The sequence below is a fragment of the Emydura macquarii genome, unplaced genomic scaffold, assembly GCF_026122565.2.
Source record: "Emydura macquarii macquarii isolate MOO-44397 ecotype Brisbane River unplaced genomic scaffold, CSIRO-AGI_Emac_v2 contig_1045, whole genome shotgun sequence".
NCBI lineage: Eukaryota > Metazoa > Chordata > Testudines > Chelidae > Emydura > Emydura macquarii.
In genome coordinates, this window is record NW_027131182.1 from 556,809 (window position 1) to 621,583 (window position 64,775).

Below are 64,775 nucleotides of genomic sequence, written 5' to 3' on the forward strand. Positions count from 1 at the left end.
GGTCCCGGGGTCCAGAGTTGAGCCCAGGCACCTGATATAAGGGCACTGGGATTTTATTTGTGGGACTTTGTTATTCACAGAAAGGGTAGGACTTACTCTGTGACCTAGCCAGAGACCCAAGTCACAGAAACCAGAGTGGCCACTGGCCGCTACAGTGGAGAGAGCCACTACATCACACCTGGCCACAAGCTGGCACTCCAGCAGTGAGTCCTCCTTCACAAGGTGCCAAATGTAAATCCCCTTTAAATTCTGCAAATTAATTCCTATTAAGTTTCAGACAAATTTAGGGGCGGGAAAGAAATTTATCCTGACTGAGTGTCCACTCAAGAGAATATCTGATGTCAAATGCCATTTCCTCCAACTCAGTATTTGGAATCTTTGGTAATAATTACGCCTACAGATTTACCCTAATTGTGAGCTCAACTGTGGGAAAGTGCATAAAAGTTTACAAAATGTTCCACTCACATGTTGATGGAAAAAGGGAGACAAAAAGACTGAATTAGTCCAAGCAAACATGCCACTGATATAAGTTAGGGACTGTGTTAAGATCATATCTGGTAAACAAGGGAAGTATGGGATTGGAAATCAGTAAAGCAAAATTGGTGTCAGAAATTAGGCCAGAAACTGGTGGAAACATTATTGAGGGGATGGGCTATTCCACCTCTCACTCCCTTTTTGAGTCCTTAAAAAAAAAGACTTTTGAGAACAATTAAGAATCAGCAGTTGTCTTCCAACACCATTGCAGTGAGCTTTACCATCCTTTATCTAGATATGTTCTAGAAACGTTTTGGGGGAAATTCTGTGGCCTGTCTTATACAGGAGGTCAGACTAGTCAAAATGGTCCTTTCTGGCTTTGGAATCTATGAATGATTGCCACTCCCGCAGTCTCCTGGATCTAGAGTAACTATTGCACATCATTCTTCTTGCATTGTCCTGATCCTGATAGATGTCCTGACCAAATCAGTTCAAAAGTGGGATCCAAATGACATCACCACCTGCTCTTGGTCCAGCCGAATCCTGACCACCACTTGAGATGTGAGACTTTGCCAGCCCCCTGCATGATCTTTTTCTTCCCCACCTTAGTTCTGTCCTATCTCTCTCCTTTTTTCCTTCTGTCTAGTAAGAGTCTGGCTTAGCTGGCCAAGACTGTATATTTTCAACACTGCTGTAAACCTGTGACCAAAGAGACAGGTAAAAGAATGCGCTAAGCAGCCCGGAATTGGTACATGTTTGGAGCAGCTAATAAGACTGTGTGTAATGCCTGTTTTTTTTTCCAGTGAGGTTGCAAGTGAGAGTCAACACAGGAGACAGAAACTGCATTTTCTATCTTGGTTTTCTTTTTTCTCCCCTCTTATGTGTGTTTCTCTTGTTTTGTCTTCTAGGGAATGGACCAGACATTAACAACAATGGCAGCAACAGATCCAGGTCATCTCAATTAACTCTTCTCTTTTCCCTAAAAAAGGACAGTTGTTACCATCTTTAACAGCATCTTAAAGACTGTCAACTGGTGTGTGGGGGGGTTCCTTCTAAGGACTCTACAGTTAGAAGGCGGGCATAGGGGAGGGGAAGGAGGAACAAGGGATGTTTTTTAAAATAAAAGCTTTACTTAATACTTGACATTTCAAATGCTTTAACTGTTTCCTTCTTTTCTGTATCTTTAATAAAAGGTTAAAAAAATACAATTGTGTGTTTGTACTAAGCAGGCCTGGGTCTCATATACCAAATCCTGAACCTTGTTTAAAACTGTTCAGTGTTGGACAGTGACAGGGTCATGTTAACACCTTTGACTCTTTGGGCCCATATGTTTCAAAATGGATACAACACATCCCTCTACCTCCTTTCTAGCAACAGCTTGTTAACAGAAATCCTTGGCCACATTAAGGCATGAAATAACTTCTTCTGCCAAGCAAGAATAATACTGTGCAATTATAGTGGTTTTAAAATATATATATATATATATTCACACACCAAATAAAATTAAATATGGCAAAGTTGCATCCAAATACCTGTAAAGCACTAACTGAGACCTACTAAAGCATGGATCATTTTCGGTGACCACTGCTCAGGAATTTTCCATCACTAAAATTTGACAGCATTTGTGGTTTCTGCGACATCAATATTTTCCTATAGTCGGATCAAGGAGCTGGCCCTTAAAGAATAACGGTTGCATGAGAATGCAACATTGATGAGGCACAGCAATGCTCCAGGTGGACGCAGTTTAAATGTCAAGCCAAGCCAAAACGAAACGTTTTGAGATTCCTATATCAACCATCTACCACAGTTTTCAGTTTGTGAAAAATTTTGATTTTTCTAGTGTTTGTCCCAATTTGGGAAGGAAGGAAAATGTCAAAGTATCGGAATTTCCTGTGGGATGGAAATTCCAATTGTTTGATCAGCTTTATGTATGGTCAAAATTTCAGCAATTGCATGGGTGCATGTACTCCCCTATGCATGTCCATCCAGGAATGCAAGCAGGACGTGTGCAACAATATGATGCAGTGGCAAAAAAAGGCTAATATAGTTCTGGGGGATATTAAAAGAAGTGTCGTATGTAAGACACAGGAGGTAAATCTCCCGCTCTACTCAGCCCTGGTGTGGCCTCAGCTGGAGTATTGTGTTCAGTTCTGTCACCGCACTTTAGGAAATATGTGGATAAATTAGAGAAAGTCCAGAGGACATCAACAAAAATAATAAAGGGTTTAAAACAACCTGACCTATGAGGAAAGGTTAAAATACTGGGAATGTTTAGTCTTGAGAAAAGAATACTGAAGAGAAGAGACCTGATAAGTCTTAAAATATGTTAAGGACTGTTATAAAAAGAATAAAACAACCAGAGTCCTGTAGCACCTTGAAGACTTGCATCTGACGAAGTGGGTTGCATCCCACGAAAGCTTATGCCTGCAGAAATTTGTTAGTCTTTAAAGTGCTACAGGACTCGCATTGTTTTTGCTGTATACAGACTAACACAGCTACTCCCTATAAAAAGGATGGTGATCAGTTTTTATCCATGTCCACCGAAGGTAAAATAAAAAGTAAAGGGCTTAATCTGCAGCAAGAGAGATATAGGTTAGGTATTATGAAAAGCTTTCTAACTGTAATGATAGATAACTTTGTTACTATGGTCCATGGGATGGGAAGGAGGGGAGGACAGTGAAGTGATGCGTGAAGAGTGAAGAGATAAGGCCGCTCTTGAGTCTTACTGAAAGAGAGAAGGACAGGCAGGAAAACCAAAGAGGTGCTTCAATGTGTTATATGTTCAATACTTCGATGCTGCACACATAGCCAAAACGTTGACATGCCCTCAGTTCAAGACGTGTTTGTTCATATAAAAAGGAATTTTGAAAACTGGCATCAATGTGGGAATTGAGAGAATGATTTTGTACAGGCACCACTGCACGAGTGCAATAGGTCATTTGAAAACTATGCATCTAAGTTCAGATGCTACAGTGCATGCTGCATACTGTACAGGGGAAAATGTACAAGAGCCTATACTTGTATATTGTGTGAATATATTGTGACAGGTGATGCCTGTCTTCAGAGATTATCTTAACATATCTCCAAAAGTATATACAATGTTGCTCCAGCTTGATTAAAAGATAAATAAAGCAACTTATTTTTGTCAGTTCCACAGGTGGTCACTTATAACTGCTTTCAAGGCATATTGCATTTATTTTTTCAGTTCTTAGAACCTCAGGTTATTAGATTCTTTGCAGGAATCATTGGGTGAAATCACTGGCATGTGTTACGTAGGAGGTCAGACTAAATCATCATAATGGTACTCTTTGGCCTTAAAAATCTATGAAAACCATATACCCTAGATACACAGCATTACACTGTCCTGAACTGCACTGAGCCACTGTTTCCCCTCACTTCACCTTGTCTATCTTTTCTGTTTATATTATAAATCTCTGGGGCATGGCCTATCTAATTATGTGTATGAACAGTACATAGCAAAATAGGGCTCTAATCATAGCTGGAAATATGTAAGAGTACTAATAAAATCACTCTTGGGGTCTCTGTGTTGACCCCATGTTCCAAAGTGCAGATATGCAGACCTTTTCCAAATCTCATGATTTGTGTTTCGGTCTGATTTTTCTGCTTTCTTTATAAAGGTAAACTCTGCTCAACCTTTGTCACTGAACTAACTGCACTGAAAGATTTGGCCCATATTAAACATGCATGCAGAAATGTTGATTGTGAGTAACCTTTGTGGCAAGTCAATGAAGGGAAATATTGATGGAGAAGGTGGTAGTTTCACCCGCAACATTTTTGTGGAGGAGAGTGTCTAACACAACACGGATCTACATAGTTAAAAGTCTGTATAGGAAAGAAGTAGATTTGCATTTTAAAAAGTGTTTAGATTTATACAGAGATTTGGTGCTACTCTTGGGTTCCTAACAAGTTGCAAGCAGGACACAGTTTGAGCACTACTCCTTTAATTGCACAGCTCACAGATGATTCATGTCATTTGAGACAAGAACATTCAGCCACCTTGATTCTTGTACCAGTGAATTAATGGAATTTGACCAGAAGAGACCATTAGAACATCTAGTATGACCTGCTATGTACCACAGACCTTGAGATTTCACCTAATTGCTTCTGTACAGAGATCAGTAACTTCTGTTTGGCTAACACATATCTTCTGGAAAGGCATCCAATCTTAATCTGAAGACTGCAAGAGATGGAAAATCCATGAGGGGTTCTCCAGAACTCTTGGGATGTATCATGTAGTTCACATGACACCATTTCCAACAGATGAGGGGGATGGTATATCATCCTTTGGATTTGAATGGCCTTGTCATTTCTGAATGGAGAAAACAAGTTGACAAGAACAGGCAGTGGTTTGAATGGAACACAATTTTTTTTCAAGCCTTGATCGAAGATATGGTTAAAAAGTTGAATTCCCTTCTGCCCTTGGAATCTATGGAGATTTGTAAGTCTAAACAGCTAAGACAAAGAATGGAATGAGATGGGACACAGAAAGATGAAAATGTTTGCTGAAAATAACTCAGCAAATAAATGAGATAGAACCAAGGATTTCTGAATCCTAGTCCAGAGCTCTACATACTAGATTAGGTCAACAAAAATAGTACTTAGGCAAATAAACAGAACGATTCCGATAAAGTGCAATACAGAAAAGAGGGTGGTTTTTTGCAACCATTGTTCATTAAATGTAATTCTGAAAAAAAAATCCCAGTCCTGCTCTGACATTTATTGGCCAGTGGTTCAAAATCACGTTGTTGACACAGGGTGTTTCTCAAATATGTTTTTTATTCTTATAAGGGTATTGAAAAAATGACAAGGACAAGAAAAGAATCACATTGGAAGCATAATGGAACCTAGCTGGTGAATAAAAAACAATATACTGGGATTACAGGGGGAAAAGGATCTGAAATGTTACATGAGTTTTGTGCCACTTTCAAGTGGGGCTCTACTCTGAAAAGTGACTGACTGTGTAAAGATGGCAGCTTTTAGCTCATCCAGTCTCCTCTCTGTGAAAAGCTGCTGTATGACAAGAATTGATGCTGACTACTTTTTTACTCATGTTAGCCCGGTCTAGCTAAGGTATATATACAGCAACTCTACTTGGGACAAAAAACACAGCGAGTGTTGGAGTCCAGGTCAACTGACTTGGGTTAGTGGGGCTAAAAATAGCAATGTAGACATTCCTAGCTCATAAACTCAGGGAGAATGGTGGGTCTAAGATCACGAGCAGGAATGTGTACCCTGCTACTTTAAGCCCTGTTGTGGGACCCCCACAAACCCAAGTCAGTCAGCCATAGCTCTGAGATGTGCAACTGCAGAGTTTTTTGGTGGTGTAGACATATGCTCTGTGACTTTCCTAAGATTGTATGGACAATCTATGACAAAGCAAGGAATTAATCCAAGGTTTCCCAAATCTCCAGCTAGTACCCAAACCACTAGCCCATCCTCCCTTGATAGAGCACACAGACAAATTGGATTCCATTCTGACATCTCTAAAACCAAAGCTTTAAATTCCAAATAAAGGATTTCCATTGTTAATGATTATAGCATGTGCAGAATTCTGCTTCCCACCTTATCATATGGACAATACAAAGAAATCACTCCTAGCTTCCTGTTGATTACCAGATTCCCATTCATTACCGAATCTAGTTAATATACATTTCCAGGGAGTGTAATATAATAATGTTGGCAGGTTATCAGAGAGCTATTAAACTTATACTGAAAATAAGGAAAAGGGAACTATGCACAATGCAATATGGAAAAATCTAATACAGCCGTGCAAGGACAGTTTTAGCTGTTGTAAATTAATGACTCACAGAAATTGGGGAGGATATTCTAACATTCTCCAAGGGCACTTTGGACTCTGGTATAGTGCATGTTCATTTATACTCTCTCTACACTACAGAACCTATGCTGGCGTATCACTCTAGTGTAGATGTAGCCACGACGGACAGAAGGAGATTTTTCTGTCTTTGTAGGAAAACTACTTCCCCAAATGGCATTAGCTACATTGACAGAAGCACTCTTCCATTGACACAGTTGTGTCTACACTGTTTTTTTTGGGTTTTTTGTCAGCCAGTCATGGGTATGATTATTTTCACACCCATGACTGACATAGTTATGCTGATATAACTTTAATTGGAGACCAAGCCACAGCCTATGGTGATGGACTGAGATCTGTAGTTTTTACTCACTGTTTCCCCAACTGGCTTGCAGGCTGTGGGGCCCAAAGTCCTGGACTGGAATATGTATTTGGTGGAGTTGGCTGAAAAATTTCTAACAAATCTGCTAACAGAAAACTGGGGCTTTGACTAAACATTTGTTTTCAGAAAAACTCTCTCTTTTCCAGGAAAAGTTTTGGGTTTTGAACAAAAAACTAAATGCCCCCAAACAAAATAAATAAATAAATAAATAAATCAGTTTTTGGCCTAGCTCCCAGCTGGATTTCATATTCCATGATCCACCATGGCCATGTAACTGCTGTGATGCACTTCCATTTGTCACCAAGAGGGGAGACTATGGTGCACCATGACAGATAGCCCAGCTAAGGATCCTGGCTTGGAAAGGAGAATGAGAATATGAGGCACCTAAAAGTATAACTTCATAATGCACTGCAAAAGCATTTCTGATTCAACATTTTTTAGTTTAAGGAAAATCTTGGTCTCTATGTAGCCACGTACCTTGCCATTCAACTGTAAAACATTTGGGGAACAAATTTGCTATGTGTGCCTTTTCCCCCTTTCATCACAGCTCATAATTCTTTCCCTATCACCAAAGCTGTTCAGGCTACAGATTAAACATCCACACATGCAAACCTGTTAGGGATTACTTTCTCACAGTTGTGTTTCAAGCCTTCAAAATCCCGACCAATGTCAGGGGATGGAACTAGTCTCCTTTTTTTGTGTGTGTAGCAACAGAAAAAAATGTGCATTGTGAGCTAAGATCAATTCTGATCTCTATTTCCTAAACTACCAGAATGGTATCTTTTAACATTTTGTATGACGATGGATACTCTGTTAATCCTTAAAACAGATACGGTGTAGAATCATTGGTACTGATGCTGCCTTTAGTATCACTCTTCTTGAGTATCTTGGAGTAAGCAATAGTTTTCAGGATATTTGTAGTCTAAGGGCTAGTCTACATAGAAGCACTACATTGGTGCAGCTGCACTGATGCAGCTGTGCCTCTGTAGTGCATCTGCAGAAGACGCTCTATGCCAATGGGAAAGAGCTCTCCCGTCGGCATAATAAATCCACCTCCACGAGAGGCGATAGTTATGTCTGCAAACAGCACTGTCCACATCAGTGCTTAAGTCAGTGTAACCTACGTCGTTCATGGGGGTGGCTTATTTTCATCCCTGTGCGACATAAGTTATGCCAAAGTAAGTGGTAATGTAGATGTGGTCTAGGGCTTCGTCTACACTACAGACTTATGTCAGTATAACTATGTCCTCTAGGGATGTGGAAAATCCAGTTATACTGACCGAATTCCTAGTGTAGACAGTGCTATGTTGATAGGAGGGCTTCTCCTGTCGACATAGCTACTGCATCTCAGGGAGGTGCAGTACCTACGCCAGTGGGAGAAGCTCTCCCATTGCCATAGGTAGCTTCTTCACTAAGCACTAGAGCAGTGTGGCAGCATCGGTGCAACTGTGCTGCTGAAGTGCACTATGTGTGGATAAGACCTCAGTGTAAATTATAATAACTTTCCATCATGAAGGGTGACATGTACTCTCTACATGCAAAAAAATCACCATTATATAGACAGGTCTACATAGCACACTGAACACCTCAAGGGATGGGAAATTCTTGGACGAGACACCAGAGGAAACCCCATTTCTTACAAAGAGCACCTGGATCTTTAAAACACACATGGAGCAGGGTTTTCAAGTCATTCGGTTGTAAGTCTGGAAATGAATGGTTAAGGAATCTAGCCTGTTTCCCACTGCCATGCAATCCTTCAGTCACTCACTATAAACCTTGAGCCTCAGCCAGCTCCCGCTGAGTTCAATGGCAAAACTCCCAACCCTTCAATTGTGCAGGATCACCATACCTGTGCTCCTTGTGTTGTTCTGTAATGGAACCATGCTACTGGATCTATACTGTTGATTAACTAGGAGCCATATTTGGAAAGAAAACACAGACCACAACAGCTCCCATTTAGGCACCTAACTAAGAGGCCAAATTTTCAGCAGAGCTCAACTTCCATTTAGGCCCCCAAATGGACAGGCCAGATTTTCAGAAATACTCAGAGAATAATAGAAAATCCCTTTCCACCTTGAGAAGGAGGGGAGCTGCTGGCTGCTGAGAATTTTTGTAAATCTGGCCATCCAAGTAAAGGTTTCGAAAAGAGTGTAATCTGAGGACATGTTCATTTGCTGCTATTAAACTCGCTATAAGGACTCGTGATAGGGAAAGGGAGTTGTATGGAATGTATTTTACTTATGAATAATAAAGTTACAGTTTTTGTTCTTAAATACAAAATGGTGTTGTGTGATCATTCAGGTGTATAAATAGCCCATTGGGAGGAAAGCTGGAAGTGGGCATTCAGTTAAAATGGTAGCATACAAATGCTTAGTTGGGATCACATCCCAGCAATTTATGTGCTTACATAGACCAATACAATAGAGACATGGTGCCATCTAGTGGAGCAGATTTTATATATATATTTACATACAAGGAAAATCTTTAAATGGAGGCGGATATGTCTTTCACACGTTGTGCCCAATATTTAGTATAGGAAAGAAGCTACAACTCCTGCCAGTCTCTCTAGGTGCACACTCATAACTCACACGTGGGCTCAGAAGAAGTCATGCTGTGTTTTTCTCATAGAAGAGGCAGCTGGAAGTCCTGTCTGAAGTCACCCTAACAATTCCTGTGGTTCTGCAGGGATGAACTATAACAGAATCACATATGGCATTGGTGGATACTGTGAGGACTTCTAGCCCTTTCATTTATGACCTTTCTGTGCTTTGGGAACTGAGATTCAGAACTGATAAAACAGGATGAAGGGGAAGGAAACTGCTCCCTCAGCATAACAGAAGCTGTCACAGACTCGCCAATCTGAAATTGGAAACAATGGGTTGTACGTGGTGTCTGACATAATGAACCAAGCCAGGGTCCGATCCTGCACCGAGCTCCAGACAGACAGCACCCATGCCCATCTTCATCATCTAGTTGTCCATCCACACTGAAGTCATTGCAGGATCAATGCCCAATATTTCAACAAGTTTAAGAGATAATGGAAGATTAAGGCCAGAGGAAAGCAGGAGGGTCATTTAACTGGTTTATAAGAATGTATAACACCTATGGAAGATTTGAAATGATCATTGTAGCCCAATTGATGGATTGGTGTATTGAAAATTGATTAATCTCTTAGACTGCAGTGTGGTCTCTTGAGCGGCTACAGCATCAGGAAGATTATTACCAATATTATTAGAATGAGAGACCGGAGGAGCATACGAGAAACAATTGCAATTTATCACAAGTCCTTTTATTAACAAATCCACTAAGCAGATGAACAGGCCCTACAAACACTGAAATATAACAGTACATAGAAAAATAGTACGTGTTCAACCCTCACTCACATCACCTATGGGGGAACCCCTAGATGTCAGTCATTATCTACTTCATCCTCATCACTAATGTATGTCATCTTCCAAAGGCATGCAAGCCAGGAAATAGCTTTCATATGTGTTATACTGACATCCACTGAGTTTCATACATATTTATGAAGGTTTTAGCCCTTTTTCCATATCTATACTTCCACACTGCACTAAGTTTGGGGTGCCCCATTTTTCATAGGCTAACTTGTTTTTCTCCTTATATTCATTAACATTTACGTCAGTCATTCAGCATAACAACTTGTGCTTAGCACATTGCTAACACAACAAGTCTGCAAAATTTCCAAAAATATTCTAACTGGTTTTAACTGGTACATTGCAATAGATATTTCCTAAATATCAGCAGTGAACACATCTATTACTGTAGTTGTTTCATCTTGTGACATAGGATCATTCATTGGTTAGCTACGCATGTCAGTCTCTCTTTAAGTCTGAGGCCTTTTGTAGCAAAGCAAAATATCTTACAGGACTGAGACCTGCAGGCCCTGTGATTCAATAGCAATACTTATATTTCACCTGTATATGCTAAATACTACTGATACCTTTTATCCTTGGTTACATTATGATGGGATGCTACTGTAAATATGTACCCAGCAGGGATACATTAGAGAAAGGGTTGGTGAGCCTGTTTGGATAAAATACTAATTGTGTTTGCCAAGAACTTCAGTTAAACCACACTGTACTTCAGAGACTGTCTTGTTCCATGGTATTTCCAACCCCAGCAAAACTAGGAAATACTAATATCTCTCAAGAGACTGTTCCTTGAGAGATCCTGAATAAGGGTTCTAATCCCTGCAAGACACTTAAGCACGTGTATAAATTTCAGCATGTGAGCAGTCCCTTGAAAGAAAATGGGTCTATTCACAGGCTTAAAGTTACAGCGGTGCATAAGTGTTTTGCTGGATGAGTGCTTGTTTTCTTAAAGAGGTTGAGCCAAATTATTCCATACATTAAGGAAGTGTTAAACCTAGATTTTAAAGTTCTCCATACCCCATTTGGGGCCATATTTTAAGAAGAGCTCAGCTATCATTTAGGTATCTCAGTTAATTGGCCAGGTTGTCAAAAGATATCCTGAGCTCTTTTGACAATATAGGCCAATGGGCCTTTCCATTTTCTCCATTGGGTTTTAGATTAGGCCCTAAATAGGCTACTGTTCCAGATGCCTTCTTGTCCTGCCTTTAGTGTACAGGCTAACCTTCCATTTAAACAAAAGAGAACAAGAGATTGCAGTAATGGGTCAAAGCACAAAAGCAGGGCACCAAAAAGGGTTATATAAGGATATTGTAGGACATACTGGTCAAAAGGATACTGCCAAGAAATTAACATACTTAAAGAGTTAATTGCAAGAGTCCCAATTTTTCAGAAGATATAGAAACAATTAGGCATATACCTGTAATACTCAAAAAAAAATCGTGAGAGAAAAAATGTTTATTTTCCCCAGTTCAGCCCTACATTTCCCAGATTAGAGGGTGCCAGTAGCACCACAGTGAGAGCACAATCCCCTTGGAGAGGGAGTATCTTGTGTGACACTGAACAATTGTTTAGGCCAAAACTCAAAACAGTGTTGGCAGGCTGTAGTGTTAGACACAGCCAGTTCATATGGATTGGAGCAATTGTGCCTGCAACATGGGACAGCTGAGAAATAAACAGGAAGGAAGTGACAATCCTAGATCTCCCCTGCTAAAATGGAGCAATGAATGCCTACAGAGTCTGTGGGTTAGTGGGCAATATATTAGGGAACCTGAAGGTTGATAAACAAGATGGCAAAACTGAGTCTGAAGGTATATGATAAAACTAGAAATAGGACTAAGATATCTCTGAGGCTTGTCCAGGCCTTTGGATCTATGAAAGATTTTCCATCTCTACCTTGGATGGGCTTGATTTGTGTTGTGTTGTTAGAAGTGATACTTGTTCACAAATTATTATTTATTATTTTTACCACAGAACCCGCTACTGGCCTCAAGAATGTCAGGTCCGTGTTGTGCTAGGAGCTGTACACAGAAATAGTAAGTAGCAATCCCTTCCCCAAATGGCTAACAATGGACAACATGATATAATGGCTTAATGAATTTGTAGGGGGAGATTTTGATAGACCAGTAGAGAGGCTAGGGACCACTTGATAGTGCAGTCAGCTGCAACAGGACAGCGTCATTACAGATGAGAAACGAAAGATCACCATGGTAGATGTCACGGTTCCCTTTAAGAAAAAGACCCTGGCCTTGTGAGACGACCGATCTAGAAAGAAGGACAAATATGCGACCCTGGCTGATGCTTTAAGAGCAAATGGATACGAGGTTAAAATGTACATTAATCATTGGAGCCCTGTGCACGTGGGATCCCTGCAACTAGCAAGTATTTCAGGCATGCTAAATTGGTTGGCGTTATGCTCGGCTGATGAGGAGTCCCATGGTGTCTGACACCATCAGGTGGTCCAGGAAAATCTACATGGAACACATCACTGGGCACAGGCAATACCAGGAGAAATGAGCCAGAGCATCCTGGGAAAGCGATGCAGAAAGACATCTGACTAGGGGAGGCTGTACTGAGGCAAAGTACTAAAAGTCAAGGATACTAAGCCTTTGGTAAGGAGAGAAGCCCCTTACCTGGGGTGGAGACCGAATTCACGAATACACATTGTGACACTGGCTGGATTTGGGGGGGGGGGGGGGGGCATTTATTATGTTATTTAACATCAATATGTCAAAATCATAATAATTCATATAAGACATGCCATGTCAGGTACTGTTAGAAAGGCTATAATGTGCTAGGTAAGATGATGATGTTCATGTTCATGTGTTATATGTGTAATGGAAGTTATGAATATGTTTGATATATCTGTATTTCAACTTGTGCTGTGTCTGGGCAACACCCCAGACAGGATGGATACAGCACTAGCCTGCTTAATGGCCCATTAAGGAAACTCACAGGTACAATGGGCCCAGGGGGAGAAACTAGGGATATACCTGTTGAGTCACCAGGACTTACTCATGTGACCCTGAACTCCATTTTATTCCTGTAAATTTCCACAAGCAGCATGGCAAAGGCCAAAGAACATAAAAGGCTGCTGCCCCACATCCATTTTGTCTTCAGTCTTCACCTACCTCTGGATTAACTCATCTACAACTGAACTGAACTTAAGCTGTGAAACAAAGGACTGAGACCCATCCAGGTACTGGATGTACACCAGAGGGACTATACAAGCCTGCAAACTCCACAATTCTACTGGAAACCTGATATATATGGACTTGCAAATCAATTGTGTGTGTCGGATTGCTTAAATCATTTAACATTTTTGTTATAGTTTGTTTCTTTCCTTTTATAATAAACCTTTAGTTTTAGTTACTAAAGGATTGGCTGGCAGTGTGGTATTTTGGGTAAGATCCAAACTTATATTAAGCTGGTACTGTGGTTGACCCTTTGGGGTCAGGAGAAACCTTTTTGGTAAAGAGCATAGACTTTTAAATAACTGATCTCTTACTGGACCAAGGGGCTGATTGGGAGCCACAGACTGAAATGCAGTAAAGGGGGCTGTGCATATTTTTATTTTAGCTTCTTGATAACCAGTGTGGAGAATCAGAAGCATTTTTTGTGGCTGGTTGGCAAGTCTGACTTCAGTGTCACCCACCAGTGTTGGGAGAATCTGCTCTCCTTTTACAGTCTGCCCTGACCTTGGCATTTTCACATGGGTACCCTAGGCACGGACAGGTCTCACACACACGTCCATTAAATCCAACACCTGAGCCGCTTGGCCATTTGGGTGATGACAGCCCCATGTGTCCAGCGAAACAGCAGCTGCCTGGGACCTCGCCTATTACCAAAGTGCCATTAGTATGTGACCATGGCAGGCGCAACATCACTTAGTTAGTAGTGCTATGACACAGTTGTTAACGCTTTAGTCCTCGAAACCAAGAGTTATGAGTTCAAATCTCTATGGGACCTGGGTGTACGGCAGTTCCTGGGGGGCACAGTTGTTTCTCTGCTGTGAGGCGCTTGCTTTGGTTTCATTCACGCTTCTCCCTTCAGGGACATGGGTTAGCAACATACAAGAGAGTACTCTTAAAGAAAAGCCGTTGCCTGAAATTTAAAAGCACGGTGAGGGAGCCGGCAAGGGCTGTTCTGCCTGCCTCCATATCCCTGTGGGCTGCCAGGGGGCAAAGCCACAGAGGAAATGTTGGGGAAAAAAGAAAGGAGGTGGCTGGATGCTCCTGCTGGAGGGGTTGTCTTGCCCTTCTGCCCCCGGGAGCCCACAGAACGGAACCCACCTAAACCCCATGATGAGGGCACCTTTGCCATCCGATGGAAAGGCCCCCCTGAGGCAGACCTCTGGGGGAAGGGACAGAGTCTTGGGTCAAGGACCCACCTTTAAGGGATGGCAGCACCTTGCTGTTCTGCTCTGCACCAAAGCCAGAGCCAGCCCCGGCTCTTCTACCAAGGCTTTAGCGCCAGCTTCCCCACTGACAGGCGGTGCGCTCCGGCTTAGAAGCGGCTTCGCTCCAGCCTCGGCTCCGCTCCCAACAGCCGAGGCTCTCCGCGCCGCGTCCGGCCCTGCACGTGTGACGATGCAGCGCCTGGCCTTGCTCCATGGCAGTTGTCCCGGCAGGAAGGGGGCACGAGCTCCGTTCTTGCTAGAGCCAAGGCAAATCAGCATCTTCTGGGGCGAGATTGTTCCCCGATGAGTTATTGGGGCTTTGCTCGCTGGTGGCTTTGGTTTTGGGGCAGGGTGGGGGGAGAAGTGGGAGAGGTGCTGGGTGAAGTTAAACAGCAGCAGCTGCTTGAAATAGCATACCAATTGGTCAAAAAACAGATGCATAGAGCAGCCAGAAGCAGGATTCATGCAGCTAGACACCCAGACCTCTAGGCGGGGCCTCTCAACACTTTACCTGTTCAGCCATTCTGACCGTCAGTGAGCACAAGCTTCTTCCCTCCAGGAGAAAAGCCTCGCACACGCTCAGGCCCTCTCACCCCAAGAGATTACACATCGCCCCGGGCTGGGCCGCCATCTCACGCCTCAGCTCACGCCACAGGCTCGTCTCAGAGAGCTAGCGCTTCTGCGGGCCGGGAGTAGCAAAAGGACAAAGGGCGCCCACCTGGAGCTGGCAGAGCAGCACGCTGGCCGCAGTGAGATTTTATGCCACGCAGACACATGCCTAGCGGAACGGGAGCCCGACACCTTTAGCGCTCGGACATCCTGGGGCTCCCCCCGAGGCTCTCTCAAGGCAAAAGGAACATCTCCGGATGTCTCTGAGGATCCAAGCCTTTTTGGGCTGGTGGCCATCCGCAGCCCATCCTGGCAGCGAGTGGCATTTTCATTCAGGCGGGGGAGTGCAGTTTTGGCCCCTGGCTTCATAGCTCAAGGGTTAGCGCGCTGGTCTAGTAAACCAGAGGATGTGAGTTCGAATCTCGCTGGTTACTAGCTACCAGGCTGAGTTATCAGCAGGCCTTGTTTCTTTCAATTGCATGGGGGAGGGGGTGGAAAGAGTTGTGCTTCCAGAGGCTTTTTTGAGGCAAAGGATTAAAACGCAAGAGCCGCCAGGAAAGAGAGCAGCCCCTTACCAGAAATGGGGATCAAACCCACACAGACAAACATCCACTGGAACGTAAATCCAAGGCCTTAAGTGCTCGGCCATTTTGGGAAAAGACTGCTTCCGGAGTACAGTGAAACAGTATCTGCTTGGGACCCCTCCTATTAGCAAGCTGTAGTAAGCACATGACCATGGCAGGCGCAGCGTCCCTGATGTAGCAGTGCGCAAGAAAGGTAGCAGATCTGGCTCCATAGCTCAGCCATTAGAGCTTCATCCTTGAAAACCAGCAGTTAAGAATTCATATCTTGCTGGGATGTGGTGGGGCGGTTCCTTGGGGGTGCTGTTGTTTCTATATAGTGAGGTTCTTGCTTTCACTTTAGTCACGCCTCTCCCCGGGACACGGGGGGAGGAAACGGGCAATGAAGTTCTGTTAAAGAAAAGCCACAGCCTGACATTAGGACCAGATAGACAAAAGAAGAGAGCTCATGGCACAACCCTACAAGAAGTGATATTCAAACCCATAGAGTCTCACACCCGTTGGATTTAAAGACCAACACCATAACCTCTCACCCACACTGGCAAGCAGGTTTACCCAATGCAGCCACTATGCCTGAATAGTCTTGGGCCTGTACTGGTGCCCTCCCATTGGATAAACATCAAATTTGCAGAGGTTCAGCGAGCTTGAGAAAGTGCTACGCTTGCTTACAAAGTTGTCTCTTTACGTTCGCATGGCAAACTCTGGTTACAAGGCTATGGCAAGGATTCCAGGGGAGGTAAAATTGGAGCCACAAATAAAAGAAAGCTGTGTGAAAAAATGTCAGTCCAAAGCAAAGGTTAGAGTGAGGCTTGTCCCGTGGAAGGGTGCTCCTGCTGACGGTGGCTGGGTGCAGCCTTGTGGGTGAAGGGGGCGTTACTGTGAGGCAATGCGTGGGAGGATGGCGTACGAAGTCTGCCAGGTCCAAGGTGTGCAAGTTATTCTCCAGAGGCTCAAGAAAGAGGTTGGTTTGTTGACATTCGATGTGACTATTAAGCTCTACTTACTCTCTGGTGGTGTGGAGCAACGTCCCCACTGGGCTATACTGTGGGACGGAAAGAAGCTGGAAAGAATTCCGGCCACCAGGTCAACCCATTGGGTGAAATGGCTCAAATCGGTGAGCGAGAGGGGCTGCAGAGGAAAACCGGACAGGCTAGAATCGCTGGAAGGGGCCTCGGACTGACAACTTCAACTCCCCGGATGCGCCACAAGGAGGCGTCGTTCAGCGGTGAGTGGACCATGCCGGCCCGCAAAGCAAAAGAAGAGGGTGCCACGGGAAGACGAGCCACCCAAATCACGCTCCAATGGCGGATGAAGCAGCCGCCAGGGCTTGTCTGGGACTTGAAGCTGGGATCTCTCGCACTCTAAGTGAGAATCATGCCCCTAGACCAACAAGCCCCCCTATGCAGAGGCAGCTCTCGGCATGCCTCAGAAGCTCGGCAGGAAGAGCAGGCCGCTGTCTCCAGGAAGCTGAAAACTACTGCGCCTAGCTTCACCTTCCCAAGGTCATCTCCGCCGTCGCTCCATCACAACCCTGAGTCGACAAACCAAATTGACACCCTAAGAAAGCTCACGTCGCCACCCCGTTTTGGGAGAAAATCTCAGGCAAAAGTAGACTCATGGCTTAGTCCGCCAAATCCCTTGGGAACTATCGCTAAAGCGACGTTCCCCAGGAGTTGCCAAAAAAATAACCAGCAGCCAGAGCGAGTCTGCAAATGTGAAGGCAGAGCAGCAAACACACCCTTGGGGAGGGCTTTTCGAGGAGTTGAGCCCTGGACCTCTCGCGCCCGAAGTGAAAATCGTACCTCGAGATCGACAAGCCACGTTCGCCCTTGCTGCAATGGTCAGGCCTCAGCAGTCGCGGGCCAAAAACAAGAGACGACTGGAGGTCTCATGTTTCACCACCTCTCAGTGGCGCTCCTACAGTGCCACAACATCCTGGGCAAGATTCCCTTGCGTGCGGTGGGCTACGGGTGGTGATCATCCAGTGCCTGCAGCTTCGCCACCTGGGATGGAGTGCTTTGAGCCCAGAAGAAATGAGTGGGGGAGCGGGTAGAAGGAAAACTAAAGAAAGGGGAAAGAGTTCTCCTCTGTGGGTGAGCAGGGTGCTTCATTCTGGCCTTCGGGGTCAGGGCCTGTGCCTCTGGCCTGAGGACGGAAGGCCTCCAGGGACCTCTCAGCCTCAACCCGCGTAGGCCGCCCCTTAAGCCTGTCCCCCTTTTAGGGGTGTCCGTTAAAAAACCTCGCCACCCTGTGCTGCAGCTGGACACTTAAGCCCCACGCCCTCCCCCATGTGGCATGCGCCAGGAAGCACGGACCCTCCAGGGCAACGTTCGGGGAGCGCACTCCGGCCGGAGAGAATTCCGGCCACCAGGTCAGTCCATTGGGTGAAATGGCTCAAATCGGTGACCGAGAGTCTGATTCCCCGAGCCACCACCTCAATCTCCCGCTACCAGCAGAAGGCGAGGCCCCCGCCCAGGCTCTCCCTTCCCGCCCCAGGGCCCCAGTCCCCTTGTGGGGTCAGCTGAAGCCCCTCCTTCCACCCCGGGGGAGGCGCATAGCCAGGCTTGCCCTCTGCAGCCATAGCTTCCGTCGGGAGCTAGCTGAAGCCGACAGCTAATTCAGACGGTAAGGCAGCCGTGGCTTGGCAGGAATGTGGAGTAAAACCTAAGGCAAACCTTAACCCGTGAAAGAGGGAAGATCCTCCCACCGCCCCCTTATCAGGGCTTGTCCAGGATTTGAAGCAGGGACTTCTTGCTCCCAAAGCAAGCATCATGCCCCTAGATGAACAAGCCTTGCCTGGGATCTCCCCCCTCATGAGGCCTATGAATGAACGGAAGACAAGGCTAACTGCGCTGTGCTGCCCAAGCCACATAGGACTGAAGGGAGCTGAAGCAGCCGGGTAGGACTATTAAGAGGCAATAGGCTGCACCTGGAGGGGAGCAGACATGGAGTGCAAACAAGCTCAGCTGGGCAGGAAAAGGCGGGGCCAAGAAAGCCACGAAGCTTCTGCTTGCCGCGGAGACGGGTTGCTGCTGCTCAGGGGTAGTCACTCCCTGGGCAGAGGGTATGGAGCTGGTACGCCCAAAATGCAGAGGGAAATTGGAAGCAGTCGAGGGAGGGAGCGGTGAGAGGAAAGTCCGGAACGGCAGGCCCCAGGGTCCCCGGACTAGAGGGCTGGCTCGGCTTCCTTTACCAGCCACCATAGGCGTGGCACAGACCAGATGCGGGACGGTGAATGTGAAGACTGCCTGGCTCACTGTGGTGGTGACAGGGAATTGAAGGATGGTACCTGGCAAATGGGGGGACGCTGAGTGACCTGGCCTGTGGAAGAGGACAGCTGCTACTGCTCCTGCTGAGAGCGAGAGGGGTTTCAGAGGAGAACCGGGAAAGTTGCTAACGCTGGACAGGGGCTCGGACTGACCACTTCGATTCCCCAGGTGAATCTCGCTGGAGACTGGCTGCCAGGCTGAGTGGTCAGAGCGCATTGCTCCCTTTAGTGGCACTGGTGGGTGGAAAGAGTTATTTCTTCCGGGAGAAAAGCCTCCGACATGCTCAGGCCCTCTCACCCTGAGAGATTACACACCGCCCCAGGCTGCGACCGGCCCCGCGCGTCTGACGATGAAGCACCTGGCCTTGCTCCACGGCAGTTGTCCCGGCACGAAGGGGGCACGAGCTCCGCTCTTGCTAGGGCCTAGGCAAATCTGCAGCTTCTGGGGCCACGGGTCTTCCCGGTGGCTTTGCTCGCTGGTGGTTTTTGGTTGGCTTTGGCTTTGGGGCGGGCTGGGGGAGAAGTGGGAGGGGTGCAGGTTGAAGGGAAGCAATAGCCTACCTGTCGGTCCAAAGGCAGCTGCCCAGGGCAGCCGGGTTCACGCGGCTAGACACCCGGGCCCCTAGGCGGGGCCGCTCAACAGCTTACCCGCTCGGCCATCCCGACCGTCAGCGAGCGCAAGGTTCTTATCTTCCGGGAGAAAAAGCCTCCGACGCGCTCAGGCCCTCTCACCCCGAGAGATTACACATCGCCCCAGGCTGGGCCGCCATCTGGCGCCTCAGCTCACGCCACAGGCTCGTCTCAGAGAGCGAGCGCTTCTGCGGGGCGGGAGTAGCAAAAGGACAAAGGGCGCCCGCCTGGAGCTGGCAGAGCAGCACGCTGGCCGCAGTCAGATCTGATGCCACGCAGACACGTGCCTAGCGGAACGGGAGCCCAACGCCTTTAGCGCTCCGACATCCCGGGGCTCCCCCCGAGGCTCTCTCAAGGCAAAAGGAACATCTCCGGATGTCTCCGAGGATCCAAGCCTTTTTGGGTTGGTGGCCAGCCACAGCCCAGCCTGACAGTGGCATTTGTATTCAGGCGGGTGGGTGCGAGCGGCTTCGGCCCTTGGCTTCATAGCTCAGGGGTTAGAGCGCTGGTCTTGTAAACCAGAGGGCGTGAGTTCAAATCTCGCTGGAGCCTGGCCGCCAGGCTGAGTGGTCAGAGCGCTTCGTTCCTTTTAGTGGCACCGGTGGGTGGAAAGAGTTGCGCTTCCGCCCGTCCTTCTGAGGCAAAAGGACCAAAAGGCTAGAGCGCAAGCCCTCGGGGAGGAGAGCACCCCACCCTACCAGAAGTGGGGATCGAACCCACGCAGACAAACGTCTATTGGAACTTAAATCCAACGCCTTAACCGCTCGGCCATTCTGGTGAGGCCGACCTCGGCTGCCCAACAAAACAGCCGCTGCTTGGGAACCCTATTAGCGAGCTGCCCAGAGCGCACGACCATGGCTGGCGCAGCCCCACTCACACAGTGGTGCTTGGCGAGAGGCGCTGCTCTGGCTCCATAGCTCAGCGGTTAGAGCGTTGGTCTTGTAAACCAGGGGTCGTGAGTTCAATTCTCGCTGGGGCCTGTCGGGGAGGTTCCTTGGGGGCGCTGTCGTTTCTGTGCACCTCAGTCCTCGCTTCGCTTTTAGTCACCTGTCTTCGCTCCGGGGAAGGGGCAAGGGGGTTCTCTTAAAGAAAAGCGGACCACTTGGTCAAAGGAGAAGAGCCGACGCCCCAGCTCTACCAGAAGTGGGATTCGAACCCACGCGGGCTCACACCCACTGGAACTTGAGTCCAACGCCTTAACCGCTCGGCCATCCTGGTGACGGGGCGGCAGCCGCCCCTCCGCTGCGCCCACATGGTCTTGGGCCTGTACCGGCGCTCTCCCTCTAGACAAATACCCAATTGAGTGCGGCTCAGCGGGCCTGAGACAGTCCTCGGCTTGCTGACGAAGTCGTCCCTTTACGTTCTCCTGGCGAGCTGCGTCTGCCTGTCCCTTTCCGGAAGTTGAGGGGAGGTGAAATTGGAGCCCCTGGCAAAGAAAGCGGTGTGAAAATCTGGCAAGCCAAAGCAAAGGTCAGCGTGCCGCTCGTCCCGTGGAAGGGTGCTCCTGCCGTCGGTGGCTGGGTGCAGCGTTGTGGGCTCGGCGGGGGGGTTGCTGTGAGGCAATGGGTGGGAGGATGTGGCGCGAGGTCCGTCAGCCCCCAGGTGTGCACGTTCTCCTCCGGAGGCTGAGGACTGAGCCCGGCTTGTTGTCCCGCGTCTCGACTATTAAGCCTTCCTTCACGTCCTGCGGGGGTGCGGAGCAGCGTCCCGAGTGGGGTCTGGTGTGGGGGAGAGCGCGGCCGGCAAGAATTGCGGCCACCAGGTCAACCCATTGAGCGTAATGGGCCCGCATCTGAGCCGAGCACGGAGAGGGAGGCGGCGAGGGCCGTTCAGCCGGGCTCCAAAGCCCCGTGGGCCGCCAGGGGGCAGAGCCACGGCGGGAATGTTGGGAAGAAGAAAGGAGCTGTCTGGATGCCCCTGTGGCCCCTTTCTGCCCCCGGGGGCCCACAGGAGGGAAGCCACCTCCAGCCCGCCATGAGGGCACCTTTGCCATCCCACGCAAGGGCCCCCCGGAGCAGAGCTGTGGGGGAAGGGACAGAGTCTCGGCTCAAGGCCCCGCTTTCGAGGGCCGGCGGCACCTGGCTGCTCTGCTAGGCACCAAAGCCAGAGCCAGCCCCAGCTCTTCTACCAAGGCTTTAGCGCCGGCTTCCCCACTCACGTGCGGTGCGCTCCGCCTGAGAAGCGGCTTCCCTCCAGCCTCGGCTCCGCTCCCAACACCCGAGGCTCTCCGCGCCGCGTCCGGCCCCGCGCGTCTGACGATGCAGCACCTGGCCTTGCTCCACGGCAGTTGTCCCGGCACGAAGGGGGCACGAGCTCCGCTCTTGCTAGGGCCTAGGCAAATCTGCAGCTTCTGGGGCCACGGGTCTTCCCGGTGGCTTTGCTCGCTGGTGGTTTTTGGTTGGCTTTGGCTTTGGGGCGGGCTGGGGGAGAAGTGGGAGGGGTGCAGGTTGAAGGGAAGCAATAGCCTACCTGTCGGTCCAAAGGCAGCTGCCCAGGGCAGCCGGGTTCACGCGGCTAGACACCCGGGCCCCTAGGCGGGGCCGCTCAACAGCTTACCCGCTCGGCCATCCCGACCGTCAGCGAGCGCAAGGTTCTTATCTTCCGGGAGAAAAAGCCTCCGACGCGCTCAGGCCCTCTCACCCCGAGAGATTACACATCGCCCCAGGCTGGGCCGCCATCTGGCGCCTCAGCTCACGCCACAGGCTCGTCTCAGAGAGCGAGCGCTTCTGCGGGGCGGGAGTAGCAAAAGGACAAAGGGCGCCCGCCTGGAGCTGGCAGAGCAGCACGCTGGCCGCAGTCAGATCTGATGCCACGCAGACACGTGCCTAGCGGAACGGGAGCCCAACGCCTTTAGCGCTCCGACATCCCGGGGCTCCCCCCGAGGCTCTCTCAAGGCAAAAGGAACATCTCCGGATGTCTCCGAGGATCCAAGCCTTTTTGGGTTGGTGGCCAGCCACAGCCCAGCCTGACAGTGGCATTTGTATTCAGGCGGGTGGGTGCGAGCGGCTTCGGCCCTTGGCTTCATAGCTCAGGGGTTAGAGCGCTGGTCTCGTAAACCAGAGGGCGTGAGTTCAAATCTCGCTGGAGCCTGGCCGCCAGGCTGAGTGGTCAGAGCGCTTCGTTCCTTTTAGTGGCACCGGTGGGTGGAAAGAGTTGCGCTTCCGCCCGTCCTTCTGAGGCAAAAGGACCAAAAGGCTAGAGCGCAAGCCCTCGGGGAGGAGAGCGCCCCGCCCTACCAGAAGTGGGGATCGAACCCACGCAGACAAACGTCTATTGGAACTTAAATCCAACGCCTTAACCGCTCGGCCATTCTGGTGAGGCCGACCTCGGCTGCCCAACAAAACAGCCGCTGCTTGGGAACCCTATTAGCGAGCTGCCCAGAGCGCACGACCATGGCCGGCGCAGCCCCACTCACGCGGCGGTGCTTGGCGAGAGGCGCTGCTCTGGCTCCATAGCTCAGCGGTTAGAGCGTTGGTCTTGTAAACCAGGGGTCGTGAGTTCAATTCTCGCTGGGGCCTGTCGGGGAGGTTCCTTGGGGGCGCTGTCGTTTCTGTGCACCTCAGTCCTCGCTTCGCTTTTAGTCACCTGTCTTCGCTCCGGGGAAGGGGCAAGGGGGTTCTCTTAAAGAAAAGCGGACCACTTGGTCAAAGGAGAAGAGCCGACGCCCCAGCTCTACCAGAAGTGGGATTCGAACCCACGCGGGCTCACACCCACTGGAACTTGAGTCCAACGCCTTAACCGCTCGGCCATCCTGGTGACGGGGCGGCAGCCGCCCCTCCGCTGCGCCCACATGGTCTTGGGCCTGTACCGGCGCTCTCCCTCTAGACAAATACCCAATTGAGTGCGGCTCAGCGGGCCTGAGACAGTCCTCGGCTTGCTGACGAAGTCGTCCCTTTACGTTCTCCTGGCGAGCTGCGTCTGCCTGTCCCTTTCCGGAAGTTGAGGGGAGGTGAAATTGGAGCCCCTGGCAAAGAAAGCGGTGTGAAAATCTGGCAAGCCAAAGCAAAGGTCAGCGTGCCGCTCGTCCCGTGGAAGGGTGCTCCTGCCGTCGGTGGCTGGGTGCAGCGTTGTGGGCTCGGCGGGGGGGTTGCTGTGAGGCAATGGGTGGGAGGATGTGGCGCGAGGTCCGTCAGCCCCCAGGTGTGCACGTTCTCCTCCGGAGGCTGAGGACTGAGCCCGGCTTGTTGTCCCGCGTCTCGACTATTAAGCCTTCCTTCACGTCCTGCGGGGGTGCGGAGCAGCGTCCCGAGTGGGGTCTGGTGTGGGGGAGAGCGCGGCCGGCAAGAATTGCGGCCACCAGGTCAACCCATTGAGCGTAATGGGCCCGCATCTGAGCCGAGCACGGAGAGGGAGGCGGCGAGGGCCGTTCAGCCGGGCTCCAAAGCCCCGTGGGCCGCCAGGGGGCAGAGCCACGGCGGGAATGTTGGGAAGAAGAAAGGAGCTGTCTGGATGCCCCTGTGGCCCCTTTCTGCCCCCGGGGGCCCACAGGAGGGAAGCCACCTCCAGCCCGCCATGAGGGCACCTTTGCCATCCCACGCAAGGGCCCCCCGGAGCAGAGCTGTGGGGGAAGGGACAGAGTCTCGGCTCAAGGCCCCGCTTTCGAGGGCCGGCGGCACCTGGCTGCTCTGCTAGGCACCAAAGCCAGAGCCAGCCCCAGCTCTTCTACCAAGGCTTTAGCGCCGGCTTCCCCACTCACGTGCGGTGCGCTCCGCCTGAGAAGCGGCTTCCCTCCAGCCTCGGCTCCGCTCCCAACACCCGAGGCTCTCCGCGCCGCGTCCGGCCCCGCGCGTCTGACGATGCAGCACCTGGCCTTGCTCCACGGCAGTTGTCCCGGCACGAAGGGGGCACGAGCTCCGCTCTTGCTAGGGCCTAGGCAAATCTGCAGCTTCTGGGGCCACGGGTCTTCCCGGTGGCTTTGCTCGCTGGTGGTTTTTGGTTGGCTTTGGCTTTGGGGCGGGCTGGGGGAGAAGTGGGAGGGGTGCAGGTTGAAGGGAAGCAATAGCCTACCTGTCGGTCCAAAGGCAGCTGCCCAGGGCAGCCGGGTTCACGCGGCTAGACACCCGGGCCCCTAGGCGGGGCCGCTCAACAGCTTACCCGCTCGGCCATCCCGACCGTCAGCGAGCGCAAGGTTCTTATCTTCCGGGAGAAAAAGCCTCCGACGCGCTCAGGCCCTCTCACCCCGAGAGATTACACATCGCCCCAGGCTGGGCCGCCATCTGGCGCCTCAGCTCACGCCACAGGCTCGTCTCAGAGAGCGAGCGCTTCTGCGGGGCGGGAGTAGCAAAAGGACAAAGGGCGCCCGCCTGGAGCTGGCAGAGCAGCACGCTGGCCGCAGTCAGATCTGATGCCACGCAGACACGTGCCTAGCGGAACGGGAGCCCAACGCCTTTAGCGCTCCGACATCCCGGGGCTCCCCCCGAGGCTCTCTCAAGGCAAAAGGAACATCTCCGGATGTCTCCGAGGATCCAAGCCTTTTTGGGTTGGTGGCCAGCCACAGCCCAGCCTGACAGTGGCATTTGTATTCAGGCGGGTGGGTGCGAGCGGCTTCGGCCCTTGGCTTCATAGCTCAGGGGTTAGAGCGCTGGTCTCGTAAACCAGAGGGCGTGAGTTCAAATCTCGCTGGAGCCTGGCCGCCAGGCTGAGTGGTCAGAGCGCTTCGTTCCTTTTAGTGGCACCGGTGGGTGGAAAGAGTTGCGCTTCCGCCCGTCCTTCTGAGGCAAAAGGACCAAAAGGCTAGAGCGCAAGCCCTCGGGGAGGAGAGCGCCCCGCCCTACCAGAAGTGGGGATCGAACCCACGCAGACAAACGTCTATTGGAACTTAAATCCAACGCCTTAACCGCTCGGCCATTCTGGTGAGGCCGACCTCGGCTGCCCAACAAAACAGCCGCTGCTTGGGAACCCTATTAGCGAGCTGCCCAGAGCGCACGACCATGGCCGGCGCAGCCCCACTCACGCGGCGGTGCTTGGCGAGAGGCGCTGCTCTGGCTCCATAGCTCAGTGGTTAGAGCGTTGGTCTTGTAAACCAGGGGTCGTGAGTTCAATTCTCGCTGGGGCCTGTCGGGGAGGTTCCTTGGGGGCGCTGTCGTTTCTGTGCACCTCAGTCCTCGCTTCGCTTTTAGTCACCTGTCTTCGCTCCGGGGAAGGGGCAAGGGGGTTCTCTTAAAGAAAAGCGGACCACTTGGTCAAAGGAGAAGAGCCGACGCCCCAGCTCTACCAGAAGTGGGATTCGAACCCACGCGGGCTCACACCCACTGGAACTTGAGTCCAACGCCTTAACCGCTCGGCCATCCTGGTGACGGGGCGGCAGCCGCCCCTCCGCTGCGCCCACATGGTCTTGGGCCTGTACCGGCGCTCTCCCTCTAGACAAATACCCAATTGAGTGCGGCTCAGCGGGCCTGAGACAGTCCTCGGCTTGCTGACGAAGTCGTCCCTTTACGTTCTCCTGGCGAGCTGCGTCTGCCTGTCCCTTTCCGGAAGTTGAGGGGAGGTGAAATTGGAGCCCCTGGCAAAGAAAGCGGTGTGAAAATCTGGCAAGCCAAAGCAAAGGTCAGCGTGCCGCTCGTCCCGTGGAAGGGTGCTCCTGCCGTCGGTGGCTGGGTGCAGCGTTGTGGGCTCGGCGGGGGGGTTGCTGTGAGGCAATGGGTGGGAGGATGTGGCGCGAGGTCCGTCAGCCCCCAGGTGTGCACGTTCTCCTCCGGAGGCTGAGGACTGAGCCCGGCTTGTTGTCCCGCGTCTCGACTATTAAGCCTTCCTTCACGTCCTGCGGGGGTGCGGAGCAGCGTCCCGAGTGGGGTCTGGTGTGGGGGAGAGCGCGGCCGGCAAGAATTGCGGCCACCAGGTCAACCCATTGAGCGTAATGGGCCCGCATCTGAGCCGAGCACGGAGAGGGAGGCGGCGAGGGCCGTTCAGCCGGGCTCCAAAGCCCCGTGGGCCGCCAGGGGGCAGAGCCACGGCGGGAATGTTGGGAAGAAGAAAGGAGCTGTCTGGATGCCCCTGTGGCCCCTTTCTGCCCCCGGGGGCCCACAGGAGGGAAGCCACCTCCAGCCCGCCATGAGGGCACCTTTGCCATCCCACGCAAGGGCCCCCCGGAGCAGAGCTGTGGGGGAAGGGACAGAGTCTCGGCTCAAGGCCCCGCTTTCGAGGGCCGGCGGCACCTGGCTGCTCTGCTAGGCACCAAAGCCAGAGCCAGCCCCAGCTCTTCTACCAAGGCTTTAGCGCCGGCTTCCCCACTCACGTGCGGTGCGCTCCGCCTGAGAAGCGGCTTCCCTCCAGCCTCGGCTCCGCTCCCAACACCCGAGGCTCTCCGCGCCGCGTCCGGCCCCGCGCGTCTGACGATGCAGCACCTGGCCTTGCTCCACGGCAGTTGTCCCGGCACGAAGGGGGCACGAGCTCCGCTCTTGCTAGGGCCTAGGCAAATCTGCAGCTTCTGGGGCCACGGGTCTTCCCGGTGGCTTTGCTCGCTGGTGGTTTTTGGTTGGCTTTGGCTTTGGGGCGGGCTGGGGGAGAAGTGGGAGGGGTGCAGGTTGAAGGGAAGCAATAGCCTACCTGTCGGTCCAAAGGCAGCTGCCCAGGGCAGCCGGGTTCACGCGGCTAGACACCCGGGCCCCTAGGCGGGGCCGCTCAACAGCTTACCCGCTCGGCCATCCCGACCGTCAGCGAGCGCAAGGTTCTTATCTTCCGGGAGAAAAAGCCTCCGACGCGCTCAGGCCCTCTCACCCCGAGAGATTACACATCGCCCCAGGCTGGGCCGCCATCTGGCGCCTCAGCTCACGCCACAGGCTCGTCTCAGAGAGCGAGCGCTTCTGCGGGGCGGGAGTAGCAAAAGGACAAAGGGCGCCCGCCTGGAGCTGGCAGAGCAGCACGCTGGCCGCAGTCAGATCTGATGCCACGCAGACACGTGCCTAGCGGAACGGGAGCCCAACGCCTTTAGCGCTCCGACATCCCGGGGCTCCCCCCGAGGCTCTCTCAAGGCAAAAGGAACATCTCCGGATGTCTCCGAGGATCCAAGCCTTTTTGGGTTGGTGGCCAGCCACAGCCCAGCCTGACAGTGGCATTTGTATTCAGGCGGGTGGGTGCGAGCGGCTTCGGCCCTTGGCTTCATAGCTCAGGGGTTAGAGCGCTGGTCTCGTAAACCAGAGGGCGTGAGTTCAAATCTCGCTGGAGCCTGGCCGCCAGGCTGAGTGGTCAGAGCGCTTCGTTCCTTTTAGTGGCACCGGTGGGTGGAAAGAGTTGCGCTTCCGCCCGTCCTTCTGAGGCAAAAGGACCAAAAGGCTAGAGCGCAAGCCCTCGGGGAGGAGAGCGCCCCGCCCTACCAGAAGTGGGGATCGAACCCACGCAGACAAACGTCTATTGGAACTTAAATCCAACGCCTTAACCGCTCGGCCATTCTGGTGAGGCCGACCTCGGCTGCCCAACAAAACAGCCGCTGCTTGGGAACCCTATTAGCGAGCTGCCCAGAGCGCACGACCATGGCCGGCGCAGCCCCACTCACGCGGCGGTGCTTGGCGAGAGGCGCTGCTCTGGCTCCATAGCTCAGCGGTTAGAGCGTTGGTCTTGTAAACCAGGGGTCGTGAGTTCAATTCTCGCTGGGGCCTGTCGGGGAGGTTCCTTGGGGGCGCTGTCGTTTCTGTGCACCTCAGTCCTCGCTTCGCTTTTAGTCACCTGTCTTCGCTCCGGGGAAGGGGCAAGGGGGTTCTCTTAAAGAAAAGCGGACCACTTGGTCAAAGGAGAAGAGCCGACGCCCCAGCTCTACCAGAAGTGGGATTCGAACCCACGCGGGCTCACACCCACTGGAACTTGAGTCCAACGCCTTAACCGCTCGGCCATCCTGGTGACGGGGCGGCAGCCGCCCCTCCGCTGCGCCCACATGGTCTTGGGCCTGTACCGGCGCTCTCCCTCTAGACAAATACCCAATTGAGTGCGGCTCAGCGGGCCTGAGACAGTCCTCGGCTTGCTGACGAAGTCGTCCCTTTACGTTCTCCTGGCGAGCTGCGTCTGCCTGTCCCTTTCCGGAAGTTGAGGGGAGGTGAAATTGGAGCCCCTGGCAAAGAAAGCGGTGTGAAAATCTGGCAAGCCAAAGCAAAGGTCAGCGTGCCGCTCGTCCCGTGGAAGGGTGCTCCTGCCGTCGGTGGCTGGGTGCAGCGTTGTGGGCTCGGCGGGGGGGTTGCTGTGAGGCAATGGGTGGGAGGATGTGGCGCGAGGTCCGTCAGCCCCCAGGTGTGCACGTTCTCCTCCGGAGGCTGAGGACTGAGCCCGGCTTGTTGTCCCGCGTCTCGACTATTAAGCCTTCCTTCACGTCCTGCGGGGGTGCGGAGCAGCGTCCCGAGTGGGGTCTGGTGTGGGGGAGAGCGCGGCCGGCAAGAATTGCGGCCACCAGGTCAACCCATTGAGCGTAATGGGCCCGCATCTGAGCCGAGCACGGAGAGGGAGGCGGCGAGGGCCGTTCAGCCGGGCTCCAAAGCCCCGTGGGCCGCCAGGGGGCAGAGCCACGGCGGGAATGTTGGGAAGAAGAAAGGAGCTGTCTGGATGCCCCTGTGGCCCCTTTCTGCCCCCGGGGGCCCACAGGAGGGAAGCCACCTCCAGCCCGCCATGAGGGCACCTTTGCCATCCCACGCAAGGGCCCCCCGGAGCAGAGCTGTGGGGGAAGGGACAGAGTCTCGGCTCAAGGCCCCGCTTTCGAGGGCCGGCGGCACCTGGCTGCTCTGCTAGGCACCAAAGCCAGAGCCAGCCCCAGCTCTTCTACCAAGGCTTTAGCGCCGGCTTCCCCACTCACGTGCGGTGCGCTCCGCCTGAGAAGCGGCTTCCCTCCAGCCTCGGCTCCGCTCCCAACACCCGAGGCTCTCCGCGCCGCGTCCGGCCCCGCGCGTCTGACGATGCAGCACCTGGCCTTGCTCCACGGCAGTTGTCCCGGCACGAAGGGGGCACGAGCTCCGCTCTTGCTAGGGCCTAGGCAAATCTGCAGCTTCTGGGGCCACGGGTCTTCCCGGTGGCTTTGCTCGCTGGTGGTTTTTGGTTGGCTTTGGCTTTGGGGCGGGCTGGGGGAGAAGTGGGAGGGGTGCAGGTTGAAGGGAAGCAATAGCCTACCTGTCGGTCCAAAGGCAGCTGCCCAGGGCAGCCGGGTTCACGCGGCTAGACACCCGGGCCCCTAGGCGGGGCCGCTCAACAGCTTACCCGCTCGGCCATCCCGACCGTCAGCGAGCGCAAGGTTCTTATCTTCCGGGAGAAAAAGCCTCCGACGCGCTCAGGCCCTCTCACCCCGAGAGATTACACATCGCCCCAGGCTGGGCCGCCATCTGGCGCCTCAGCTCACGCCACAGGCTCGTCTCAGAGAGCGAGCGCTTCTGCGGGGCGGGAGTAGCAAAAGGACAAAGGGCGCCCGCCTGGAGCTGGCAGAGCAGCACGCTGGCCGCAGTCAGATCTGATGCCACGCAGACACGTGCCTAGCGGAACGGGAGCCCAACGCCTTTAGCGCTCCGACATCCCGGGGCTCCCCCCGAGGCTCTCTCAAGGCAAAAGGAACATCTCCGGATGTCTCCGAGGATCCAAGCCTTTTTGGGTTGGTGGCCAGCCACAGCCCAGCCTGACAGTGGCATTTGTATTCAGGCGGGTGGGTGCGAGCGGCTTCGGCCCTTGGCTTCATAGCTCAGGGGTTAGAGCGCTGGTCTCGTAAACCAGAGGGCGTGAGTTCAAATCTCGCTGGAGCCTGGCCGCCAGGCTGAGTGGTCAGAGCGCTTCGTTCCTTTTAGTGGCACCGGTGGGTGGAAAGAGTTGCGCTTCCGCCCGTCCTTCTGAGGCAAAAGGACCAAAAGGCTAGAGCGCAAGCCCTCGGGGAGGAGAGCGCCCCGCCCTACCAGAAGTGGGGATCGAACCCACGCAGACAAACGTCTATTGGAACTTAAATCCAACGCCTTAACCGCTCGGCCATTCTGGTGAGGCCGACCTCGGCTGCCCAACAAAACAGCCGCTGCTTGGGAACCCTATTAGCGAGCTGCCCAGAGCGCACGACCATGGCCGGCGCAGCCCCACTCACGCGGCGGTGCTTGGCGAGAGGCGCTGCTCTGGCTCCATAGCTCAGCGGTTAGAGCGTTGGTCTTGTAAACCAGGGGTCGTGAGTTCAATTCTCGCTGGGGCCTGTCGGGGAGGTTCCTTGGGGGCGCTGTCGTTTCTGTGCACCTCAGTCCTCGCTTCGCTTTTAGTCACCTGTCTTCGCTCCGGGGAAGGGGCAAGGGGGTTCTCTTAAAGAAAAGCGGACCACTTGGTCAAAGGAGAAGAGCCGACGCCCCAGCTCTACCAGAAGTGGGATTCGAACCCACGCGGGCTCACACCCACTGGAACTTGAGTCCAACGCCTTAACCGCTCGGCCATCCTGGTGACGGGGCGGCAGCCGCCCCTCCGCTGCGCCCACATGGTCTTGGGCCTGTACCGGCGCTCTCCCTCTAGACAAATACCCAATTGAGTGCGGCTCAGCGGGCCTGAGACAGTCCTCGGCTTGCTGACGAAGTCGTCCCTTTACGTTCTCCTGGCGAGCTGCGTCTGCCTGTCCCTTTCCGGAAGTTGAGGGGAGGTGAAATTGGAGCCCCTGGCAAAGAAAGCGGTGTGAAAATCTGGCAAGCCAAAGCAAAGGTCAGCGTGCCGCTCGTCCCGTGGAAGGGTGCTCCTGCCGTCGGTGGCTGGGTGCAGCGTTGTGGGCTCGGCGGGGGGGTTGCTGTGAGGCAATGGGTGGGAGGATGTGGCGCGAGGTCCGTCAGCCCCCAGGTGTGCACGTTCTCCTCCGGAGGCTGAGGACTGAGCCCGGCTTGTTGTCCCGCGTCTCGACTATTAAGCCTTCCTTCACGTCCTGCGGGGGTGCGGAGCAGCGTCCCGAGTGGGGTCTGGTGTGGGGGAGAGCGCGGCCGGCAAGAATTGCGGCCACCAGGTCAACCCATTGAGCGTAATGGGCCCGCATCTGAGCCGAGCACGGAGAGGGAGGCGGCGAGGGCCGTTCAGCCGGGCTCCAAAGCCCCGTGGGCCGCCAGGGGGCAGAGCCACGGCGGGAATGTTGGGAAGAAGAAAGGAGCTGTCTGGATGCCCCTGTGGCCCCTTTCTGCCCCCGGGGGCCCACAGGAGGGAAGCCACCTCCAGCCCGCCATGAGGGCACCTTTGCCATCCCACGCAAGGGCCCCCCGGAGCAGAGCTGTGGGGGAAGGGACAGAGTCTCGGCTCAAGGCCCCGCTTTCGAGGGCCGGCGGCACCTGGCTGCTCTGCTAGGCACCAAAGCCAGAGCCAGCCCCAGCTCTTCTACCAAGGCTTTAGCGCCGGCTTCCCCACTCACGTGCGGTGCGCTCCGCCTGAGAAGCGGCTTCCCTCCAGCCTCGGCTCCGCTCCCAACACCCGAGGCTCTCCGCGCCGCGTCCGGCCCCGCGCGTCTGACGATGCAGCACCTGGCCTTGCTCCACGGCAGTTGTCCCGGCACGAAGGGGGCACGAGCTCCGCTCTTGCTAGGGCCTAGGCAAATCTGCAGCTTCTGGGGCCACGGGTCTTCCCGGTGGCTTTGCTCGCTGGTGGTTTTTGGTTGGCTTTGGCTTTGGGGCGGGCTGGGGGAGAAGTGGGAGGGGTGCAGGTTGAAGGGAAGCAATAGCCTACCTGTCGGTCCAAAGGCAGCTGCCCAGGGCAGCCGGGTTCACGCGGCTAGACACCCGGGCCCCTAGGCGGGGCCGCTCAACAGCTTACCCGCTCGGCCATCCCGACCGTCAGCGAGCGCAAGGTTCTTATCTTCCGGGAGAAAAAGCCTCCGACGCGCTCAGGCCCTCTCACCCCGAGAGATTACACATCGCCCCAGGCTGGGCCGCCATCTGGCGCCTCAGCTCACGCCACAGGCTCGTCTCAGAGAGCGAGCGCTTCTGCGGGGCGGGAGTAGCAAAAGGACAAAGGGCGCCCGCCTGGAGCTGGCAGAGCAGCACGCTGGCCGCAGTCAGATCTGATGCCACGCAGACACGTGCCTAGCGGAACGGGAGCCCAACGCCTTTAGCGCTCCGACATCCCGGGGCTCCCCCCGAGGCTCTCTCAAGGCAAAAGGAACATCTCCGGATGTCTCCGAGGATCCAAGCCTTTTTGGGTTGGTGGCCAGCCACAGCCCAGCCTGACAGTGGCATTTGTATTCAGGCGGGTGGGTGCGAGCGGCTTCGGCCCTTGGCTTCATAGCTCAGGGGTTAGAGCGCTGGTCTCGTAAACCAGAGGGCGTGAGTTCAAATCTCGCTGGAGCCTGGCCGCCAGGCTGAGTGGTCAGAGCGCTTCGTTCCTTTTAGTGGCACCGGTGGGTGGAAAGAGTTGCGCTTCCGCCCGTCCTTCTGAGGCAAAAGGACCAAAAGGCTAGAGCGCAAGCCCTCGGGGAGGAGAGCGCCCCGCCCTACCAGAAGTGGGGATCGAACCCACGCAGACAAACGTCTATTGGAACTTAAATCCAACGCCTTAACCGCTCGGCCATTCTGGTGAGGCCGACCTCGGCTGCCCAACAAAACAGCCGCTGCTTGGGAACCCTATTAGCGAGCTGCCCAGAGCGCACGACCATGGCCGGCGCAGCCCCACTCACGCGGCGGTGCTTGGCGAGAGGCGCTGCTCTGGCTCCATAGCTCAGCGGTTAGAGCGTTGGTCTTGTAAACCAGGGGTCGTGAGTTCAATTCTCGCTGGGGCCTGTCGGGGAGGTTCCTTGGGGGCGCTGTCGTTTCTGTGCACCTCAGTCCTCGCTTCGCTTTTAGTCACCTGTCTTCGCTCCGGGGAAGGGGCAAGGGGGTTCTCTTAAAGAAAAGCGGACCACTTGGTCAAAGGAGAAGAGCCGACGCCCCAGCTCTACCAGAAGTGGGATTCGAACCCACGCGGGCTCACACCCACTGGAACTTGAGTCCAACGCCTTAACCGCTCGGCCATCCTGGTGACGGGGCGGCAGCCGCCCCTCCGCTGCGCCCACATGGTCTTGGGCCTGTACCGGCGCTCTCCCTCTAGACAAATACCCAATTGAGTGCGGCTCAGCGGGCCTGAGACAGTCCTCGGCTTGCTGACGAAGTCGTCCCTTTACGTTCTCCTGGCGAGCTGCGTCTGCCTGTCCCTTTCCGGAAGTTGAGGGGAGGTGAAATTGGAGCCCCTGGCAAAGAAAGCGGTGTGAAAATCTGGCAAGCCAAAGCAAAGGTCAGCGTGCCGCTCGTCCCGTGGAAGGGTGCTCCTGCCGTCGGTGGCTGGGTGCAGCGTTGTGGGCTCGGCGGGGGGGTTGCTGTGAGGCAATGGGTGGGAGGATGTGGCGCGAGGTCCGTCAGCCCCCAGGTGTGCACGTTCTCCTCCGGAGGCTGAGGACTGAGCCCGGCTTGTTGTCCCGCGTCTCGACTATTAAGCCTTCCTTCACGTCCTGCGGGGGTGCGGAGCAGCGTCCCGAGTGGGGTCTGGTGTGGGGGAGAGCGCGGCCGGCAAGAATTGCGGCCACCAGGTCAACCCATTGAGCGTAATGGGCCCGCATCTGAGCCGAGCACGGAGAGGGAGGCGGCGAGGGCCGTTCAGCCGGGCTCCAAAGCCCCGTGGGCCGCCAGGGGGCAGAGCCACGGCGGGAATGTTGGGAAGAAGAAAGGAGCTGTCTGGATGCCCCTGTGGCCCCTTTCTGCCCCCGGGGGCCCACAGGAGGGAAGCCACCTCCAGCCCGCCATGAGGGCACCTTTGCCATCCCACGCAAGGGCCCCCCGGAGCAGAGCTGTGGGGGAAGGGACAGAGTCTCGGCTCAAGGCCCCGCTTTCGAGGGCCGGCGGCACCTGGCTGCTCTGCTAGGCACCAAAGCCAGAGCCAGCCCCAGCTCTTCTACCAAGGCTTTAGCGCCGGCTTCCCCACTCACGTGCGGTGCGCTCCGCCTGAGAAGCGGCTTCCCTCCAGCCTCGGCTCCGCTCCCAACACCCGAGGCTCTCCGCGCCGCGTCCGGCCCCGCGCGTCTGACGATGCAGCACCTGGCCTTGCTCCACGGCAGTTGTCCCGGCACGAAGGGGGCACGAGCTCCGCTCTTGCTAGGGCCTAGGCAAATCTGCAGCTTCTGGGGCCACGGGTCTTCCCGGTGGCTTTGCTCGCTGGTGGTTTTTGGTTGGCTTTGGCTTTGGGGCGGGCTGGGGGAGAAGTGGGAGGGGTGCAGGTTGAAGGGAAGCAATAGCCTACCTGTCGGTCCAAAGGCAGCTGCCCAGGGCAGCCGGGTTCACGCGGCTAGACACCCGGGCCCCTAGGCGGGGCCGCTCAACAGCTTACCCGCTCGGCCATCCCGACCGTCAGCGAGCGCAAGGTTCTTATCTTCCGGGAGAAAAAGCCTCCGACGCGCTCAGGCCCTCTCACCCCGAGAGATTACACATCGCCCCAGGCTGGGCCGCCATCTGGCGCCTCAGCTCACGCCACAGGCTCGTCTCAGAGAGCGAGCGCTTCTGCGGGGCGGGAGTAGCAAAAGGACAAAGGGCGCCCGCCTGGAGCTGGCAGAGCAGCACGCTGGCCGCAGTCAGATCTGATGCCACGCAGACACGTGCCTAGCGGAACGGGAGCCCAACGCCTTTAGCGCTCCGACATCCCGGGGCTCCCCCCGAGGCTCTCTCAAGGCAAAAGGAACATCTCCGGATGTCTCCGAGGATCCAAGCCTTTTTGGGTTGGTGGCCAGCCACAGCCCAGCCTGACAGTGGCATTTGTATTCAGGCGGGTGGGTGCGAGCGGCTTCGGCCCTTGGCTTCATAGCTCAGGGGTTAGAGCGCTGGTCTCGTAAACCAGAGGGCGTGAGTTCAAATCTCGCTGGAGCCTGGCCGCCAGGCTGAGTGGTCAGAGCGCTTCGTTCCTTTTAGTGGCACCGGTGGGTGGAAAGAGTTGCGCTTCCGCCCGTCCTTCTGAGGCAAAAGGACCAAAAGGCTAGAGCGCAAGCCCTCGGGGAGGAGAGCGCCCCGCCCTACCAGAAGTGGGGATCGAACCCACGCAGACAAACGTCTATTGGAACTTAAATCCAACGCCTTAACCGCTCGGCCATTCTGGTGAGGCCGACCTCGGCTGCCCAACAAAACAGCCGCTGCTTGGGAACCCTATTAGCGAGCTGCCCAGAGCGCGCGACCATGGCCGGCGCAGCCCCACTCACGCGGCGGTGCTTGGCGAGAGGCGCTGCTCTGGCTCCATAGCTCAGCGGTTAGAGCGTTGGTCTTGTAAACCAGGGGTCGTGAGTTCAATTCTCGCTGGGGCCTGTCGGGGAGGTTCCTTGGGGGCGCTGTCGTTTCTGTGCACCTCAGTCCTCGCTTCGCTTTTAGTCACCTGTCTTCGCTCCGGGGAAGGGGCAAGGGGGTTCTCTTAAAGAAAAGCGGACCACTTGGTCAAAGGAGAAGAGCCGACGCCCCAGCTCTACCAGAAGTGGGATTCGAACCCACGCGGGCTCACACCCACTGGAACTTGAGTCCAACGCCTTAACCGCTCGGCCATCCTGGTGACGGGGCGGCAGCCGCCCCTCCGCTGCGCCCACATGGTCTTGGGCCTGTACCGGCGCTCTCCCTCTAGACAAATACCCAATTGAGTGCGGCTCAGCGGGCCTGAGACAGTCCTCGGCTTGCTGACGAAGTCGTCCCTTTACGTTCTCCTGGCGAGCTGCGTCTGCCTGTCCCTTTCCGGAAGTTGAGGGGAGGTGAAATTGGAGCCCCTGGCAAAGAAAGCGGTGTGAAAATCTGGCAAGCCAAAGCAAAGGTCAGCGTGCCGCTCGTCCCGTGGAAGGGTGCTCCTGCCGTCGGTGGCTGGGTGCAGCGTTGTGGGCTCGGCGGGGGGGTTGCTGTGAGGCAATGGGTGGGAGGATGTGGCGCGAGGTCCGTCAGCCCCCAGGTGTGCACGTTCTCCTCCGGAGGCTGAGGACTGAGCCCGGCTTGTTGTCCCGCGTCTCGACTATTAAGCCTTCCTTCACGTCCTGCGGGGGTGCGGAGCAGCGTCCCGAGTGGGGTCTGGTGTGGGGGAGAGCGCGGCCGGCAAGAATTGCGGCCACCAGGTCAACCCATTGAGCGTAATGGGCCCGCATCTGAGCCGAGCACGGAGAGGGAGGCGGCGAGGGCCGTTCAGCCGGGCTCCAAAGCCCCGTGGGCCGCCAGGGGGCAGAGCCACGGCGGGAATGTTGGGAAGAAGAAAGGAGCTGTCTGGATGCCCCTGTGGCCCCTTTCTGCCCCCGGGGGCCCACAGGAGGGAAGCCACCTCCAGCCCGCCATGAGGGCACCTTTGCCATCCCACGCAAGGGCCCCCCGGAGCAGAGCTGTGGGGGAAGGGACAGAGTCTCGGCTCAAGGCCCCGCTTTCGAGGGCCGGCGGCACCTGGCTGCTCTGCTAGGCACCAAAGCCAGAGCCAGCCCCAGCTCTTCTACCAAGGCTTTAGCGCCGGCTTCCCCACTCACGTGCGGTGCGCTCCGCCTGAGAAGCGGCTTCCCTCCAGCCTCGGCTCCGCTCCCAACACCCGAGGCTCTCCGCGCCGCGTCCGGCCCCGCGCGTCTGACGATGCAGCACCTGGCCTTGCTCCACGGCAGTTGTCCCGGCACGAAGGGGGCACGAGCTCCGCTCTTGCTAGGGCCTAGGCAAATCTGCAGCTTCTGGGGCCACGGGTCTTCCCGGTGGCTTTGCTCGCTGGTGGTTTTTGGTTGGCTTTGGCTTTGGGGCGGGCTGGGGGAGAAGTGGGAGGGGTGCAGGTTGAAGGGAAGCAATAGCCTACCTGTCGGTCCAAAGGCAGCTGCCCAGGGCAGCCGGGTTCACGCGGCTAGACACCCGGGCCCCTAGGCGGGGCCGCTCAACAGCTTACCCGCTCGGCCATCCCGACCGTCAGCGAGCGCAAGGTTCTTATCTTCCGGGAGAAAAAGCCTCCGACGCGCTCAGGCCCTCTCACCCCGAGAGATTACACATCGCCCCAGGCTGGGCCGCCATCTGGCGCCTCAGCTCACGCCACAGGCTCGTCTCAGAGAGCGAGCGCTTCTGCGGGGCGGGAGTAGCAAAAGGACAAAGGGCGCCCGCCTGGAGCTGGCAGAGCAGCACGCTGGCCGCAGTCAGATCTGATGCCACGCAGACACGTGCCTAGCGGAACGGGAGCCCAACGCCTTTAGCGCTCCGACATCCCGGGGCTCCCCCCGAGGCTCTCTCAAGGCAAAAGGAACATCTCCGGATGTCTCCGAGGATCCAAGCCTTTTTGGGTTGGTGGCCAGCCACAGCCCAGCCTGACAGTGGCATTTGTATTCAGGCGGGTGGGTGCGAGCGGCTTCGGCCCTTGGCTTCATAGCTCAGGGGTTAGAGCGCTGGTCTCGTAAACCAGAGGGCGTGAGTTCAAATCTCGCTGGAGCCTGGCCGCCAGGCTGAGTGGTCAGAGCGCTTCGTTCCTTTTAGTGGCACCGGTGGGTGGAAAGAGTTGCGCTTCCGCCCGTCCTTCTGAGGCAAAAGGACCAAAAGGCTAGAGCGCAAGCCCTCGGGGAGGAGAGCGCCCCGCCCTACCAGAAGTGGGGATCGAACCCACGCAGACAAACGTCTATTGGAACTTAAATCCAACGCCTTAACCGCTCGGCCATTCTGGTGAGGCCGACCTCGGCTGCCCAACAAAACAGCCGCTGCTTGGGAACCCTATTAGCGAGCTGCCCAGAGCGCACGACCATGGCCGGCGCAGCCCCACTCACGCGGCGGTGCTTGGCGAGAGGCGCTGCTCTGGCTCCATAGCTCAGCGGTTAGAGCGTTGGTCTTGTAAACCAGGGGTCGTGAGTTCAATTCTCGCTGGGGCCTGTCGGGGAGGTTCCTTGGGGGCGCTGTCGTTTCTGTGCACCTCAGTCCTCGCTTCGCTTTTAGTCACCTGTCTTCGCTCCGGGGAAGGGGCAAGGGGGTTCTCTTAAAGAAAAGCGGACCACTTGGTCAAAGGAGAAGAGCCGACGCCCCAGCTCTACCAGAAGTGGGATTCGAACCCACGCGGGCTCACACCCACTGGAACTTGAGTCCAACGCCTTAACCGCTCGGCCATCCTGGTGACGGGGCGGCAGCCGCCCCTCCGCTGCGCCCACATGGTCTTGGGCCTGTACCGGCGCTCTCCCTCTAGACAAATACCCAATTGAGTGCGGCTCAGCGGGCCTGAGACAGTCCTCGGCTTGCTGACGAAGTCGTCCCTTTACGTTCTCCTGGCGAGCTGCGTCTGCCTGTCCCTTTCCGGAAGTTGAGGGGAGGTGAAATTGGAGCCCCTGGCAAAGAAAGCGGTGTGAAAATCTGGCAAGCCAAAGCAAAGGTCAGCGTGCCGCTCGTCCCGTGGACGGGTGCTCCTGCCGTCGGTGGCTGGGTGCAGCGTTGTGGGCTCGGCGGGGGGGTTGCTGTGAGGCAATGGGTGGGAGGATGTGGCGCGAGGTCCGTCAGCCCCCAGGTGTGCACGTTCTCCTCCGGAGGCTGAGGACTGAGCCCGGCTTGTTGTCCCGCGTCTCGACTATTAAGCCTTCCTTCACGTCCTGCGGGGGTGCGGAGCAGCGTCCCGAGTGGGGTCTGGTGTGGGGGAGAGCGCGGCCGGCAAGAATTGCGGCCACCAGGTCAACCCATTGAGCGTAATGGGCCCGCATCTGAGCCGAGCACGGAGAGGGAGGCGGCGAGGGCCGTTCAGCCGGGCTCCAAAGCCCCGTGGGCCGCCAGGGGGCAGAGCCACGGCGGGAATGTTGGGAAGAAGAAAGGAGCTGTCTGGATGCCCCTGTGGCCCCTTTCTGCCCCCGGGGGCCCACAGGAGGGAAGCCACCTCCAGCCCGCCATGAGGGCACCTTTGCCATCCCACGCAAGGGCCCCCCCGGAGCAGAGCTGTGGGGGAAGGGACAGAGTCTCGGCTCAAGGCCCCGCTTTCGAGGGCCGGCGGCACCTGGCTGCTCTGCTAGGCACCAAAGCCAGAGCCAGCCCCAGCTCTTCTACCAAGGCTTTAGCGCCGGCTTCCCCACTCACGTGCGGTGCGCTCCGCCTGAGAAGCGGCTTCCCTCCAGCCTCGGCTCCGCTCCCAACACCCGAGGCTCTCCGCGCCGCGTCCGGCCCCGCGCGTCTGACGATGCAGCACCTGGCCTTGCTCCACGGCAGTTGTCCCGGCACGAAGGGGGCACGAGCTCCGCTCTTGCTAGGGCCTAGGCAAATCTGCAGCTTCTGGGGCCACGGGTCTTCCCGGTGGCTTTGCTCGCTGGTGGTTTTTGGTTGGCTTTGGCTTTGGGGCGGGCTGGGGGAGAAGTGGGAGGGGTGCAGGTTGAAGGGAAGCAATAGCCTACCTGTCGGTCCAAAGGCAGCTGCCCAGGGCAGCCGGGTTCACGCGGCTAGACACCCGGGCCCCTAGGCGGGGCCGCTCAACAGCTTACCCGCTCGGCCATCCCGACCGTCAGCGAGCGCAAGGTTCTTATCTTCCGGGAGAAAAAGCCTCCGACGCGCTCAGGCCCTCTCACCCCGAGAGATTACACATCGCCCCAGGCTGGGCCGCCATCTGGCGCCTCAGCTCACGCCACAGGCTCGTCTCAGAGAGCGAGCGCTTCTGCGGGGCGGGAGTAGCAAAAGGACAAAGGGCGCCCGCCTGGAGCTGGCAGAGCAGCACGCTGGCCGCAGTCAGATCTGATGCCACGCAGACACGTGCCTAGCGGAACGGGAGCCCAACGCCTTTAGCGCTCCGACATCCCGGGGCTCCCCCCGAGGCTCTCTCAAGGCAAAAGGAACATCTCCGGATGTCTCCGAGGATCCAAGCCTTTTTGGGTTGGTGGCCAGCCACAGCCCAGCCTGACAGTGGCATTTGTATTCAGGCGGGTGGGTGCGAGCGGCTTCGGCCCTTGGCTTCATAGCTCAGGGGTTAGAGCGCTGGTCTCGTAAACCAGAGGGCGTGAGTTCAAATCTCGCTGGAGCCTGGCCGCCAGGCTGAGTGGTCAGAGCGCTTCGTTCCTTTTAGTGGCACCGGTGGGTGGAAAGAGTTGCGCTTCCGCCCGTCCTTCTGAGGCAAAAGGACCAAAAGGCTAGAGCGCAAGCCCTCGGGGAGGAGAGCGCCCCGCCCTACCAGAAGTGGGGATCGAACCCACGCAGACAAACGTCTATTGGAACTTAAATCCAACGCCTTAACCGCTCGGCCATTCTGGTGAGGCCGACCTCGGCTGCCCAACAAAACAGCCGCTGCTTGGGAACCCTATTAGCGAGCTGCCCAGAGCGCACGACCATGGCCGGCGCAGCCCCACTCACGCGGCGGTGCTTGGCGAGAGGCGCTGCTCTGGCTCCATAGCTCAGCGGTTAGAGCGTTGGTCTTGTAAACCAGGGGTCGTGAGTTCAATTCTCGCTGGGGCCTGTCGGGGAGGTTCCTTGGGGGCGCTGTCGTTTCTGTGCACCTCAGTCCTCGCTTCGCTTTTAGTCACCTGTCTTCGCTCCGGGGAAGGGGCAAGGGGGTTCTCTTAAAGAAAAGCGGACCACTTGGTCAAAGGAGAAGAGCCGACGCCCCAGCTCTACCAGAAGTGGGATTCGAACCCACGCGGGCTCACACCCACTGGAACTTGAGTCCAACGCCTTAACCGCTCGGCCATCCTGGTGACGGGGCGGCAGCCGCCCCTCCGCTGCGCCCACATGGTCTTGGGCCTGTACCGGCGCTCTCCCTCTAGACAAATACCCAATTGAGTGCGGCTCAGCGGGCCTGAGACAGTCCTCGGCTTGCTGACGAAGTCGTCCCTTTACGTTCTCCTGGCGAGCTGCGTCTGCCTGTCCCTTTCCGGAAGTTGAGGGGAGGTGAAATTGGAGCCCCTGGCAAAGAAAGCGGTGTGAAAATCTGGCAAGCCAAAGCAAAGGTCAGCGTGCCGCTCGTCCCGTGGAAGGGTGCTCCTGCCGTCGGTGGCTGGGTGCAGCGTTGTGGGCTCGGCGGGGGGGTTGCTGTGAGGCAATGGGTGGGAGGATGTGGCGCGAGGTCCGTCAGCCCCCAGGTGTGCACGTTCTCCTCCGGAGGCTGAGGACTGAGCCCGGCTTGTTGTCCCGCGTCTCGACTATTAAGCCTTCCTTCACGTCCTGCGGGGGTGCGGAGCAGCGTCCCGAGTGGGGTCTGGTGTGGGGGAGAGCGCGGCCGGCAAGAATTGCGGCCACCAGGTCAACCCATTGAGCGTAATGGGCCCGCATCTGAGCCGAGCACGGAGAGGGAGGCGGCGAGGGCGTTCAGCCGGGCTCCAAAGCCCCGTGGGCCGCCAGGGGGCAGAGCCACGGCGGGAATGTTGGGAAGAAGAAAGGAGCTGTCTGGATGCCCCTGTGGCCCCTTTCTGCCCCCGGGGGCCCACAGGAGGGAAGCCACCTCCAGCCCGCCATGAGGGCACCTTTGCCATGCCACGCAAGGGCCCCCCGGAGCAGAGCTGTGGGGGAAGGGACAGAGTCTCGGCTCAAGGCCCCGCTTTCGAGGGCCGGCGGCACCTGGCTGCTCTGCTAGGCACCAAAGCCAGAGCCAGCCCCAGCTCTTCTACCAAGGCTTTAGCGCCGGCTTCCCCACTCACGTGCGGTGCGCTCCGCCTGGGAAGCGGCTTCCCTCCAGCCTCGGCTCCGCTCCCAACACCCGAGGCTCTCCGCGCCGCGTCCGGCCCCGCGCGTCTGACGATGCAGCACCTGGCCTTGCTCCACGGCAGTTGTCCCGGCACGAAGGGGGCACGAGCTCCGCTCTTGCTAGGGCCTAGGCAAATCTGCAGCTTCTGGGGCCACGGGTCTTCCCGGTGGCTTTGCTCGCTGGTGGTTTTTGGTTGGCTTTGGCTTTGGGGCGGGCTGGGGGAGAAGTGGGAGGGGTGCAGGTTGAAGGGAAGCAATAGCCTACCTGTCGGTCCAAAGGCAGCTGCCCAGGGCAGCCGGGTTCACGCGGCTAGACACCCGGGCCCCTAGGCGGGGCCGCTCAACAGCTTACCCGCTCGGCCATCCCGACCGTCAGCGAGCGCAAGGTTCTTATCTTCCGGGAGAAAAAGCCTCCGACGCGCTCAGGCCCTCTCACCCCGAGAGATTACACATCGCCCCAGGCTGGGCCGCCATCTGGCGCCTCAGCTCACGCCACAGGCTCGTCTCAGAGAGCGAGCGCTTCTGCGGGGCGGGAGTAGCAAAAGGACAAAGGGCGCCCGCCTGGAGCTGGCAGAGCAGCACGCTGGCCGCAGTCAGATCTGATGCCACGCAGACACGTGCCTAGCGGAACGGGAGCCCAACGCCTTTAGTGCTCCGACATCCCGGGGCTCCCCCCGAGGCTCTCTCAAGGCAAAAGGAACATCTCCGGATGTCTCCGAGGATCCAAGCCTTTTTGGGTTGGTGGCCAGCCACAGCCCAGCCTGACAGTGGCATTTGTATTCAGGGGGGTGGGTGCGAGCGGCTTCGGCCCTTGGCTTCATAGCTCAGGGGTTAGAGCGCTGGTCTCGTAAACCAGAGGGCGTGAGTTCAAATCTCGCTGGAGCCTGGCCGCCAGGCTGAGCGGTCAGAGCGCTTCGTTCCTTTTAGTGGCACCGGTGGGTGGAAAGAGTTGCGCTTCCGCCCGTCCTTCTGAGGCAAAAGGACCAAAAGGCTAGAGCGCAAGCCCTCGGGGAGGAGAGCGCCCCGCCCTACCAGAAGTGGGGATCGAACCCACGCAGACAAACGTCTATTGGAACTTAAATCCAACGCCTTAACCGCTCGGCCATTCTGGTGAGGCCGACCTCGGCTGCCCAACAAAACAGCCGCTGCTTGGGAACCCTATTAGCGAGCTGCCGAGAGCGCGCGACCATGGCCGGCGCAGCCCCACTCCCGCGGCGGTGCTTGGCGCGAGGCGCTGCTCTGGCTCCATAGCTCAGCGGTTAGAGCGTTGGTCTTGTAAACCAGGGGTCGTGAGTTCAATTCTCGCTGGGGCCTGTCGGGGAGGTTCCTTGGGGGCGCTGTCGTTTCTGTGCACCTCAGTCCTCGCTTCGCTTTTAGTCACCTGTCTTCGCTCCGGGGAAGGGGCAAGGGGGTTCTCTTAAAGAAAAGCGGACCACTTGGTCAAAGGAGAAGAGCCGACGCCCCAGCTCTACCAGAAGTGGGATTCGAACCCACGCGGGCTCACACCCACTGGAACTTGAGTCCAACGCCTTAACCGCTCGGCCATCCTGGTGACGGGGCGGCAGCCGCCCCTCCGCTGCGCCCACATGGTCTTGGGCCTGTACCGGCGCTCTCCCTCTAGACAAATACCCAATTGAGTGCGGCTCAGCGGGCCTGAGACAGTCCTCGGCTTGCTGACGAAGTCGTCCCTTTACGTTCTCCTGGCGAGCTGCGTCTGCCTGTCCCTTTCCGGAAGTTGAGGGGAGGTGAAATTGGAGCCCCTGGCAAAGAAAGCGGTGTGAAAATGTGTCAAGCCAAAGCAAAGGTCAGCGTGCCGCTCGTCCCGTGGAAGGGTGCTCCTGCCGTCGGTGGCTGGGTGCAGCGTTGTGGGCTCGGCGGGGGGGTTGCTGTGAGGCAATGGGTGGGAGGATGTGGCGCGAGGTCCGTCAGCCCCCAGGTGTGCACGTTCTCCTCCGGAGGCTGAGGACTGAGCCCGGCTTGTTGTCCCGCGTCTCGACTATTAAGCCTTCCTTCACGTCCTGCGGGGGTGCGGAGCAGCGTCCCGAGTGGGGTCTGGTGTGGGGGAGAGCGCGGCCGGCAAGAATTGCGGCCACCAGGTCAACCCATTGAGCGTAATGGGCCCGCATCTGAGCCGAGCACGGAGAGGGAGGCGGCGAGGGCCGTTCAGCCGGGCTCCAAAGCCCCGTGGGCCGCCAGGGGGCAGAGCCACGGCGGGAATGTTGGGAAGAAGAAAGGAGCTGTCTGGATGCCCCTGTGGCCCCTTTCTGCCCCCGGGGGCCCACAGGAGGGAAGCCACCTCCAGCCCGCCATGAGGGCACCTTTGCCATGCCACGCAAGGGCCCCCCGGAGCAGAGCTGTGGGGGAAGGGACAGAGTCTCGGCTCAAGGCCCCGCTTTCGAGGGCCGGCGGCACCTGGCTGCTCTGCTAGGCACCAAAGCCAGAGCCAGCCCCAGCTCTTCTACCAAGGCTTTAGCGCCGGCTTCCCCACTCACGTGCGGTGCGCTCCGCCTGGGAAGCGGCTTCCCTCCAGCCTCGGCTCCGCTCCCAACACCCGAGGCTCTCCGCGCCGCGTCCGGCCCCGCGCGTCTGACGATGCAGCACCTGGCCTTGCTCCACGGCAGTTGTCCCGGCACGAAGGGGGCACGAGCTCCGCTCTTGCTAGGGCCTAGGCAAATCTGCAGCTTCTGGGGCCACGGGTCTTCCCGGTGGCTTTGCTCGCTGGTGGTTTTTGGTTGGCTTTGGCTTTGGGGCGGGCTGGGGGAGAAGTGGGAGGGGTGCAGGTTGAAGGGAAGCAATAGCCTACCTGTCGGTCCAAAGGCAGCTGCCCAGGGCAGCCGGGTTCACGCGGCTAGACACCCGGGCCCCTAGGCGGGGCCGCTCAACAGCTTACCCGCTCGGCCATCCCGACCGTCAGCGAGCGCAAGGTTCTTATCTTCCGGGAGAAAAAGCCTCCGACGCGCTCAGGCCCTCTCACCCCGAGAGATTACACATCGCCCCAGGCTGGGCCGCCATCTGGCGCCTCAGCTCACGCCACAGGCTCGTCTCAGAGAGCGAGCGCTTCTGCGGGGCGGGAGTAGCAAAAGGACAAAGGGCGCCCGCCTGGAGCTGGCAGAGCAGCACGCTGGCCGCAGTCAGATCTGATGCCACGCAGACACGTGCCTAGCGGAACGGGAGCCCAACGCCTTTAGTGCTCCGACATCCCGGGGCTCCCCCCGAGGCTCTCTCAAGGCAAAAGGAACATCTCCGGATGTCTCCGAGGATCCAAGCCTTTTTGGGTTGGTGGCCAGCCACAGCCCAGCCTGACAGTGGCATTTGTATTCAGGGGGTGGGTGCGAGCGGCTTCGGCCCTTGGCTTCATAGCTCAGGGGTTAGAGCGCTGGTCTCGTAAACCAGAGGGCGTGAGTTCAAATCTCGCTGGAGCCTGGCCGCCAGGCTGAGCGGTCAGAGCGCTTCGTTCCTTTTAGTGGCACCGGTGGGTGGAAAGAGTTGCGCTTCCGCCCGTCCTTCTGAGGCAAAAGGACCAAAAGGCTAGAGCGCAAGCCCTCGGGGAGGAGAGCGCCCCGCCCTACCAGAAGTGGGGATCGAACCCACGCAGACAAACGTCTATTGGAACTTAAATCCAACGCCTTAACCGCTCGGCCATTCTGGTGAGGCCGACCTCGGCTGCCCAACAAAACAGCCGCTGCTTGGGAACCCTATTAGCGAGCTGCCGAGAGCGCGCGACCATGGCCGGCGCAGCCCCACTCCCGCGGCGGTGCTTGGCGCGAGGCGCTGCTCTGGCTCCATAGCTCAGCGGTTAGAGCGTTGGTCTTGTAAACCAGGGGTCGTGAGTTCAATTCTCGCTGGGGCCTGTCGGGGAGGTTCCTTGGGGGCGCTGTCGTTTCTGTGCACCTCAGTCCTCGCTTCGCTTTTAGTCACCTGTCTTCGCTCCGGGGAAGGGGCAAGGGGGTTCTCTTAAAGAAAAGCGGACCACTTGGTCAAAGGAGAAGAGCCGACGCCCCAGCTCTACCAGAAGTGGGATTCGAACCCACGCGGGCTCACACCCACTGGAACTTGAGTCCAACGCCTTAACCGCTCGGCCATCCTGGTGACGGGGCGGCAGCCGCCCCTCCGCTGCGCCCACATGGTCTTGGGCCTGTACCGGCGCTCTCCCTCTAGACAAATACCCAATTGAGTGCGGCTCAGCGGGCCTGAGACAGTCCTCGGCTTGCTGACGAAGTCGTCCCTTTACGTTCTCCTGGCGAGCTGCGTCTGCCTGTCCCTTTCCGGAAGTTGAGGGGAGGTGAAATTGGAGCCCCTGGCAAAGAAAGCGGTGTGAAAATGTGTCAAGCCAAAGCAAAGGTCAGCGTGCCGCTCGTCCCGTGGAAGGGTGCTCCTGCCGTCGGTGGCTGGGTGCAGCGTTGTGGGCTCGGCGGGGGGGTTGCTGTGAGGCAATGGGTGGGAGGATGTGGCGCGAGGTCCGTCAGCCCCCAGGTGTGCACGTTCTCCTCCGGAGGCTGAGGACTGAGCCCGGCTTGTTGTCCCGCGTCTCGACTATTAAGCCTTCCTTCACGTCCTGCGGGGGTGCGGAGCAGCGTCCCGAGTGGGGTCTGGTGTGGGGGAGAGCGCGGCCGGCAAGAATTGCGGCCACCAGGTCAACCCATTGAGCGTAATGGGCCCGCATCTGAGCCGAGCACGGAGAGGGAGGCGGCGAGGGCCGTTCAGCCGGGCTCCAAAGCCCCGTGGGCCGCCAGGGGGCAGAGCCACGGCGGGAATGTTGGGAAGAAGAAAGGAGCTGTCTGGATGCCCCTGTGGCCCCTTTCTGCCCCCGGGGGCCCACAGGAGGGAAGCCACCTCCAGCCCGCCATGAGGGCACCTTTGCCATGCCACGCAAGGGCCCCCCCGGAGCAGAGCTGTGGGGGAAGGGACAGAGTCTCGGCTCAAGGCCCCGCTTTCGAGGGCCGGCGGCACCTGGCTGCTCTGCTAGGCACCAAAGCCAGAGCCAGCCCCAGCTCTTCTACCAAGGCTTTAGCGCCGGCTTCCCCACTCACGTGCGGTGCGCTCCGCCTGGGAAGCGGCTTCCTCCAGCCTCGGCTCCGCTCCCAACACCCGAGGCTCTCCGCGCCGCGTCCGGCCCCGCGCGTCTGACGATGCAGCACCTGGCCTTGCTCCACGGCAGTTGTCCCGGCACGAAGGGGGCACGAGCTCCGCTCTTGCTAGGGCCTAGGCAAATCTGCAGCTTCTGGGGCCACGGGTCTTCCCGGTGGCTTTGCTCGCTGGTGGTTTTTGGTTGGCTTTGGCTTTGGGGCGGGCTGGGGGAGAAGTGGGAGGGGTGCAGGTTGAAGGGAAGCAACGGCAGCTGCTTGAAATAGCCTACCAGTCGGTCCAAAGGCAGCTGCCCAGGGCAGCCGGGTTCACGCGGCTAGACACCCGGGCCCCTAGGCGGGGCCGCTCAACAGCTTACCCGCTCGGCCATCCCGACCGTCAGCGAGCGCAAGGTTCTTATCTTCCGGGAGAAAAAGCCTCCGACGCGCTCAGGCCCTTTCACCCCGAGAGATTACACACCGCCCCAGGCTGGGCCGCCATCTGGCGCCTCAGCTCACGCCACAGGCTCGTCTCAGAGAGCGAGCGCTTCTGCGGGGCGGGAGTAGCAAAAGGACAAAGGGCGCCCGCCTGGGGTCTGGTGTGGGGGAGAGCGCTGCCAGGAAGACTTGCGGTCAGCAGGTCAACCTGGGTTGGAAACAGACAAGGGAATTTTGTTAAAAAAATCCACAGCCTGAAATTCATACCGATTTGATTTAGACATGTCTGATTTAAGACTGTCATTTGCTGGGCTGTGGTTAAATTTTGGGTTAAAGCTGTTTGCTAATCTCACCTCGTATTCTTATTTTGTTCTGTAATCTTCTCCAGCTCCTGTTCCAAAGTCTCTCATGTACCTTTTGAACCATTTATTTCTGCCCATATCTCATCTACATACTGATACATAAGCCACATAGCCACAGGTCATTTGTTCCTTTTTTGAACTATAACCCCGTTAGATATTTCAACAGCAAATCATTCAAACAGCCCTCCTAGTGTGGCACAGGAACTGCATCAGACAACTATGGATATCACCCCAAACTTTCACCTACTTGTATCAATAAAGACTTTTCAGTTAGACCTGGAGGTTTCGGGGGGCTCCCCCCTTGACCTCCGAGGTGCACCCGCTTCGCATACGCCGCACTGCGAAACATCCTTGACTTGAAGATTGCAATAATATAACCTCTCTCTGTTTGTCTGTAATCTCTTGTATTTCAATTCAAATACTCAAAGTCAATCAATCAATAAGGTCAACTCAACTTCAAACAAGAGTCTGCTTTTCAAACTTAAACAAAACCCTCTGCTTCTCAGTTCAACTTTATCTCTTATCTGATCTACACTTGGCACAGTGCCCACTTTCTCCACCACTGTTGAGCCAGGGACCAATTCAGATTAATTCATGTGCTCACAGCTGAGCACCCTGTGACCATGCCAGTGAAAACCAAAACCCTCAGTAACTATGCTGGCTACATACAGTATCCTGATTGGTAGGCAAAGCATTATAGCTACCACTCCTGGATGACGATTGTCTCTTCCTCCTTCAGGTTCCTTCAGGTCCTTGGTCTATTTTCTGAGTTCCTCATAGTGTGGTCTTGGCTCCTCTGAGGCCCTCTGATTTATGATCTCTCAGAGCAGGGTCTAGGTTACCCCAAGGCCGTCTGGTCTTAATCCTTCTTCTGTCCAACAGTATCACTGGCCCTCTTGGATATATGAAATATAAATAGAAAAGCTAGATACCATGTGATCTTCCCAGTACTTATACCTTCTTCGCAAAGAAATCACATGTCCCCAAAATGTGCTTTGCCAGCGAATTATGCAGCATATTCCAATTAATTCATAATTTGGAGGGGGTTGTAGGGATTGGCTGATATTCACTTATCGTAGACTACTCCCCTCCAGGCACCTGATGCCATGTCATTCTGTAGGGTCCATTGACCCAGGTCAGCTCGCCCCAGATTCGCCATTACATGCCTCCACAGTAACACACCAGGCGAACTGGCCATTGGCTGACCATGACCATTGGTCCTCCACATCAGCATAGCTGCTTACACAGGGTCTGGACAAACATTTGTGACACATATTGATGCCAAGTGCAAGTTTGGCCTTTTCAGTGATTTTCCACAGTCTAGTGCTATGAGGCCCTGCTCCCAGAGTCGTCTAACACACAGGCTTACCAAACTTGTCCATTCTGATACTATATAGTGATTAAGCACCATCCCATCAGGCAGCTGCAAAGGCCAGCCAGAAGCAGGATTCATGAGGCTAGACACCCAGGTGTCTAGGTGGGGCCACTCAACACCTGACCCATTCAGCCATCCTGACCATCAGCAAGCGCAAGCTTCTTCGCTCCAGGAGAAAAGCCTCGGACATGCTCAGGCCCTCTCACTCTGGGAGATTACACATCACCCCAGGCTGGGCCGCTGATCATCATCTCCCACGTCAGCTCATGCCACAGGCTCATGGCAGAGAGCTTGTACTTCTGCAGGTCGCGAGAAGCAAAAGGGCGCCCATCTGGAGCTCGCAGAGAAGCACGCTGGTCACAGTGAGATTTTAAGCCACGGATGAACGAGACTAGCAGAACAGGAGCCCAACGCCTTTAGTGTTTGGACATCCTGGGGCTCCCCGAAGGCTCTTGCAAGGAAACAGGAACATCTTGGCATTTCTGTTTGGGTTGGCGCCCAGCTGATCCTGGTAGTTGCAGTTTCACTGAGGCAGGTGGGCCTCATTTGACCATAGCTTAAGAGTTAGCGCACTGATCTTGTAAACTACAAGTTCAAGTTTTGCTCGAGCCTTGCTGTCAGGATAGGCCGTCAGAGCGCTTCTTTTTGTGGGTGGAAAGGGCTTCATTTCTTGAGGCTGTGCTAAGGCAAAGGACTAAAATTCAAGCGCACAGAGCACTCCGTTAGAAGAGCAGCCCTTTACCAGACATCCCTGGGTGCCCAGTGAAACAGTAGCTGCTTGGGACCCCTCCTATTAGCAAGCTGCTGTGAGTACATGACCATAGCAGGCACAGTGTCACTGATGTATTGGTGCACAGAGCAGGACAGTAGCCACGCTCCCTAAGTCAGCAGTTAGCTCATTTGTCTTGTAACTCAAGGGTCATGAGTTGACTTTGCTCTAGGGCCTTAAGGGTGTTTTTTCAGTGGCCCGGTTGTTTCTCAACACTCAGGCACTTGCTTTGGTTTTATTCACGCTTCTTTTATCAGGGCACAGGCGGGAAACAGGCAAGAGAGTTCCGTTAAAGAAAAGCCACAGTCTGACATTTTGGAACAATTGGCAACAGCTGGCAGCACAGCCCTCCCAGAAGTGGGATTCAATGCCACATGGGCTCACACTCATTAGAACTTGTGTCCAACCCCTTAATAGCTCAGCCATCCCGGTCAACCAACCCAAGCAGTCCCTAAGTCCAACATTTACTAACGAGTGGCATTCTGAAAATCCCCTCTCAGTGGCCCCTTACCCCTGTAGTCACAGAAAGTCCATAAGGACCTACATTTTTGTCACTAGCACAGACCCCTAAGTCCTGATCCCATTGAGTTACCTCATACCTAACTTACATCTAAGTTTCAATGTGATTCACACATTAAACATTCCCCTGTCTATGAGGCCTCTCGTGATGGGAAAGTCAGAAGATTTGGATTTCAGAAGGCATAAGAGGGAAGGTCCATAGCAAAATGTGAAGAAAAGTGGGGAGGCTCAGCCCTGGGCTTTCCCATGTTAAGAATATGGGACAGGAAAAGAGTCACCTCTGCAGTCACACAGATGGGGAATGATGGTTTCTTGAAAGCCAAAGGGAAGGTGAGAGAATAAGTGATCTAATCCAAGAGCCAGAGAAGAAACATCAACCTGTTATGCTAAGCTATGCATGAGGGGAGCAGGAGCACCCCATCTGGCTCCATCCCAGGCCAAAACCTGCAACTGAACATTTGCTTTGGAGAAAGGGGACATATTGTTTCCATCTTGTGAAATCCTAGCACCAAGAAAGGGAGGAAGAGAGGTCTATGTGGCCTCCCCTAGAGTTGCCTTTATAGTGCAGGGAGCTGCCTTATGGTAAATGGTGGTGATAGAGGAAGAGATTCCTCAACTATTAAAAATGGGTTTGATTTAGGGAGGGGATAAAGCCATTTCCTATTTTCACCCATCAGGTATCTATACACCACACTCATGTCCCCTCCTTGCTATCTTTCTCCATCATACCCACTAGCACCGGTGTTTGTCGTTCTTGGACTCTCAGTCTTTTCTCATGCTGTGTTTGCTCTAGCAAGAACTCCAAAGGTGGTAACTCTCTATTTAGGAGCTCTCTATCCTTCTAATCTTTTTGACTACCTGCATTCCTCTACCTTCTTTAGGCCCTGTTCAGAGATGATAAATAGCAGCCCTCCCTACCTAGAAATGTTTGACTTTCAGACTCTACTTCATATGGGTCTGTTTAGGAGCCTTGCTTTTCTGAAGTCCTAAGGTTTTCTAGTAAATTGAGTAAAAAATTTAAGTAGATAGGGAAGAGAGGCTATATTTTGTCTCTAAGGCTTACTTACATAGGCTAAAACACTTAGAGAACATAGGACATTTCAAAGTAAAAAGAGGCCAAGATAAGAAACAAATATGGATTAGAACTGTTCTTTCCTGTGTGCTAACTGAAAGTTACATCCACAATATATTGATTCATGAGATGAGCTAAGGTTTGAGACAGTTCATCCAAGCTTGTTCACCCACATACATTTATAAACAATTGACTTTAATGTTACTGAAGTGTCTAAGAGCATGACATAGTGGGCTCCTTGCTTAGCACCCCCTAACAATAGTTGCTCTTGCCCTGCAGCGGTTTCTCGTGAGTCATCCCTCCAACCAGGTCACTTAGAGAACTTACCCTTCCAGGGTAAAAAAAAGGTATGTCTACATTGCAATTATACACTGGTGGCTGGCCTGTGTCAGCTGACTCAGACTTGTGGGGCTTGGGCTACAGGGCTGTTTAGCTGTGGAATAGATATTCAGGCCCTGGCTGGAGCCCAGGCTCTGGGACCCTATTCAGGGGGGAAATGCCAAAGCCTGGGCTTTGGCCTGAGCCTGAATATTTACAGTGCAATTAAATAGCCCTGTAGTCTGAGCTAGGTGAGATGGGCCAGCCATGGGTGTTTAATTGCAGTGTAGACATAGACGTAGAGAGTCCTACAACAGAAGTCCAACAGCCTCATGTTGAGTCTTTGATCTAAGTCCAGACTCCCAAGTCATGGGGACTGCATAACTTTTTTTCAGTAGACCTAGATGGGAACTCAGTTCCTCCCTCTTCTCTGAGTTTCAGCTTGGGACTCTGTAAGCTGTCTAATCAGACCCATCCCCTGCTTCCTCTTTGGACTTCTTCCTACCTTGGCCTATGTGCAGGCTTTTCCCACAAGCCCTTCCTAATCTCACTGTGCATTTTTACTCTTCTCAGGCTCCACAGCCTCTCAAGATTCACTCTTCCTCCAAGGCAGGGGATCTTAGAGCTTTCCCCTGTAGTCCCTCAATAAATCTCAAATGAAAATATAAACTTAAACCACATCCACCCTTCTCGGGCTTTAATTTTCATCCCTCTTAATTTCCCCTGTACTCTGTCCCTCAGCTGAATGCCTCTCAGGACTTTGTCCCTGGAGGTCTAGATCCTGCCCATTTATCAAGGCTTGCCGCCAAAATGTGCTCCATCCTGGTGTCTTATCCACCTCTCTCCTGGCCTTTTGCTATAGCTCTCTACCCAAGACCAACTGTCCCCCTGGGTTTCCTCTCTGAACCTGTATGACATTCTGGAATGCAATCCAAACCAATGAAGGGTTGTGTCACCAATTGCCCTGCAACCTGCAGTGCCTCACCGCCTCCCAACCTGGGCTCCTCACAAACAGCCAGAGAACATACAGGTCACACCCTGAGTGTCTTCTCTATAGCTGCAGGCTGCCAGCATCACTCCAGTCACACTCTGGCTTCCACCAGCCTTGGTTACCACCTGCAAGGTGACCCAATACACACCCAGTCTCAAATTTTCCTCCAGAACTTTTGTTCTGCACTGTCTAGCCCTCTCCTAGACAGTTTTATATTTTAGGTCTGTTGCCCTCTAACGATATAATACACAACAGTTTGCTACTTTAAATGGAGTTACTCAAACAATTTGGTTTGAATTCAACACTGGATTAGTGTGATTAAAGAATAACACCAGCTTATTTAACTACAAAAAGATAAATTTTAAGTGAGTACAAGTATAAGAGATTAAAGCTAGAAATGGTTATAAGAGAAATAAAGATAAAATGCTTCCTAGTATTAAAACTTAACAAATCAGACTTGGTTCAAGGTGAAATCCCTTACCATATGTTTCCAGTAATATTGCTGATCAAATTCTCAGGCCAGGATCTGCTCCCAGACTCCAAAGGCTGTTTCTTTTGCCTTCTTTGGTGAAAGAGCTAGAGATGAATAGGGAGAGATAACTTGGGTTGTTTTTGCCCCTCAATTTTTTAGTTCAGTCACTCTTTGAAACTCCATTTTCCTAAGAGTTACCCCTATATATATATATATATATATATATATATAAAATGCATTCCCACTGTGGGGATAGACACAAACAGACTGGTAGTCAGAGAGGTAATACATATTGTTGTTTGCTAAAATGCAGAGCTGTTTTTTCCTGCCCCCCTTCCATGCCAAAGAATGGCCACATGATAGGTGATTGCCCATGAGCTTTGATGATACCTGGTCAGAGGTGTCAACTTGTACTTTGTCTTTGAGAAACTGGTTTATCCAGACTTGTCTGGAAAACACATTTCAGACCTAACTTCAAGGTTATGTTTATAACTTTACAGTTAACGTTGCTACACACATTTCATCATGATATTATTGACCAGTGAGTTATTAGTTTTCAAATGATACCTCATCAGGTATGTTTTGCACAAAGATTATTACAATAGTGTGTAGCATGTGAATACAGGGATGCATTCAGACACACCCTGCATGTCTTTTTACTTCCCAGAGAGAAACTGCAGAGCTTTTTCCATTTCTCCCTCCCTATCCTTATACTTTGGGTTTCCTCTTTGTACAGTAACTACTTAGTTCCTCTCCCAGATGGGACACATCTGTAATTGGGCTTGGACCCTCTATAGGTGCAATTATATGCCTATTTGAACTCTCCAGCTCCAGTTAACTCTTTCAGAGCCAGTGTGGGGTTTATGCCCCATCACAATCAGATTTTGGAAATGTAATGAAGGAAGAAACAGCAGGATTTAAAATTTCCCCAGATATGTTGATGAGAGAAGGAGTCACAGATAGCTCATGGATAACAGCCCTGAAAGACAGGGAAGATTATGGTGTTGTCAATGGTGACAGAGAATGGGGGAATGGGGAGGGCTTGGGAAGAAAGATAAGGAGTTCAGTTTTAGGCATGATATGTTTAAGCTGACAGTGAGACATTCAAGAGAAGATGTCAATAACTGACTGATTTGACTGGATCTGGAAAAATAGGTCAGGACTGGAAAAGGTAGAATTTTGGAAATCATTGGCATAAAGACAGTAATTAAAACAATGTAAGGGAACTATATCACTCAGACAGAGTGCTCAGAAAGATGAAAGGAGGATCTGAGAGCACAGACTGAGCCCTGTGGGACACTCATGGAGGGTGGGAGGTAGGATGCTAAAGAAATAAAGAGTTTGGAAAAGAACCAGGAGAGGATGACAACACAAAAGCAAAGGGAGAACAATATTTTGAGAGGGAATCTGATCAACAGTTTCAAAAGCATCCAAGTATGAAGATGCAGTAGAGTCCCTGAGGTTTGGCCATTAACACTCTTGGTGAGAACAGTTTTATTCTGAGGAGTAGCAAAGTTCAATATGTTCCTCTGTGAGCATAGACAGCAAGTCAGTTAAAGAATGCACATTTTAGTTTGGGCCTGTAGCAAGGCGCTGTGGCCTTCCTCGGAGCAGGGGCCCAAGAAAGGATCGCGATGCCCCTGCTGAGCAGAACAAGGCCCTGCAGGCATTACCCCGCCAGAAGCAGAGGGGCGAAGCCAAGGTAGGGAAGGGAACTATAAAAGGCCAGCCTAGCAGCTCAGTGAGGGGGAAGCTGCTGCCGGAGGCAGACGTGTCTTCCCTGAGGCTGCGGCCTAGACCTGACCCAGGCCTGGCAGCTGTTTGTAGCAACCGCCCCACCGAGCGGAGCTTCCAAAACCTGCCCGGCTTGCCAGGCCCTAGTGCATGGAGAGGGCCCCCGAGCCCTAGTGATTGGGTAGGGCCACTGGGTCCTAGTAGCTGGGACAAGCTATCTGAGACTCCTGGGTGGGAAATACCCCCTGAGGCTGGCCCTGACCTGGAGGAGCTGCCTGACGCTGGGGACCCCCTGAAGATGACTGAACCCGGTGGACCGAAGGAACCCTGCGATCTGGAGGAGCTGCCCTCCGTTGACAACGCAGAGGAGTTTCCAGGCCTGCTGCTGGTCGACGGTGAGGGACTTGTGGGTCTGCTGCTCGCCACATACCCCAGGAGCCCAGAGGGAGATGACTACCTGCAGGTACCCGGGGACAGGGTGGGAGGAAGTGGTCCAGAGACAGCCGACTAGCAAGTGGCTGAGGCAGGGGCTAAACCCCATCAGCATGTTACAGTTGGATCCCCGCTGACTCAGTGGCAAACAGCTTTGCCACTGGGACGGCCCTGGGCTGGGACGCAGTGGAGCTGGGTGGGCCTGCATCCCCCTTCCCTAACCACCCCGGGAGTGCTTCCTACCCTCTGAGCTTGGAGGCAGAGTCTATTGAGCTCTACTGGCCCTGCCTGCCTGCAAGGCCAAGGGCTCCAGACTATTTTGCTAGCCCCGCCTGTGGGAAGGCCAGGGGCTATAGACTGCTTGACTGCCTTGCCTGTTAGAAGGCTGGGGCTAGAGACCCCATATCAGCCCTGCCCTACTGGAGGGTCAGAGGACTATAGACTGGGAAGGAAGCCTGCTCCGCTGGGGGTTGGGGCTAAAGACTTGTAACCGGCACCGTTTATTCCCCTAGAGGAAGGCGCTGTGGCCTTCCTCAGAGCCTGGGCCCAAGGAAGGGTCATGATGCTCTGTTTGGACTGTGCCACCAGCATACAGGGCCCTATACAACATGCTTAGCCAATTATTTACATAACATCTTTGGAGTGCTCAGCATCTTAAGGAGACAAGATCCCTGCCTCTGATTCATAAAACAAGCTGATGTTGCATCAGGCTTTGTTGATGCAGCAATTGTCATCAGACACATTTATTAGCCTTTAGCTTGATTCTTTATTGTTTTAGGCTGTGTAACATACAATGAAGCTTATGCTTTGATGGCCTGATTCCAAGAAAGCATGAAAACCACTGAGATATAGAAATTTCCATTTTATGCTACATTTAAAATATGTATCATTTTAAGAAATGATGATTGGCAGTACACAGTCTTAAGACAGACAGACAAAAAAGAGCCATATAATTAGCATTTTTTATTCTAGGACATTTACAAATGTACATCATTTTTAAAAGTTATTTAGAAATCTATTCATGGTGCCATTTTCATAGTTATGACAAAAATGTGCAATGCCCTATGAGCCTGAAACTTACCATTTTCAAAAATGTACCCCATTCTTTAACATGCGTTTAGGTTTCAGGAGCTATTTTCCCCATGTGCTATCTACATTTTGAACAATGGATGGCAGTAGATTCAAAGAAATCTTAAGGCAATTGTGCCATTGCCATCTGAAGTGCTCTAAGAACTGATTCATATAGCACAGTGAAACAGTGGTAAGATGATAAATTCAGGATGTGGAGGATTCAGCTCTTTATAGTAATCTTGACAACATAACACACAATTATTATTTTTATCATTGTAGCACCTACACACCTCAAATGAGATTGGGGTTACATAATAGGAGGCAGTCCCTGCCCCAAAACGCTTACTGTTATAAGTAGAGAAGTCACTAAAAGGAGGTAGTGTTATAGCCATTTTTTAAAACTGTAGGGCTGAGGCAGAAGATGATCAACTGACTCACCCAACGTCACAGCCAAAAGTTGTGTCAGAACCAAGATTTGGACACAAGTTTGCTGACTCCCAATTCATGGTCCTACCTACAAAGCTCATCCTGCTTCTGGTCACTTTGGAAAATCTGTTAGAATTGTTGAGAAGGAAACCGATTAGAATGTCAATATCTCTAACAATGAGCTGTCTTTTTGTTTTGCTCATTTTCAGTTGAATAAACCTTCTGGCTCATCTCTCTGAGTATGATTGTCATTCTCCAATTCACCCAATATGAAGCTACGAAGGTGCAGGGATTGTTTCTTTTCTTTGTTGATATAATACCTTGCATGATAAGACCTCAACTTCAGCTGGCTGCAATTCCATAAAGATTCATGTTAAAACCTGGTGCGCCATTATAAAGTGTCAGGCATCTTGACCATGTCTACTAGTACATGCATTCTAGTGTGATTTTGCTAGAGTTGGAAAGCTTCAACCTTACTGAAGTAAAATAGTCAGATAATTTCCCATTAAACATTTTGATGAGTTTGCTATGTTCCTGCCAAATATTCAGATTTTGTGGAATCAGCATTCTCACACGAAAAAATTCCTAATTTCAGTTCTAATTTCTACATAATGGCATTCACATCAGTATGGGATTATTGTAGCTGTCCAAAAAAACACACAGCAACACTGCAAAAGTGTTTTCTGTGGAAACAGAAGAAGAATTACCTACCCAACTGAAACTACATAAAGTCAGAAGATAAGGCCTTTACCTACACAAGGATTTGGCCAGGACACCAAGATTAACTCCACTACTCTTGCAATAAAATGCATTGACAATGGAACAGACAGCCTAAGGAGATAATGGAAGCATCTTCACTGGAAGTTTGCAAAAGGAGACTGGATAACCATTTGTCTTGGATGGTTAGACAGAACAAATCCTACATCTTGGCAGGCCATTAGACTAGATGACCCTTGCAGTCCCTTCTGACCCTATGGTTCTGAGATTCTATGATTCTATGGCCACAGCTGGTCAGCAGGACCTTTTAGTTTTTAACATCTCATCTGAGCTGATAACTCAAAGAGAAAAATAGTATAAAAAATTAAGCAAAGTAGGCCAGCAACCAGAAGGTTAAAATAAACTGTTTGGCTATTGGTCTTTTTATTTTCTGCTTACAGCAGGAAAGTCAATGATTCATGTTGTGTTCTTTGTATGCATACTCTGTCTTCTTTTCCCTTTTGTTCCCAGAATTAGACACTGGAGTCTTTAATACAAAAATCAATTTGTATTAGCAATTACTGAAATCATATTCCTATTTTATTAGCAGGTAATTTTATGAATATGGCAGAAAAACCTTCCCTTGTTAATGATTTCCATTCCATGGGCCCTTAATATAAAACTTTCAAATTTAATTTGCACAACCAGCCATTAAAAAAATACAATGCTAATAAAGCACAATGGAAAACTGCTGACATGATTAGATTTGGATACAAATGTAGGAACTTACATAATCACAGCAGAAAATAAAGCACTGTCCGTGTATAATACTTAGATGACTCAGTGGACAAATACTGTGCAGCGTGTATCCTATGCAGATTTATACTTTCCAGGCATAATCTGACCCCTCTGTGTTCTGAAAAGAGGCAGATCCATACCTCAAAGTTCACATAGCTCACACTAGCACAGTCTGGTCCTCATTTGCATAGCAAGGAGCATTCAAAACTCTAGCTGCAGGTGCTCAGCGCCTCTGAAAACCAGGCCCTGTGAAACTTTGTCTGCATGAAAGGATAAAAGTCTACTATAGCTTCCAGAAGTAAAGTAGTTACTCCTTTTGCTCAAAGTGCTTTCATCACTGAAAACCCAAGGCTCAAACTTAATTGAAGACCTCTGTAGATGGTTATATTTAGATCCATATCCCTAATCAATGAAACTGCCAGACATTTGGACCCACAAATTAAAGCTACTCTTCCTCAGTACAGTTCATGAGAGGGAGCAATTGTGCCAACATTCCAGCTCTGGGGATTAACTATCTATCCTGTGGTTCTTAGTGGTTCCTACGCCACTGGGAGTAAAGTTCTTTTTGACAGTATCAACGTAAAGAGAGAACATTCTTGTACATCTCTCAGGAGGTGGGGAGGGGGGGGGGGGAGTAGACATCATAGGAGCATGAGGAAGTTTTTTGATGAAACAACTAAATATTTAAAATCTTTGAAATACAAACACTGCTTTTCAGCTATTCTCCGTGAAATCTTTAGAGTAAGATTCCTTTTTTAACTAATTTTCAATTTTTAAGTAGGATGTAAGAAATGATATTTCACAGCCTTATGATAAATCTAGGATTACAGACAGTGATCAGAGTTTTTAATTGCTTTTTAACAGCTGAAGGCAGTGACCAAATCCAGTTAGCTGTTAAGTGCTAAAATATGGTTGGCACATGCATGGTTGGTTAAAATGCTCCTCCCTCTATTTCTAGGGCACCAAACAGTGTTTGACACACCTCAGTAGATTCAGAGTTTAGTCAGAAGTCTTACTGCAAATATCTGAACCTTCTGAGGGCTGAAACTATTGCAAGAACAGAAAATAGTTGCACTATAATAGTATTTTGAATGCACATAGCACCATTTATCCAAAAATTACAAAGAGATTTACAAAGGCTGTGTAATAAATTATAGTTACACAGACATAATTACCATATGTGTGCTTGATTTAAATAAAACACAGTTAGATAGCTGTGATTATAACCTTGGTCCTTCAGTTCCAAAACCATAGACCTCTACCCCTTTAGCTAAAAGAGAACTTTTTAAACTGAGAATAAGTACATCCCATATCCCTATGGACCAGCTGGTAGTTGGCAACATCCCATTCACACACAAAGCCACTACATTAATGCAGCACATGAACATAAATTACCCCCATTATACAGATAGGGTAATGAGATGCTGGGGGGCTAAATTGCTTGTCCAAGGTCAGGAATAAAATCCAAACTCCCAGCACCACTAGAGCACTCAATCCACTAACCCAAATCAGCCCTCTATTTTGCCATGTTCTAGCCAGAAACCAGTAGCACAGAGCTCATCCTGAAAACAGAGAAGAATAGGGCATACAGGGAAATTCATCAGAATTTTCTGGGTCTCAAAGTAGAAGGTTCAGTTCTAGTTTTGTGTGTGCTCACACGTTATCCAAAACAGCTCCTCTCATTCCTTGTCATACCAGTTAATCAATGAGAAATAGAGTGATTTTTCCACTCCACATTATACCAGCTATATAGCAATGGGAAGCTATTCTTCCCTTATGAAAAAATTGTAGCTAGAAGCTGTAACTCATGGTTATGCGTATGATGTTGATTATATTATTTGGTGATAACGATTGTCGTTGCTGTACAACAATTTATATTAAACCCTTTGCAAACTTCTGTACAGAGTTGCTAAACCAGCTGAGCAATGAATCCATTTCCCTCTGAGATCTTGTTGAATCAAGGCTAATAAATACAACCTCAGAAGAATCCTTCATCTGTTCCTTTTTCATTCCAAGTAGGTTACGTTTCCTAATACTAAGTGTGCAAGTAATTCTCTTGCAATTAAACAAGAACTGATATATTATTTCCTAACAAATTTCAGTGAAGTACAATCCCACTTCTTACCCGCACTGCTAATTATGCAATAATGAATGTATCATGAAATAATGACCATTTTTACCAGCACATAGAGTAACAAGGTAAAAGACAAAAGGTTTTGGATAGAAATTAGGGCTCAGATTCTCAAAGGTGAATAGGTATCTAACATCCACTGAAATTAATAGGAGTTGAAGTCTGTAAATCATGATTTGAGGGTTTCAGTAACTCAGCCAGAGGTTATGGGTCTATTACAGGAATGGGTGGGTGAGGTTCAGTGGTCTGCAATGTGCAGATGATTATGATCATGAGCATCTGCACATGATCATGATGGTCCCTTCTGGCCTTGAAGTCTATGAATTAGATGCCTAAATACCTTTGCAGATCTGGGCCTAGAAGGCTAGCTCACCTCAGATGGTGAAGTTTCAGATCACTGATTGAAACCAAGGACCGGAGAGTTGTGTTCTTCATGTATATAGTGTTTATTCTTAAAAATAAAGGCATTTGGCAAGCAGTAATTGACTCTGCTTCTCCTTAAAGGAAAATCTCATGGTAACCTAGTTCATCTGGGTTTTAGTTATTTAAAGGAAGCCTCAGGTGCCTAATTTTGGCCACTCATATTTTTAAATTTTAATTTAAGCATCTTGTCCAACACCAACAAATCCACAGAAGAACCAAGCATACAGCTATAGCTTGTGAATCTCCAACCTATGCTGAGGCAATTTAGATTTATGAAATGTGAATGTCAGCACTGGAATTTAGCCAGGAGATGGGGTTTAATGCCCTACTCTGAAAAATGACATGGGAGTTCAACAATGACAAGTGGCCAAGACCCTGGTTGATAGTGTCTGATCCTTTATAAATCCTCTTCTCTTTTTCCCCTTCTGTTCTTACCCCTTTTGCCTCTGTTCTTTTATTTTCTTTTGTCATCTACTTACATTCTAATTTAACCATTCGCCTTGAATCTGAATCCCCTTTGTCAGCAACTATGCCAGTTTTTAACTTACTACTTGTTTTGTTTTTTGTTTTTAAATGAATCCACAGTAAACAGAGTGCCTTTCACTAGAAACCAACAGTTGGTGCCACTGGCACTGGGAAGAGCTATTAAAACCTTTTGGCTGTCGGGAATTTTGACTTTAAAGCATTCTGGTTTTACATATATGGTGATGAGGTTATTTATTATTTACAGTATCATTTATTTTATTATCATTCATTACTCCTGACATCAGCAATGTAGATTGCAGTGCAGGGAAACCCCGGCAGTTTACGGTAGTTGCTACCCTTTTACCATGCATTATAAGTCATTTAATGAATTATTAAAGTCCAGATCTGTGTTTTTATGAACAGGTTAGAGACTGGCCACTTTACTCATATTCCTAATGTTGTCTTGAAAGACTGAAATGCTGACAAGGCCAAATAGGAAAAGGAAAAGCTTTCACTTACTCTGCAGTGTACAAGCAATTCAATGATCTACTTCCAGCTCTTCGATAAATTCAGCATGGCTCCTACTAAGTCAGACACAGAGATTCTTTTTTGGCTCATCTGCCTAGAAAACCACAGATTCCCAGTGTAAGAGTAATGCTTTATTTATACAGCAGATGCCCACAGGGCTAGTTCTAGCTGCATTGGACACCCTAACCAAGAATTCCTTTGTTGCTGTTTTTGTCATGCCAGCTGGCTTTCCATCATCACCAGGTTGCCACTAAATATTTTTTCTCCAACTCCTTGCTTTCCATCTCTTTTGCCTTCTTCCTCAGCATCCCCATGTCTGTCTCCTTCCTTTTCTAACTAGGGTAGGAAGCTTGTTTTCTAAATGTTGGTCTCTTTTAGACACAATGTTGGGTTCCTGGCACTTATCTTCATTGAATTTCATCTTGTTGGATTCAGATGAGTTCTTCAATTTATCAAGGTCATTTTGAATTCTAATCCTGTTCTCCAAAGTGTGAGGAACCTCTCCCAGCCTGGTGTCAGCCACAAATGTTATAAGCATGCTCTCTACTCTATTATCCAAATTATTAATATTGAAAATATTGAATATTGTATCCTGCCTGAACAAGTTATACCCTTCTATCCAATATTCCAGTCTTGAGACTTATCCCACCAAGTCTCAGTGACACCAATTAAGTCATAATATAGTCTATGAACTAATATTTCCAGTTCTTCCCATTTATTCCCCATGCTCCTTTTATTTGTGTATAGACATCTAATATGTTGAGCAGATTTCCCCACTGATTTCTGTCTTGTTGAAGACATCCAAGAATCACTATGCCTAACTTATCCCCTGAAATGGTTTGGCTACCCATGCAACCTATGCTTAAAGTATCTCCTACCCATACACAATAGTATGGTACTGGTATGTGATTTTCAACTTATTATGTGATGGAGGCCAAAGCCTGCAAGAAAAGTTTGTGCAAAAAATCCACCTGTGTTTGTCCAAGCTTTTACCATGAATGCACATGGAAAATGTATGTACAAATAATTAGTTAGATGCTTTTGGTCCACAAAGTGCTGTGCTGAATTAATTGGAGTTGAGAGTGCTAAACACCTTGCAGGACTGGACTCAACAGTAGACATTTGCATGAATATCAACTCAATTAGAACATGCAGTTGTGCTAATTCCCAATGTCTTTCGCACATGAATTTTGTGTGCATGAACTTCATGACTGTATTGTTTAATATTGAGCACAACAAGGCCTACAAGAGGTGAGACTAAATGAGCAACAGTTCAACAAACCATAGGTAAAACCAAAGAGTTCTACTTAAGAACTGAAAATAAGATATAAGTCTGTGTTGTTCTCATATCAAGGAAGACAGCACTCCATAGCCCAAAATCACCCAGGGATTACTGGACAATGTATTACTTTCTTCTTCTTTCTCCAGACTCTAACAACTGCACTCCTCAGATTTAGAAGACACAATGCTATGTGCAATGCACAATGCAGAAACTTGGAAGAGTACTTTTGTCTGAGCCCAAGAAGGTCAAAATTTTCAAACTTGGATGGCTCTAGCTAGGCTTCTAGGCCCAGACTGTCAAAAGTAATTAGGCACCTCAAATGGTGGATGTTCCTTTGAGGATCTGGGCCTCAAATCTTTATTTAAGCAGAGATCTATAAGCGACCCAATTTTCAGAAGTGTTATATATATATATATATATATATATATATATATATATATATATATATATATAAATAAAAAGCAGTGAGACAAATTTCATCTCTTACTATATTTAACCACTTTTGTTCTCCTGAATTATTATTCATGTGACTATTCTAAATGGGGAATTAATAAGAAAATAATACATTACATTCCTTCTGTCAAGAAGATGCATGAGGGGGTTGAAAGAACACTTACAACACTTGTCTGAAAACCTTGTCATTTAGTGCACTTTATTTTAGCACCAATTCTCCCAAGAAATTCTCTCTGCAATTAATTCATGCTATCTAAATTTAAAGCATATTAATTAGGCAGCCGTACAAAAAAAAAAAAAACTCCATCCTTCCAGGAAATTGCACATTTAAATAGAATTCACATAATTTATCTATTTTGGGATTGGAGGGAGAAAAAAAAATGTATTTTGAGAGAAGAACTTTATTTGTGTTTTTTTTATACAAATACAAAGTTATCTAGTGGTTAGAGCCAGGAGGATGGGAGACAGGATTACTGGATTCTGTCTCTGCCCTGCTGAATTTAAAAATATAGGAGTGGAAGATACCTCCTGGGTCTTCAAGTCCAGGCTACCCCACTACCTAACGGTTCCTAAAGGTATCAAGTATAAAGGTATTCTAAAGGTTCCTACCTACCATTCCTAAAGGAATCAAGTTACATCTTAAATTAGTTAAGTTGTTTATCCCCACTTCTCTTATGGGAAGGCTGATCTGATGGTTAGAAATCATTTAATTTCCAGACTAAATGTATTCATGTCTAGATTATTCCATTTGTTCTTGTGCCAACATTGTTCTTTGTTTTAAATAGCTCTTCTCCTTCCCTGGTGTTAATCCCCATCCTAATCTATTTACAGAGCACAATCATCCACTCATTAAACATTTATATTGTTATAGTACATAGATACAA

General features: G+C 52.7%; 44 non-coding genes across 44 annotated transcripts; 22 read left to right on the forward strand and 22 right to left on the reverse strand.

Annotated features, from left to right (window-relative positions):
• The first annotated feature begins 20,044 nt into the window (after positions 1–20,044).
• Positions 20,045–20,117, forward strand: TRNAT-UGU (transfer RNA threonine (anticodon UGU)). Its single transcript has one exon. It is a non-coding gene; the product is annotated as a tRNA-Thr (tRNA).
• A 143-nt stretch (positions 20,118–20,260) lies between these two features.
• On the reverse strand, positions 20,261–20,343 carry TRNAL-UAA (transfer RNA leucine (anticodon UAA)). The gene has a single exon. It is a non-coding gene; the product is annotated as a tRNA-Leu (tRNA).
• Positions 20,344–20,472: 129 nt separating this feature from the next.
• TRNAT-UGU (transfer RNA threonine (anticodon UGU)) lies at positions 20,473–20,545 on the forward strand. Its single transcript has one exon. It is a non-coding gene; the product is annotated as a tRNA-Thr (tRNA).
• A 155-nt stretch (positions 20,546–20,700) lies between these two features.
• TRNAL-CAA (transfer RNA leucine (anticodon CAA)) lies at positions 20,701–20,783 on the reverse strand. Its single transcript has one exon. It is a non-coding gene; the product is annotated as a tRNA-Leu (tRNA).
• Positions 20,784–22,582: 1,799 nt separating this feature from the next.
• Positions 22,583–22,655, forward strand: TRNAT-CGU (transfer RNA threonine (anticodon CGU)). The gene has a single exon. It is a non-coding gene; the product is annotated as a tRNA-Thr (tRNA).
• Positions 22,656–22,798: 143 nt separating this feature from the next.
• Positions 22,799–22,881, reverse strand: TRNAL-UAA (transfer RNA leucine (anticodon UAA)). The gene has a single exon. It is a non-coding gene; the product is annotated as a tRNA-Leu (tRNA).
• Positions 22,882–23,010: 129 nt separating this feature from the next.
• TRNAT-UGU (transfer RNA threonine (anticodon UGU)) lies at positions 23,011–23,083 on the forward strand. Its single transcript has one exon. It is a non-coding gene; the product is annotated as a tRNA-Thr (tRNA).
• A 155-nt stretch (positions 23,084–23,238) lies between these two features.
• Positions 23,239–23,321, reverse strand: TRNAL-CAA (transfer RNA leucine (anticodon CAA)). The gene has a single exon. It is a non-coding gene; the product is annotated as a tRNA-Leu (tRNA).
• Positions 23,322–25,120: 1,799 nt separating this feature from the next.
• Positions 25,121–25,193, forward strand: TRNAT-CGU (transfer RNA threonine (anticodon CGU)). The gene has a single exon. It is a non-coding gene; the product is annotated as a tRNA-Thr (tRNA).
• A 143-nt stretch (positions 25,194–25,336) lies between these two features.
• Positions 25,337–25,419, reverse strand: TRNAL-UAA (transfer RNA leucine (anticodon UAA)). The gene has a single exon. It is a non-coding gene; the product is annotated as a tRNA-Leu (tRNA).
• Positions 25,420–25,548: 129 nt separating this feature from the next.
• TRNAT-UGU (transfer RNA threonine (anticodon UGU)) lies at positions 25,549–25,621 on the forward strand. Its single transcript has one exon. It is a non-coding gene; the product is annotated as a tRNA-Thr (tRNA).
• Positions 25,622–25,776: 155 nt separating this feature from the next.
• On the reverse strand, positions 25,777–25,859 carry TRNAL-CAA (transfer RNA leucine (anticodon CAA)). Its single transcript has one exon. It is a non-coding gene; the product is annotated as a tRNA-Leu (tRNA).
• A 1,799-nt stretch (positions 25,860–27,658) lies between these two features.
• TRNAT-CGU (transfer RNA threonine (anticodon CGU)) lies at positions 27,659–27,731 on the forward strand. The gene has a single exon. It is a non-coding gene; the product is annotated as a tRNA-Thr (tRNA).
• Positions 27,732–27,874: 143 nt separating this feature from the next.
• Positions 27,875–27,957, reverse strand: TRNAL-UAA (transfer RNA leucine (anticodon UAA)). The gene has a single exon. It is a non-coding gene; the product is annotated as a tRNA-Leu (tRNA).
• A 129-nt stretch (positions 27,958–28,086) lies between these two features.
• TRNAT-UGU (transfer RNA threonine (anticodon UGU)) lies at positions 28,087–28,159 on the forward strand. Its single transcript has one exon. It is a non-coding gene; the product is annotated as a tRNA-Thr (tRNA).
• A 155-nt stretch (positions 28,160–28,314) lies between these two features.
• On the reverse strand, positions 28,315–28,397 carry TRNAL-CAA (transfer RNA leucine (anticodon CAA)). The gene has a single exon. It is a non-coding gene; the product is annotated as a tRNA-Leu (tRNA).
• A 1,799-nt stretch (positions 28,398–30,196) lies between these two features.
• TRNAT-CGU (transfer RNA threonine (anticodon CGU)) lies at positions 30,197–30,269 on the forward strand. The gene has a single exon. It is a non-coding gene; the product is annotated as a tRNA-Thr (tRNA).
• A 143-nt stretch (positions 30,270–30,412) lies between these two features.
• Positions 30,413–30,495, reverse strand: TRNAL-UAA (transfer RNA leucine (anticodon UAA)). The gene has a single exon. It is a non-coding gene; the product is annotated as a tRNA-Leu (tRNA).
• A 129-nt stretch (positions 30,496–30,624) lies between these two features.
• Positions 30,625–30,697, forward strand: TRNAT-UGU (transfer RNA threonine (anticodon UGU)). The gene has a single exon. It is a non-coding gene; the product is annotated as a tRNA-Thr (tRNA).
• A 155-nt stretch (positions 30,698–30,852) lies between these two features.
• Positions 30,853–30,935, reverse strand: TRNAL-CAA (transfer RNA leucine (anticodon CAA)). The gene has a single exon. It is a non-coding gene; the product is annotated as a tRNA-Leu (tRNA).
• Positions 30,936–32,734: 1,799 nt separating this feature from the next.
• Positions 32,735–32,807, forward strand: TRNAT-CGU (transfer RNA threonine (anticodon CGU)). Its single transcript has one exon. It is a non-coding gene; the product is annotated as a tRNA-Thr (tRNA).
• A 143-nt stretch (positions 32,808–32,950) lies between these two features.
• Positions 32,951–33,033, reverse strand: TRNAL-UAA (transfer RNA leucine (anticodon UAA)). The gene has a single exon. It is a non-coding gene; the product is annotated as a tRNA-Leu (tRNA).
• Positions 33,034–33,162: 129 nt separating this feature from the next.
• TRNAT-UGU (transfer RNA threonine (anticodon UGU)) lies at positions 33,163–33,235 on the forward strand. The gene has a single exon. It is a non-coding gene; the product is annotated as a tRNA-Thr (tRNA).
• A 155-nt stretch (positions 33,236–33,390) lies between these two features.
• Positions 33,391–33,473, reverse strand: TRNAL-CAA (transfer RNA leucine (anticodon CAA)). The gene has a single exon. It is a non-coding gene; the product is annotated as a tRNA-Leu (tRNA).
• A 1,799-nt stretch (positions 33,474–35,272) lies between these two features.
• TRNAT-CGU (transfer RNA threonine (anticodon CGU)) lies at positions 35,273–35,345 on the forward strand. The gene has a single exon. It is a non-coding gene; the product is annotated as a tRNA-Thr (tRNA).
• Positions 35,346–35,488: 143 nt separating this feature from the next.
• On the reverse strand, positions 35,489–35,571 carry TRNAL-UAA (transfer RNA leucine (anticodon UAA)). The gene has a single exon. It is a non-coding gene; the product is annotated as a tRNA-Leu (tRNA).
• Positions 35,572–35,700: 129 nt separating this feature from the next.
• Positions 35,701–35,773, forward strand: TRNAT-UGU (transfer RNA threonine (anticodon UGU)). Its single transcript has one exon. It is a non-coding gene; the product is annotated as a tRNA-Thr (tRNA).
• A 155-nt stretch (positions 35,774–35,928) lies between these two features.
• TRNAL-CAA (transfer RNA leucine (anticodon CAA)) lies at positions 35,929–36,011 on the reverse strand. The gene has a single exon. It is a non-coding gene; the product is annotated as a tRNA-Leu (tRNA).
• Positions 36,012–37,810: 1,799 nt separating this feature from the next.
• Positions 37,811–37,883, forward strand: TRNAT-CGU (transfer RNA threonine (anticodon CGU)). The gene has a single exon. It is a non-coding gene; the product is annotated as a tRNA-Thr (tRNA).
• A 143-nt stretch (positions 37,884–38,026) lies between these two features.
• TRNAL-UAA (transfer RNA leucine (anticodon UAA)) lies at positions 38,027–38,109 on the reverse strand. The gene has a single exon. It is a non-coding gene; the product is annotated as a tRNA-Leu (tRNA).
• A 129-nt stretch (positions 38,110–38,238) lies between these two features.
• TRNAT-UGU (transfer RNA threonine (anticodon UGU)) lies at positions 38,239–38,311 on the forward strand. The gene has a single exon. It is a non-coding gene; the product is annotated as a tRNA-Thr (tRNA).
• Positions 38,312–38,466: 155 nt separating this feature from the next.
• On the reverse strand, positions 38,467–38,549 carry TRNAL-CAA (transfer RNA leucine (anticodon CAA)). The gene has a single exon. It is a non-coding gene; the product is annotated as a tRNA-Leu (tRNA).
• A 1,800-nt stretch (positions 38,550–40,349) lies between these two features.
• Positions 40,350–40,422, forward strand: TRNAT-CGU (transfer RNA threonine (anticodon CGU)). The gene has a single exon. It is a non-coding gene; the product is annotated as a tRNA-Thr (tRNA).
• Positions 40,423–40,565: 143 nt separating this feature from the next.
• TRNAL-UAA (transfer RNA leucine (anticodon UAA)) lies at positions 40,566–40,648 on the reverse strand. Its single transcript has one exon. It is a non-coding gene; the product is annotated as a tRNA-Leu (tRNA).
• Positions 40,649–40,777: 129 nt separating this feature from the next.
• Positions 40,778–40,850, forward strand: TRNAT-UGU (transfer RNA threonine (anticodon UGU)). The gene has a single exon. It is a non-coding gene; the product is annotated as a tRNA-Thr (tRNA).
• A 155-nt stretch (positions 40,851–41,005) lies between these two features.
• TRNAL-CAA (transfer RNA leucine (anticodon CAA)) lies at positions 41,006–41,088 on the reverse strand. The gene has a single exon. It is a non-coding gene; the product is annotated as a tRNA-Leu (tRNA).
• A 1,798-nt stretch (positions 41,089–42,886) lies between these two features.
• On the forward strand, positions 42,887–42,959 carry TRNAT-CGU (transfer RNA threonine (anticodon CGU)). The gene has a single exon. It is a non-coding gene; the product is annotated as a tRNA-Thr (tRNA).
• A 143-nt stretch (positions 42,960–43,102) lies between these two features.
• Positions 43,103–43,185, reverse strand: TRNAL-UAA (transfer RNA leucine (anticodon UAA)). Its single transcript has one exon. It is a non-coding gene; the product is annotated as a tRNA-Leu (tRNA).
• Positions 43,186–43,314: 129 nt separating this feature from the next.
• On the forward strand, positions 43,315–43,387 carry TRNAT-UGU (transfer RNA threonine (anticodon UGU)). Its single transcript has one exon. It is a non-coding gene; the product is annotated as a tRNA-Thr (tRNA).
• A 155-nt stretch (positions 43,388–43,542) lies between these two features.
• On the reverse strand, positions 43,543–43,625 carry TRNAL-CAA (transfer RNA leucine (anticodon CAA)). Its single transcript has one exon. It is a non-coding gene; the product is annotated as a tRNA-Leu (tRNA).
• A 1,798-nt stretch (positions 43,626–45,423) lies between these two features.
• Positions 45,424–45,496, forward strand: TRNAT-CGU (transfer RNA threonine (anticodon CGU)). Its single transcript has one exon. It is a non-coding gene; the product is annotated as a tRNA-Thr (tRNA).
• Positions 45,497–45,639: 143 nt separating this feature from the next.
• On the reverse strand, positions 45,640–45,722 carry TRNAL-UAA (transfer RNA leucine (anticodon UAA)). Its single transcript has one exon. It is a non-coding gene; the product is annotated as a tRNA-Leu (tRNA).
• A 129-nt stretch (positions 45,723–45,851) lies between these two features.
• On the forward strand, positions 45,852–45,924 carry TRNAT-UGU (transfer RNA threonine (anticodon UGU)). Its single transcript has one exon. It is a non-coding gene; the product is annotated as a tRNA-Thr (tRNA).
• Positions 45,925–46,079: 155 nt separating this feature from the next.
• On the reverse strand, positions 46,080–46,162 carry TRNAL-CAA (transfer RNA leucine (anticodon CAA)). Its single transcript has one exon. It is a non-coding gene; the product is annotated as a tRNA-Leu (tRNA).
• Between the last annotated feature and the right edge of the window lie 18,613 nt (positions 46,163–64,775).